At 40.1% G+C, this 70,943-nt stretch overlaps 4 protein-coding genes and 1 long non-coding RNA gene across 6 annotated transcripts in view; all 5 read left to right on the top strand.

Moving 5' to 3' along the window:
- Positions 1-279, top strand: part of wnk3 (WNK lysine deficient protein kinase 3) — a 59,225-nt gene extending 58,946 nt beyond the window's left edge. For both annotated transcript variants that reach the window (XM_072656535.1, XM_072656536.1), the window contains exon 25: positions 1-279. This exon is cut by the window's left edge and continues 1,441 nt beyond it. The gene's annotated coding sequence lies outside the window, so the exon portion shown is untranslated.
- Positions 280-5,034: 4,755 nt separating this feature from the next.
- On the top strand, positions 5,035-34,938 carry erbb3b (erb-b2 receptor tyrosine kinase 3b). The gene is made up of 29 exons (XM_072696059.1): positions 5,035-5,279; positions 6,212-6,262; positions 13,413-13,564; positions 15,164-15,344; positions 17,562-17,699; positions 17,799-17,861; positions 18,094-18,212; positions 18,762-18,903; positions 20,435-20,548; positions 20,856-20,973; positions 21,749-21,822; positions 22,005-22,095; positions 23,279-23,493; positions 24,650-24,782; positions 25,210-25,303; positions 26,194-26,351; positions 27,476-27,529; positions 27,669-27,810; positions 28,691-28,810; positions 29,077-29,175; positions 29,405-29,590; positions 29,938-30,093; positions 30,330-30,405; positions 30,630-30,776; positions 31,274-31,371; positions 31,456-31,623; positions 31,727-31,798; positions 32,264-32,513; positions 32,918-34,938. Exons 1-29 carry the CDS (start codon positions 5,210-5,212, stop codon positions 33,802-33,804), a joined length of 4,368 nt encoding a protein of 1,455 aa, XP_072552160.1. The 5' UTR covers positions 5,035-5,209; the 3' UTR covers positions 33,805-34,938.
- Positions 34,939-35,708: 770 nt separating this feature from the next.
- On the top strand, positions 35,709-45,665 carry pa2g4b (proliferation-associated 2G4, b). Its single transcript, XM_072696491.1, has 13 exons — positions 35,709-35,901; positions 37,732-37,860; positions 37,982-38,087; positions 38,181-38,250; positions 39,306-39,398; positions 40,192-40,255; positions 40,365-40,443; positions 40,930-41,008; positions 41,104-41,237; positions 42,683-42,777; positions 43,042-43,169; positions 43,291-43,344; positions 44,811-45,665. Exons 1-13 carry the CDS (start codon positions 35,814-35,816, stop codon positions 44,874-44,876), a joined length of 1,185 nt encoding a protein of 394 aa, XP_072552592.1. The 5' UTR covers positions 35,709-35,813; the 3' UTR covers positions 44,877-45,665.
- Positions 45,666-47,826: 2,161 nt separating this feature from the next.
- Positions 47,827-49,534, top strand: LOC140577126 (uncharacterized). Its single transcript, XR_011981775.1, has 4 exons — positions 47,827-47,880; positions 47,992-48,016; positions 49,116-49,138; positions 49,230-49,534. It is a non-coding gene; the product is annotated as an uncharacterized lncRNA (long non-coding RNA).
- A 5,243-nt stretch (positions 49,535-54,777) lies between these two features.
- Positions 54,778-70,943, top strand: part of esyt1a (extended synaptotagmin-like protein 1a) — a 24,141-nt gene continuing 7,975 nt past the window's right edge. The window contains exons 1-22 of the mRNA XM_072696560.1: positions 54,778-55,331; positions 59,288-59,329; positions 60,940-61,074; positions 61,914-61,987; positions 62,109-62,181; positions 62,267-62,356; positions 62,489-62,544; positions 62,924-63,044; positions 64,960-65,136; positions 66,535-66,617; positions 66,755-66,803; positions 67,063-67,152; positions 67,826-67,927; positions 68,103-68,174; positions 68,261-68,347; positions 68,634-68,783; positions 68,939-69,106; positions 69,715-69,891; positions 70,057-70,139; positions 70,404-70,452; positions 70,571-70,660; positions 70,782-70,877. Coding sequence (XP_072552661.1) covers positions 55,029-55,331; positions 59,288-59,329; positions 60,940-61,074; positions 61,914-61,987; positions 62,109-62,181; positions 62,267-62,356; positions 62,489-62,544; positions 62,924-63,044; positions 64,960-65,136; positions 66,535-66,617; positions 66,755-66,803; positions 67,063-67,152; positions 67,826-67,927; positions 68,103-68,174; positions 68,261-68,347; positions 68,634-68,783; positions 68,939-69,106; positions 69,715-69,891; positions 70,057-70,139; positions 70,404-70,452; positions 70,571-70,660; positions 70,782-70,877 — 2,367 coding nt within the window. The 5' untranslated portion in view covers positions 54,778-55,028. The remainder of the gene's footprint in view (positions 55,332-59,287; positions 59,330-60,939; positions 61,075-61,913; positions 61,988-62,108; positions 62,182-62,266; positions 62,357-62,488; positions 62,545-62,923; positions 63,045-64,959; positions 65,137-66,534; positions 66,618-66,754; positions 66,804-67,062; positions 67,153-67,825; positions 67,928-68,102; positions 68,175-68,260; positions 68,348-68,633; positions 68,784-68,938; positions 69,107-69,714; positions 69,892-70,056; positions 70,140-70,403; positions 70,453-70,570; positions 70,661-70,781; positions 70,878-70,943) is intronic.

Consider the following 70,943-nt stretch of genomic DNA (forward strand, 5'->3'; position numbering starts at 1 on the left):
GACTCTCCTTCTTCTCTGAGGTTTACAGCATTAACCCACATCCCATAAAAAGGAGGACTTGCAGGAGCTTTTGTGATGCTTTGAGTGAAGCATACTCTGCTTGGTCTTGTATTTGTGGTTTTTGCACAGCTATGTACGTGCCTCTGAGCACTCCAAACTGTGAAGAGGTTACTGCGCTTTCTTTCTTTGTGAAGACATGAGCAGCATTACCAGAAGATACACACACATATATATATATATATATATATATATATATATATATATATATATATATATACACTCCTCATCAGATAAAACCTTTAATGTGATCTTGCTCTGTACTTTGATGAACAGATAACTGCCAAGTGAATTTTTTGAGTGGGAGACTTTGCACCTGGGCTGTCCAGACAGTATGTTGCCTTTTCGAGTAGCTGTTACAGTAGCTATGTCAAAAGTCTATTTTCACCCCCAGAGATTACGAGGTTCTAGTATGCCTCACCTGAACAGCACCTGATAACTGTTTACAGACGTTTACTCTATACCTCTCCGTGCAAACGCAAATACATAAACAAACAGAAAAACAACAGGAAAAGTGTTTTCCAGACACGCCAAGCAGTTTGTCAGACAGCAAGTGGGCCTATTGGCCTTGTGCTTCAAGTGTCCAGCACTTTTCCTGATACATGTATTTACCATAGACAGAAGAATGACCAGAATCATTCTGTGTCCATGAATGTGATTTTTAACATTATGAGTATTGGCAGAGGATCACAATGTTATGTACAGCAGGTTTTGGGTGTAAAAGAGTGCTCTATTTTTTAGAATGACAGCAGTTGGGGGATTTGTCATGTAATGTGCACAAAGACTACAGAGTGCAGGAAAAGAAAGTCAGAAGAAGGAAAAACAAAAAAAGAAGCAAATCTAATGTGTTTTGTGTTGTTACTAAGTCATGCTATGCTGGAGCGTGTGGATGTTTAAAACAGCAAATAGGACTGTGGTATGTGTATGGAGATTTATGATAACTCAGTTTCCAGAAAACCTGTGTTGATTTTCCATTTTTCTAAACGGCGGCCTACATCTTCCCAGTAACCAATGGCACATAATTACCGGCAGTGAGTTTACATGCAGTCGAGTCGAGTACTAACACATCCACAACATGTCATTGCTCTTTTCCGACAGGAATAGGCAGAAGACTCGCCCTGTCCTGTTACCAAGTGTTACCAAAATGTAATCTAAAAGAAAGCATTATTTTTGTATTTTGAACTGGGGTTGTAAAAAATGTAAAATGATGTACTGATCGGTGTTGAAAAAGCTGCAGTTACTTAACGGTGAAATGCATTGGTCCTCAGCTCTGGTTGTGGGGTCCCCTGCCTCAGCCGTAGCTTAGCCCTGAGATTGCTCTAAAGTTCAGTTTTGTTTTTGTTTTGTTTTTTTTTCTTATATATATATATATATATATATATATATATATATATATATATATATATAAACTTTTCATTTAAATTTAAACGAGTTGATGTGTGAAACTGTAAGTCAAACCATTTTCACAGTCTAATGTCTCTTTGCTGAAATTGTTAGAATTTTTTACCAGGGGACCCAGTATTACTAAACTGAGCACCAATGATTCTAAGGATTATTGATCAAAAATAATCTAGGAGACTAAAACTTTTATTGCTGGTGATTTAGCTACTGTAAAATTGTAACTAATTCAATTGTTGATTTTATTTATGTTTTGTAACTAATCAAAAAATAAAAGATGGTGTTAAACATCAAAATGACTCATTTTTTGTGTGGAATAAGTGAGGTAGTTGTAATGCCACTGTGTGCCAGTGGAGGTCTCACAGGTCACAGAGCTTGAACGCTTGATTTAATAGAACTGTGTTAATCTGAATAAATTTACACCCAGATTATTAAAGCCCTTAAGTTTTGCACTGGCTTAAATTCAGATTGCATCACATCACATACACACATATTGAATAACAGTACAATGTGGTTACCAATGGAATTGACATTATGGAGGTTACACACTGAGGTCAGTTGTTTGATACAATCAGGCTTATAAAGCTTCTGCACACCACCTCAACAGGTTTGAAATGAAACAATAGGGATTTAACTGAAATGTAGATTTCCAGCTTTAACTCCGTTTCTCTCAATGTTTTGCGTCAAGCATGTGGGGATTACAGCCATTTATTTCAGCTTTAGCTTTTTGAGGGTATTTACATTGGAATCAATGGTGTGGAATTTGCAACCATCAATCATAGTCCCTCATTTTTAGGGGCTCACACGTACTTAGGCAGTTGGCTGCATAACTGCTCCATGGCCAGGTCTGTGTTATTCTATGTGCTCTTCTTACATTCACTCACAAGTAAGCAGCCCTATGGGTCTACAGCTGATTGTAAGTGATTGAATCTGTTCAGCAACATTAAGTGCAGCCATATCAACTATTTGTAACATTTTAAAAAGCAAGGTTTCTAGTTTTAGCTAGAATTATTCTAATGTGCTATCACTATGGCCATCACTTGAGTGGTGTTGACCGGCACAGCATCTGTTAGCTGATGTGGAAGAGCTGAAAACAAGATGACATAAAAAATCCATCATCAACAGTTGGTCAGATCAGGAACACCCTTCAGGATAGGTGTATGTTATCTGTGTCAAAGTCAACAGAGTATGATACAAGATGTGATAAGACCAGAAACTAGAGTTTATCAAAACATCTATAAATACTATACATTTCTGGAACATCTTTTAGACAGATGTGACAAAGATCAATTTGTACCAGAAGGAAGGGACGAGTATGAGGTAGGGACGGATCTACTCATGCTATGGGCAAGCCAACAAAACTGTTTTCATTATATTTACTGATGATGTGAATGCTGAACAAAAAGTAATGGTGTACAGGAAAGGGCTATGTTATCTGCTCAAATTCAGCCAAAAGGTTCAAAACTCATTTGGTGGCACTTCACATTGCAGAATGACAGTGACCCAGAGCTTAATGACTGCAAAGGCATCCCAAGACTTGTTTAAGGCACAGAAGTGGGATGTTGTGCAATGGCCAAGTTTATCAAACTGACCACAATCCAATCGAGCATGCATTTCACACACATTCCAAGAACTGAACATAGCTGCAGTAAAGGCCTGGCAGAGCATCGCCAATGGGGAAACCTTGTGTCACTTATTTCTCGACCTAGCCTGCTCACACGTACTAAAGAAATGTACAGATGCAGGAGGGTGGTCCTAATTCCAGCTGTGAGAATGTGTCACGACGATGGACCCAAATAAGAAGGGGGTGGTCTGAGAGAGAGAATGACAGTGATTATCCCATGTGTCAAACAAAAGCCTTTTGAGCACATATCTGCCTGTTTCTTTCTCAGTCTTTAAGGTGTAAACTCCGGTAGCGTGCTATTGGTAGTTGGCCTGATTTTTGTGGAAATGGAAATATAATGTGATTATGTCGAATCATGAGTGCCTTGATGCACCAGAGTGTCTCTCTCCAGATCTGAGCAGTGGACGATGTTGTGCTCAACGCTGTACAGTGGCCAGTTTGTTGCGGCCAGGCAATGTTCTAGCCCGGGTTCAGAAGTCAGCCCGGCCACTGACAATGCGACCATTGTGATGGACCGGTCTATATGCATCAATGGGGGGATTTAGCAGTTGACATGGCTGGAACACAATGATGCTCTTCACTGTGAACAAGAACGCCATGCAGACCCCTCTGCAAGTGGGGATTCACTGTACTCTCTATAGGGGGAAGCTGCACAGAACTGGGCACTGCTCACATCTCTAGAATGCCTCTGTGTAAGACACAGTGTTAAAAGAAAAGGTTTCAACACACTACAACTGGTGCCAACTGTAACCAGCGGGGCTCTGAGTTTTAGATTTAGTGTTAGTGTTTAGCTTTGGTATTAGATGTGTAATTATTGTAATTATATATATGTATATATATATATATATATATATATATATATATATATATATATATATATATACACTGCAAATATATACTGTATATATATGTGTGTGTATTCACAATATCATAAACTTTGATGGTTACACTCCCTATACACAAGGTTACAAGTCCTATACACCTCATTGTTGGCTTCTTGGTTGTTGTCACATGAAGAACCCCTTCTTAACGTTAGCTGTGCTCTTTCAAGTCCTAATGACCCCTTGTTATTTATGGTCACTGGTAATTTGTAATGATTAACTTAACCCGAGTTTGGATGAAAGCAACATTAAAGTTTTGACACACCGCGGGGGGTTTGTTTCATACTCTCTGAACTGCCCCAAGCCTTCACACACTTTCTTCATCAGTGCTTTCTGCTGAGAAATCCAGCTCGAGACCAGCCTTTTCATTTCTTTGATGGTCTAAGCTGCTCCTTGGTGGTCAGCATGGTGTATGTTTTTTACGTGAGCTTGATGAGACAGCATGACCAAGCTGGTTGACCACCTATTGACTCTATTGACTATATATCTATTGACTTGATATCTGTGTTCAATTTCTCATATTGCGTTTCATATTGGAAGCCTGCAGTGGATTATTAAAAAATATGTTGGTACTTGTTATGGTGAAGGGCTATATATATATATATATATATATATATATATATATATATATATATATATATGAGAGTTGATTAGTCATTAGATTAGATGTTTGTCTTTAATATTTAATAAGTTTTTTTTATAATACTTTTACTTCTGTTTAAGAACATTTGTCCACTTGTTGGCATTATTTTTCTGTAATAATTATTACATATTTGTAAATAATTAATAAGTTAATTAATTCGGTTCTTTGTCACTTTTCCACAAATGCCCCCAGCATCTAATTCGCCAACGATGCACCCCAGTTGCGCAGTCACATTCCTCTGATCGTCGAGAAGCCCGGGACGCACCAGTGTTGCCGGAGTGATCTGCACACCGCAGACTAACTGAAGCGCTGTCATTAAGTGGATGTAGAGGGAGGGATCAGAGCGCTGCCATCCTGCGGCTCCACTCCCAAACTTCAACCCGTCACGCCTACAGAGTCCTCACTGACCTGCTGGGCTGCTCTCAGCGCAGGTGAGCTGTGATTTGTTGCCGTAGCCGCTGACTCGTTACTTGAACCACAGGTGGGTTACGGAGACCGTCTCTGGATTTTAGGACGTCTGCTCTGCTCTCCCGGCACTGAGAGGAGAGAGCGCCCCTGGTTATGAGCGCGCGCTCTCTGAGGGGACTTTACTGACGAGGCGGCGAGATGCGGGCGCACGTGCTCCTTCTGCTTCTCCTCAGGTGTCTTCAGCCAGCTGCGCCTCAGACTCGAAAAGGTAGGAAAACAGGAGAGGACTGACAGAATTTGTGGAAATGTACCTTCAGTTTTATAATTACGAATCCCTGACTGTGGCAGTTTCCACCAAATATATTCATAAGGAGTCCCAAGGAGGCAGAAACCGACAGAATTGGTGGAAATTTACTTTCACATATCGTTATCCTAGCTAGCTACAAATCAGTGACTGCGGCAGCTGCCATTAAACTATTCCCGTTGAGTCATACAGGGATAGACAACTGAGATAATTAGTGGAAATGAACCTTCAGTTTAACAAAAACATCATTCCAAATTCCTGACGATGGCAGTTTCCATCAAACATGTTCATTTTGAGTGTTAAAGAGGCAACAAGCTTACAGAATTAGTGGAAATGGACCTTCAGTTCAACAAGACTGTGGCAGTGTCAATCAAACTATCAATTGGAAGTGATAAGGGGGTTGAAAGTGATGTGCTTGGTGGAAATGAACCTTTCAAACTTTAATATACATTAAAACTTTAATATACAAACTCCAGACTGTGGCAGTTTTAATCAGACAATTAGTGGAAATGAATCCTAACTATGACTTTAAAACTCTTACAAACCCTTACCTTAACTGTGGCTTGAGAGACACTGTTCAAATCTGTTTTGGATCACTTATGGACAAAGTTATATTATATTATAATTATAAATTATAAGAAAAAAAAAAACAGGACTAAGAAAAGCCTAATTAAAATCACTGACCCAGGCTTAACAGACAAACCTCACGTCTGTGTAGAGTTTATTATGTTATTTATTGGTTGATTTTTGAAAGGGGTCGGAGGGTAATTTGAATGAAGTGGTACCTTAGTGGACATGTATCTTCAACTTTTGCATATAAATGTTAGAACACAGCAGCCTAACTCTGACTTAATCATCTTCTCCAATCTGTGTTTTTCCCCTCACGCACACACAAGACTCTACACAGGAGCCAGAAGTGAGGGATAACAAGGCCAAGCCTCAAGAAGGTAGGAATATGTTCAAATGGTCCTGGTTATAACAGTGTACTAATCATATTTCCTACCTCCCTGTAACCTTGAGGGGAGAGAGCGCTTTTCAAGAGGGCTTGAAAATAAGGTATCCAGTGGAATGGAAATAAACAGGTTGATGGACAAAAAAAAAAACCATTAGACAATCTGCGTTTGCTGCAGGAACCTCTTTCCAACAGTTTGAGCCTAGGTAATCCGTAAATCACCATGGAGCTCTCCTGAGTATTTCATGGCAGAACATAAGCAGGTGCATTTAGCAGATGACTGGTCATGCTATGGCCATTTCCCCTCCATTGGTCTGAGCCTTTCTTCCTCCTTCACCTGAGTAGGTGTGCTACAACAGGTTCATGTTATTCTTAGCTGTGACTCAGCTCTGGCCTAAGAATTCATGGAACTTTTCAACTGTACCTGCCTTTAGTAAACTATTGTGAAGAGCAGGTACCCAATACCTCACACGGATACCAGATAAGAAACCACACAGTCTTAACACTCTCCTCTGTCATCTCTACTCTGCTCAGACGTAACCACACCAGGGTTTTTTGGAGAGGCTAAGAGCGGCTCAAGGTCTCAGCTTTCCCTGCTGGCTGTGTTGGACACGGTGTGGTTGATGGCACCATAAACACACATCCAAGAATCTGTTTCAACAATCAAGCAGCCATTATCTCATTCTTTTCGAAGCACATAACAATTTGTGTCAATATGACGGAAAGCATGAGTAGACTAAGCTGCAGGGTTCATTAACGGTACCACCCAGGAGTGAGTCATTTCGAGTGGATATATTGACACTCTCAGAATGATTAACCTGGCCTCTCCTTAATCGTCCCTCTTCTCCTTTTGCGCACAAAACTGCTCTTTTTTTCCTTACAGAACTTTGCCTCTGAGAATGGAGGTGGGCATTAGCTTTCTGTAATCAGCGTCTCTCATTGTACTAATATGTCACTTATTTTGCTGCTGGATGCAGTGTGTCAACAGGGTTGTAAAACTGGCACAGCAACAGAGCTAGGTGTAGGCCTGTATTGCCCCATCATAAAACAAAGCTTTAATCGGACGTGACACACAGAGTTATCACACTGAAGTTCACCAGGCCTGCTTTGAGGTCAAGAATTGTAGTCATATTTGCGACTTCCTCAAGTTTCTCTTGTCAAAGAACTGATCGACAGATAGGCGGCTCTAAGAATTTGTGGAATCTAAGAATCTGCGGTATCTACAGTACCTCTGCATTCCTAAAAAATAGCTCCTGAATGGTTTTATTGGGCTTAATTATTAATTTATAGGGCTTAAAGTTCTAGGAAGAACCTTCCAATTGTAAACTTTAATTTATGTGGAAGTTACTTACATATCTAAATATGGTACTTTTTCAAAGAAGGTTTTCTCTGAAAGATTCTGTATGAAACTAAAAGTGATTCTTCTACTCTCTTAGGTGAAAGAGTTAGCAAAGTGTCGCTGAGATGGTACCTCGCTTGTCATATCACAGGGACCCTTTAGGTTTACATAAATACATACATAAATATACCAAATTCCTTTGCAGGTGCTTATTTTAAGCTGCCTTGCCCCTGTACACTGTGTCTTAACTCCAGGCTCCAAAAATATACAGTACACCTTCTGTGAGAGTGAACTACAGTGTACAAGTAAGGTCCATTATTCGACCTTGGTACATTATAGGACCTTGGCATAGCTTCAAAGAGCACTTTTTATTTGCAATCAAATCCAAGAACTACATTTATTACAATTTGGAAAAATGCCAGATGATGTGTTCTAGTTGGGTTAAATGTTGGAAATCTGTTTTAGTTACTGACTTTCCTTGATTAAATGTAGTTTCTGTACATTTACTCACAATCAGATTTGGAGTTTGATCTACCTTGGTAAAACCTCAACAGCCTCTTTTGTAGCCATATGGTTTGATTGATCTGTAAAATGTCTTCAGTTTCATGCTCAGAACATCTTGGCAATTTCATGCAGTACGAGTCACCTGTTACACCCCTGAGAAATTCAAAGGAAGAATTAATCACACTGTGTGTTTAGTGTCTGTGTGCTTTCTAATAATCCTTCACCAGCGTCTGTTTGCTCTTTCTCCCTGGTTCCTACCTGGCATCCCTTATTTTGTATTTTTTCAGTCCATGTCTCTGTTTGAGTCTGTCTGTCGTATCTGCTCATTCTGCACCCCAATTCTTGGCTGTTTGCGACTTTTGACCCATATAAAGTGCGTGGATTTCTGGATTTGATGTATTGTTTCCTGTGCTGCTGCCACTCCCTTGTTAAATCAATACTCTATGAAGCAATGAAGCAATGTGACGCTGAAGCAGCAAGTTGTAGGTATTCATATGTATACATGCGCTTGTTTTCATACAGTTTTAGGAAGAGGGATAGAAAACAGTCCTGAACTACAAGGACCAACGAAGTGGACCTGACTTTATAAAGTCTGAAATTTTAAATTGTATGTAGCAAGTATAATTAATACATATGTGACAAATGTGCATATTCTTAAAACTTGGTGGTAACAGCAAAAAAAGGGTTCTATCTTTTGACATGTAGCAGTAGCAGAATCTTTTAAGGTGCTTAATAGAGCCGTTTTGTAAAATGTTCTATAAAGAAACAATTACAAGATGTTTACCTTGTGAATTACACACCGTTTAAAAACCATATAAACCACTTTCAAGACATCAGTTATGATCCTTACTGAGTAGAAAGAACTACTGCTGATTAAAATCATGAGGAATAAATAAGTTGAGCATTGTTTTATTAGAGTTTTTATTTAAATGTTCTTCTTCAAGTGTAAATAACTGCATGTGCATGAGATTTTTGTGTCCTTTTACTGTCTTCTAGATTTTGACATTTTTAAGTAGTGTTGCTTTGGCATGTGATATAGAAATAGTAACTCATTTTCTCATAAAATTGACTTTGGATTGAATTAGTTCATCAAGGGGATGCATGCAGATAGCAATAAAAGTGCCTCAGAAATTTAGTAACCAAATGTTTGCATCATGTAATTAAATGATCATTCTCCGTTCACAACGTGGGGTCCAAATGATCAGAGACACTCTGGAGCAGAAGAAGAGATGCCGGCTTTTGTTTTAGTTGGAGAAAGTGAGACCAAATACAGTGTGTAGGAGCGCCCAAAAACCTTCAGAGATATTTGCCTGGAAAAATAAGGAGATGTGTATCTGGATAGGATGAAAATGATCAGACCACTGCTGAGTTTCATGAAAAACAGCAGGTAATGTCTGTTTTTCTCTCAGAGGAGAAGGACAGAAAGAAAATCACTAAGAATCTTCTTTAGGAAGGAAAATGACACCAGGGCCACATCATGTAAATTCAACCCAGTCAGAACAGGGCTTTATCTTGTGAAACAATATTGGCTTAGGTGGCTCCTGATTAAAGTTTTGACTTATTTTAATGACTGGTTTCCTTGGAAGTCTTCAAACTTCAACCAGAATGACAAGGCTCCGACACTTTTATTTACAGTTCTGCGTTACTTTGTACTGCGTTACTCCCAACACTGGAAATAGTATGTGAGTATGCATAAAGGAATGTATGTAGGTGTGTGTTTTACCTGCCTGAATGTATGTGCATCTGCCATTTTTGGCAAACTGTATATTCTAAGTAGGGGGTGATCCAGGCTTATTTTAAAGGATTGGGTATCGGCTATTTTAATACCAATCCAGTTCCGAGTCTTTGTTTTATCTGCAATGTTCAGAGCGCCATCTGTTGGCAGAGGTTATTGCCCAGCTCTGTTTTATCGGTGGTAGAACCGCTTGCCTTTCTTTGTTTTTTAAACCAGCACTGAAGAGCACTTTTAAGACGGGGAGGAGACTAACGCTAATGCTAATAAACTTCCAGTAAAAGTCCAGTCAAGTCAAGAGGCTTTATTACAAATTAAACCCAAATTACAGCACATTCACCCACTATAAAACAGTTATTTCAAATCGGTAGGTGACAAACTGCAACAGATATCCTTCTTCAGTAATTGTAAGAAAAGTCTCTACTAAACTAAATACTCAGCATTAAGGCACAGATCAGGACATCCCTGCTTCTAAGCGCTCAGTGTTTCCTTTAACACAAATTTAATTTATTTAAAATGAACAAATATCCAATGAGAGATGAAGGCATGCTATTCTCAGCTCACCACCCTGAACAATTCTGCTCTACTACTGTAGTGCAGAACTACAGTTCTGACTACCCTGTCATGAGATGAAATAAAGGCCTTAAACACTTAATGTTCAAACTGCATTACTACACAGAGCCTTATTCCAATAAAAGCTCCCCCACTGAGTGATTCACGAGCGGCTGTGAATTATGGGCATTGCTGGTGTTGAGGCTGCATAAGTAGTGCAGCAAAACGTAAGAGTGGCCACTGCTGTGAGCAGGACTGTGAAGAATGGGCCAGTGTTGGGCTTGAGCTGTGGGAGCAGGCAGAGAGTGGACACTTTTAGATGATGTCCCTATCTCTTCCTGTTGCCTGCCCCTGCTCCTTCTGTTGATAGACTAGTGCCCTCACACTCGCCCTATTGTCTGCTGCTATGATCTCAGCCCTGCTAGTGCAGACACACAGTCACACACACATACACACACATATCTATATATACATGTTTTTATTCTGAGTCAGAATGTGGGGTCATGCATATGTCCCATTTGTGCTTTATGTTTAGTACTTATATGTATAAAGAATTATCTCTGCATGAGCCTAAGCCTAACCCTAATCTTAGTACCCAGAAGAAGTAGCACATGTAGCTTTTGTAATGAATACTTTGCAAAATCAAGACCATTTTGTTCATTCAGAGATAAATGATTGTTTGACTGATACATGACTGATGAACACTGTTTCTCTCTGGTTTTCATTATAAAAGTAAGGACTTTTATGTCCCCAAAATGTACAAAAACAAGCACGCACACACACACACACATGCTCACAGACCATGGACACTCTTGCATACGCATCCCATTGCCAGTACACATTAACAGACTGCACATTTATAGCTGTGTGACAATCCTGAGCTTTGTTTATTAAGAATGCCTGTTTGGGTCTCTGAGCCAGCTATCAGCTCCAGAACATGTAGAACAGAACAGAGACTTTAATAGAGCCTCAACTTTACTCCCTCAAATTACCCTCACAGCCACAGTCACTCACAGCCCTTTCTTGCCTTCTTATGCTGGGGGCATTTCAGTTTTGTGGTCTTGGTTGGCATTTTTTTTGTTCACATTGAGATAATTCCTTTCATGCTTCAGGTTTACTGTTGTAAACACTAGCGAGAGTTTTCCTAGGAACAGCTGACAGAATTGTGTTGCTGTCGTAACAACACCCCCTGTCTCCTAAACGGTACATTTTATAGGTGAAGGGAAAAACATCTCGACTTCAGTGTGCATTGTTTGGCCAAAAGTATATGAATGCCTACTCATCCAATGTTTCATCATCAGTATTAACCCATTAATAACTACTAATTAACTACTGAGAGTTCTGTACAAACTGATGGGGCTATTCTCTGGCAACAGCTTAACGTAACACTGTTAGCGGGAAATATGCACTTAAGGGGTTAAACTTTTTTTTTTGTTTTTTTTTTCTAAACCTGTCTCAACTATAGTTAGGTTTTTCCACTAGATTTTGAAACAATGTTGTTAGGATTTGATTGCATTAAATCACAAGATCTTTAATAAGCTCAGGTACTGATGTTGGATGATTATTTCTGGATCACAAACACCACTCCAACACAAGGTACTGGATGGAGCACCATCATGTCTACACTCTGTCTACAGCCCAATGCTTAGCAGCTTTATGCTCCTCTCGTTGAAACTTGGCATTCGGTATCTTAGGCCCAGGACTGTTCATTTCTAATGCCAGTGCTTTCCTGTGAAGGTTAAACAAGCTGTACATGTGCATTTGAAGCTACATGTCATGTCTGAATGGAAGGTTACTAATGTAGCCTTCTATTTTGTTGTGTGAAAACTGAAAAAGCTAATGGCTAATGACAGCATAGCTAAACACTCATATCTAGCAGTAAGTTGTCGATCCTCTGGCAATGTCAGGACATATTGTTGTAATCCTTGGAACAAGCTGCTTGATTCAATGTTTGAGTTCTCCTCCTTCAGTACATTAACACACACAGTGGGAAAGAACTAACAGAAAAAAAACAAAAACAAAACTTAATAACCAACATGGGCAAGACTACCTAGATTAGAGGTTCTGAATATCTGCATTGGATGTCTGATAATGCATGTTAATGCAACAAAAATACATTTGCACAATTTCTATTGGTCCATTCATTGCTGCATATTACACAATGCAAAGGAAACATTGAAAATGAATATGTGTAATAAGTTCATCAGTACAGGCCAGCACAGTAATTATCACACTGATTAGCAGCTGTTTTCTGCATTCTTGTCCGTTTTTCACTTCTTCAGTATAAGCACAGTGTTACTGTGATGCAGACAGCCTGATACACTGCATACATACACATGAGCATGCAGCACGCCCACGCCAAGCTCTGTCTCATGTGCTGGCGCACTGCAGCACTCACAGCAGTTATGACTGTGCTGCTGAGCCTTTTTGTGAATGATCTAGAAAGAGAGAGTGCAAGCTTGTGTCTGTACTTTCTTCATTGTAGTGAAGATGGTAAATAGGCGCTAATGCCGAGTCCTCCCTCAGGCCAGTGACCCTGCTGTGGTACCATGGTTGATTGATGCTGTTTTTGCTGTTGTTTGGTCGCAGCTCATGGCTGCTAAAGCACATTACAAGTCCTTGTGCTACAAACTCTGGCCTGTAGCAATCCAGTGACCTCTTTGACCTCTGATCTCTCCTTCACCATGCCACTGACCTTGTGTCTGTGTATGTGAGTAAGTGTGTGCATGTATGTGCAGAGAAGGCTTTGTGCCTACTTCAAAGTATCTGGCCTTTTATGATGCCATTCTCTAGTGTCAGTAAAGGAATTTACAACCGAGCCTGTGTTCATGGTGGCCAACTAGTAATTAGGAACTGCGTATTAGATTAGGCTATTTATTGATCATTGATCTTTGTATCTCAGTGGAGCCTTTTTTTAACAATTTAAATGACATTTACTAGTCTATATGAAATTTAAATTTCACTAAGAGTGGTTCAGTACATATATATAAATACATATTTTCATTTTATCTCTGCCAGTTTGCTTAGGTACCACAAATGGACTGAGTTTTACAGACAGCTCTGCTCAGCACTACATTAACCTGAAGGACCGCTATGAGAACTGTGAAATCATCATAGGAAACCTGGAAATCACCCTGATGGAGCGACACTTTAACTTCTCTTTCCTTGGAGTAAGATTTCTTTTCATCATACACTATTAATTCCAATGAAGACGGTCTGAATACCATGTTAAAAAAGTACTCATTACTTTGTGATAATTTTAGGTTAAATATCATGATGTTTCAAAAGCAAAAATTAAGTCAAACATTTATCCTGACAATCTTTTCCCAAGTGTAGCTAATTATCACTAGTGGAAACTAACATAAATTGTTATATCTGGATATAATATAAATAGATACAGTTGTATGCAAAACTTTGGGCATCCTTGCCCAGAAGACACATTTGGATATTTTTGTTAAAACTAAGAAATAGTAATCACAGCCTTTATAGCTCCTTAAACATAAAACACAACATTTTCAGCCATCATTTCATTAGAAACTAAATAAATAAAGGTACTAAAGTCCGAAATCTCAAATGAACACAGATCCAGGCAAAAGTTCAAAAACATAGGAAGCAGTGAAATATACTGGAAATACTAAGCAAACTGATGAAACAACATCGCTGTCAACAATAATGGCATTGCTCCAAGTGAGCAGTATCAAAAGAAACTTAAGACAGAAAGGGGAAAAGAAGCCATATGAAAAGTACAGCATTTATCTTAAGGATAAATGGGGATATTTTTTAAAGAAACTGGTGGTAAACAAAGAGTTACCAGAAAGTGGTTTAACAGTTATCCTACCTCACACAACTAACCAAGTTCGATTAGACTGCAATTAGCAATTTTTCAACATTAAACACAATTAGCCTTCGAGAAATTTGAGTAGAACAGTGGGTGACTAAAAAGTTCTGACAAGCTGTAAAATTATGTACATGGAACAGCTCTAAATGTTTGATTTAAGAATAGCTAATTATAGTACTACGTATTTAGATAAAACATCATAAACAACAGAATTCTTAAAAATTGAACCAGAAGAAAAGGAAATAAATGAACATGAGCAGCGCCAGTGAGTAACTGTTTAGAGGTCATTTGTCAGTGCAGTTTATTATTCTGAACATATTTAAATTGATTTTCATAGAGGATATATGAGAGATGATTCACATTTTTATCAGATTATAATACAAGATCTCTGTTCTGTTTGCCTTTCACATAAGCCAAATGTGTCGATGCGCTGCTCTGGACCTGCTCACTTAACAAACAGTAACGTTTAACATTAAACAGTAATGTTTAATCCACCCAAATTTCAAATTGACCTGGAATCCTGCCTCATTTACCAAACATTAACTCTCAATTTGTTGATTGTCATAATTACTAAATGAGATTAAATGAAGTTTTTGTTAAAAAAAATTATAGTCAGTGGGCCCCAATTCCTAGGTGGGCCCTTAGGCTGCAGCGCATGCAGTACTCTGCCCCTGACTGTGCAGGCCTAGTATACAGTTAAGCAGTCAGTCTTGAATTAAATCTTATTGCTAAGAGAGCTGCTAAGAGAGAGGGAGGTCTTTAGCATATTGCGATCTTCACATTTCAAGTTGAATATTTCAGAAACTGATGCAAAGTATTTGAACTGCTCTGTTCTTTATTTTTCTTCTAGCCAACAATGTATTCCTAACCTTTCCTCTCAGATTCAGTGAGCTTCATAACACATCTTTGATTGCTTTGCCTCTGTCTACAGGGGATCCGGGAAGTGACAGGCTATGTCCTCATTGCCACAAACCAGTTCAGCCGGCTGCCACTGGGCCAGCTCCGAGTAATCCGTGGCAGCACCCTTTACGATCAGAAGTGGGCCCTGTCCGTTTTCCTCAACTTCGAAGGCCAGTATGGACTGGAAGAAATGGGCCTCACTCATCTTACAGGTCAGAATGAGAGAGGCAACAGAGAAAGGACAGAGAGACAACAGGGAGTTTTTCCTCTGAGGGAGTTTTTCCTTGCCACTGTCGCCGTTGGCTTGCTCACGGGGGTCTTTGACGCTTCATGTTATTTCTTCTTTCTTCTCTGTCTCTGTTCTTTATTAAGTAATAATTATGTAAAGCTGCTTTGTGACGACAACAGTTGTAAAAAGCGCTATACAAATAAATTTGACTTGACTTGACTTGACAACACTGGAAAAGGACATGCCAGATTTACCTTGATGTTGATGTCTCTTTTCCCTCATTTTCTTGTGCAGTTAGTGATTCATAACACAACACTGTTCCACAAAAATAGCACTTAATTTCTTAAATTTATCTAGACACAATATGGATTTAATTATTTTCTGGATTTTTTCCCCCAGTTTTCTCCCCAAATTTAATCTTTCCCAGTTCCTGCAAACTAGCTAGGACTGGTGAAGGCTAGTATTTACTTCCTAAGACTTACATAAAGTGACCCATCCTACCCACCATTCTTCCAGTGACAGGGGCAACACTTTGATGGCAGCACTGCTCAGTACCATTACCTTTCTTAAATGTAATGCCAAACCTGCTTGGCTACACAGCCACGTCACTATACAAATAATGCATGCATATTTATTCAGCTGGTTAAATAGTGTATTTATAAAGCTAATTTTGATCTCTTTTTGCTGCTCTGTCTTCAATTAAAGTCACTAGCTCGGTGTAAGCATGTAGTTTGTCAAGTGCTGAAACTTCCTGTGTACCTGTTTGTGTTTTGTTTGTCTCATGACTGAGTTTGAAAGTGAAACTGCCTTCACCGGACAGTAGAAACAGTTCAACAAAAGCAGGATAAACTCTTTTTAATACTCTTGACATTGGGAAAAACAATGAATGAGCCTGTATCCCAATGCTTTTGTCAATATAGTGTATAAACAAGCAGATGTGAATTGACCTTTGACCTAAATGGTGGATTGCCCTCGTAGAATTACAGTGGTGCAGGTTTGATCTTGTTGAGATTACGTATTACTAATAAGGCAATTATGTCTTTTGCAACTTCAAACGTGTTTTTCATTCTCATGATAGAGACAGCCGGACAGAGGGGCTGTAACATGACATGTTAATTTTGCCGTGTGAGTGTGTGGGAGGATTGTGGAATCTAGTGTCTTAGCAGAGTGTATACACACCTGTGACCATGTGGAGAGCACAATGTGCTTCATAGAGGACGACCATGAGAAATACCAAGAGCAACCTACGTGTGTGTGTGTGTGTGTGTGTGTTTTCAAACACACCATTCCCACATCACCCTTCTGGTTTACTGGCAATGAGTGCGAGTTGAGGCTAGTCAAGACTACTGGCAGCGATGCATGGAAAAGTGTCATCATTATCTTTTTTTGTGGTTCTGCACTCAATTCTTTTCAAGAATTCTTCACACTTTCAGTTTCTCCTGCTTGGAAGAGAAAATAGGCCAGCCCTGGTTCATTTTTCAGATTTTTTACTGCTCACAGTAATTTTTCTATGGCATAAAATGTGATATTTTACAATATAGAGTGGCATGCAAGGGTCAAACCTGGACAAAATGTCTGTTACTGTGAAAAAGTGATTAGAAAATTAACTGATTTCCAAGAGGCAAGAGACTTTAACCCCGTTTTCACCTGATCACATCATGTGACTAGTATCTGGATTGTATCCTGGTAAGATTTTAGCCACATCCATTTAAACTTGCATCTCAAATGTCAAATGCATCTCTGGTTAGTCAGGCTGAAATTTGATTGATTGATTTGATTGATTACTGTGTAGGATGTAATATGCAAATTGTGTACTGTGAGGGGCTTCGGTTGTTGAATATGTCTTGGAGAGACAGATGCGTTTATACTGCTATAACCTGGCTCAAATGCTTCTCAGACAACCTCCTGAAGTGATTTTATAGATAAACCAGCCTTATAAATATGATTAAACCAGATGTAATCCTGATACTCAAAATGCATGAGGTGACCAGATGTAAATGGGGTAATTTTTCAACATTTTAAGCAAGATTAGTGTATTTTTTTCTTTTTGTGTAATTTTTCATAAATAAGGAAAGAAGCACAATATTCACCTTTTCACATTCTCATAACCCTTATTTCCCTTAGAATTAATGTGACTTTCTTCTTATCTAATGTTACTTTGCTGATGACTGACAGCCCACTGTGTCTTCTCACACAATAGAGATTCTGGAGGGAGGAGTGCAAATTGTAAGTAATAAGTACTTGAGCTATGCTCCCTTGATCAACTGGCAAGATATTGTGAGAGACAGCAGTGCCCACATTGAGATCTCTGGCAATGGCCCACACCGTGAGAATGTCTGTGAGTGGCCTCACTATGTTCCAAGTTTTACCTTGTATTATTTATTGATATAATTGTTGGTTTGTTCATATATGGTCCTTTCATGCATTCTGTCTGCAGTGCCATGTCATTCTGAGTGTAGAGGCCACTGCTGGGGTCCAAATAAGGATCAGTGCCAGACGTGTGAGTAGAGCAGCAGTTACAGAAATGCATCAGGATTTTTTATCTGTCAGAAAGATTTGCAAAGACGGCATAGACTCTGTATAGTATTTAGTACTATAGTAATGTACCTTCAGTGACAGACAGGGAATGTTTATCCTGTTATGGGACCATTTAAAGTGAAGCAACTGTAGCTGTTGTGTTGACATTTATTGAAGCTTTTCGCTAAGTGCTTTCTCTGATCTCTGAATGTCAGTGACAAAGACGGTGTGTGCGCCACAGTGCCATGGGCGGTGCTTTGGGACCAGTCCTCGAGACTGCTGCAACATAGAGTGCGCAGGAGGCTGTTCAGGACCTCTAGAGACTGACTGCTTTGTAAGTAACACCAAAGTCCTTTCTGTTTAAAGAACTACTCAAGCTTTCTACATAATCTCAATATATGTCTTTGACCCTAATCGAGTTGGGTTAGTTTTACCTTGGTAAGTAATATAATGCAAATGCTTAATGCAAAAAAAATCCTAATTTGTGTCTAGCACAAATCTGAAATGTCAGACTATTACAATTCTGTACCTTCTGAAATGACCAGAACCATGCAAATGCTTCTTATATTAGCAGTCCAGTTTGAACTGACCTCACGTTACTTTATTAATAAAACCCTGTGTTATGTTGATATGCACATCAAGGCCATAAACTTTCAATCTGGGCTGTCTGTGTAAAGTACACAGATACTTAAATCCTATGGAATTGACAGCATAGAGCCTCATCTGGTAAAACCAACCCAGCTCGAACAGTGATTTTGCACCAGCATCTGCAAGACAGTATGGTTAAGCTCTTGGCAACGATTGTAACAATTAAACACAGACTTGTAAAGGCAGTCTAGAGGTTGAGAAGTGTCTGAATCTACATGCTGATGCTTTGACTCAGGCGTGCCGACACGTGAACCATTCAGGAGCATGCGTGCCTCAGTGTCCCCAGCCGCTCATCTACAACAAACAGACATTCCAGCTGGAACCCAACCCAGACACCATGTACCAGTACGGATCAGTGTGCGTGCCTAACTGCCCTGGTGAGTACAGAGAAGGGAGAGTGTTAAGGATGAGCGATATGGCCATCCAGTTGACACATGGTGTCATTGAGGCAGAGCACTTAAGAACTAAAATACTCCACTTGTGAAGAATCTTCAGCTTGCAAACCATGAGTAAGTGAGTTGCAAGCCAGCTCATTGAGGTCTTTGGAATCTAAAAAAAGGAAAACACTGATGTGATAGATTATTAACATCTTTAATGACAGAAAGTTAACCTTTCATCCTTAATATGACATCCAGCTGTTTGCAACAATATGACTCTGACAGAACCCATCATTGGAAAATTTTAATTACTCACTATTAATTATATAATGTCATAAAGGGCTGATGTCCAGTTTATGCAGTTAGTACACAGTTATGCATTTATACAGTAGGTTACTGTGTCTAGGATATAGAAATCACTCACATTAGCCCCAGTATTCTCATATGCATAATGCGGAATATGGCAAAATCCTGCACTAAACAACTTGAGTTACACATAGGGCCCTGCCCATTTCCTTCAGGTCGGCACCTCTCATCCTATGTCGATGTGGCCGTTTATGATATAATCATCAACCCTTTCACCTATAGTTACGTATTTAACTACATGAAAATGACAAGGAAAATGACAAGGTTGCTTTGGCCATTCAGCAACATTTTACATTAAGTGAGCTTATACATAAACATTAGAAGATCCTTTGCCTAATATTTATGGTTGCTGATTTTTATGATCTGATCAGCAACACTTCCATTGGGGAGATGACAAGATTCTACACCAAACTTTTACAGGTTACACATAACCTTTTCTTCACCCATGAACTAAACACCCACTACATCGCAAGCTCTTTACAGTGGTTATCAGGTAGGCACTTCCCTTTGTTAGTGTCTCGCTCAATTAAGCCTACGATATCTCTCCTGCCTGGTCTGCATGGAAGTTCACATGTTGTGGAGGTCTGGAGGTTAAAGGATTCTGAAGTCAATATAAATTGTGGCACTGAAAGAAATTCAGATGAACTAACCATGCAGTTTTACTTTCTCTTGTGTTCATGCATTAAGCTAACAGAGACCAGTTCTTCTAAGTGGCCATCACTAGGTTTCATTTGCTATCAGCAGTGCTAGCATTTAAAAGGTGTCTGCTGACAGTAAGGGATGTTTCACAATGTGTAGAACGGCAGAGCAGGAACAAGCGATTCTACAGCATCTACTTTATGAGATCATGCACATAACTGATATATGAGTATACGCTTTTTCTGACTGACTCTATATATTTATGGCTTGAGTTTTGCGTCCAGTTGTCTTTGTTAAATCCAGTACTCCTAACAATTTATGTGATTAAAGAGATCTTCATAGAACCAGAGGTTTTTTGTAATTATTATTATTATTATTATTATTATTATTATGACCATCTATTTGTGGAGTTCTTCTGAAAGTTTTGCTCATGCTTTCCTTCACTCAGCATTGTGAACTCTGTATGTTTTGAAAACAAGATTTACTCATTTCTCTCTCTCTTTCTCTATCTCTCTCACACACACAGATCACTTTGTGGTAGATGGCAGCGCCTGTGTGAGTAGTTGCCCACTAGATAAAATGGAGGTCGAGAGGAATGGCACAAAGCGGTGTGAACCATGCATTGGTCTCTGTCCAAAAGGTGAAGAGTGCCCATCCACCCACAGCAGACTTTACACACAGCCACAGTGTTTGACAAGCAGATTGGTATGAGTGAAGTAGAGTGAGGTCATGTTGCCTTTCATAAATATTCTTCAGCAGGGAAATTGTGCGCTGTGCATGCTCACGACCCTTCAGTAAGGAGGGTAGTTTTATTCAAACTTCTCTTTTGACTCACATTACAGTTCACATTACAGCTTGGTACAGAAAGTCTCTAATTGAGCTGGCTTTCTTAATCCTCTCTCTCTATTTCTCTTTCTGTTTCTCTCTCTCTGTGTCTGTCTCTGCAGTGTGTGATGGCACAGGTGCCTCTGACAGACAGACTGTAGACTCCAGTAACATTGACAGTTTCATTAACTGCACTAAGATCCAGGGCAGTCTTCACTTTCTTGTCACAGGCATTTATGGGTGAGTATTATCATCCTTAGTGTTGAGTGTTCTTGGCGGTTAGTGTTCTCCTTCAGACATCCTGAGGCACTAGACTGGATGTTACTGCCTATTCAAAAAGCAAGCAGATTTAGTTGGCAGTACAATCTTAAAAGGTAAAGATGCCAAAAGGGTTCTTTGAAGTAATTCCATAGAACTTTTGGTTTGTCTTTTTGTTAATAAGATTTCAAAGAACATAAAAATATAAAAATATATAAAATGTTAAATTTTGAATCCATTTTTTCAACTGCACTGAGTTATTTAAAAGAAATTCACTCTCCCGAAACTGCACTGACACTTGCCTATAGGCAGAGCTAGTCAAAGTCTGCAGCAGAGCCAATTAGAATCTTTACTTTAGCTCTGCCCCCTTGACTTTGGACTGCGTGTAAAGAGGCCTGTTGCCTCAAAAAAATATGCCACCAATGTTCTAAACCAATTAGAAGATCCTATAATAACTGTGCATAGAAGCTGAGAACCATTTTCTAAGAAACCAGTGAACTACTACTACTACTACTACCACAATCACTGGAAAATGTCTGTGGGCAGTCTGAAGAAAACCTGGCAGAATTAATTAACTTGTTTAAAAACTACTTAAAACAACTAGAACTGTTAATCATTTATAATATTCATTAGTGAACACCATCCAGATTGTACCAGCATTTAAAAAGCCTGTAGAAAAGAAAGGTCATCCTCAGTAAAAACATTCATAAATTATTTCAGGTTTGCGTATTTATTTTACATTTTCTGTATTTTGCAGGGATGACTATAATAAGATACCCCCTTTGGACCACAAAAAGCTCAAATTCTTCAGCACTGTAAGAGAAATAACAGGTAATGAGTAAATATATGTAATAGTTGTAATTTTAGTATTCTGCACTACTATGTTACAGGATACACTGTACTGTATGTTAGAAGTGTAACAAATTTATATATTGTTATATTCTGACACATTTATATACATGTACACATTTATATGTTCATATTTATGCTTTGTTTCATTGTGTGTCCTGTAGGTGTTTTGAATATTCAATCTTGGCCTAAAGAGCTCAGTGATCTGTCATATTTCTCCAACCTCACCACTATACGTGGAAGATCACTTCGCTCGTAAGTGCACGTGTGTCTGTGTGTGTTTTGTCATGCTGTTACATCCCACCATCTCATCTTCAGCATCAGCTGTTTTCCTGTGTGATGCCTTTTTGATGCGAGCCTTTGTATGTTTGTGTGTTTGTATGATGTGTGTTTCCCTGTGTTTGTGCCTGTGTGCTAATGCTATTTGGATAACGTTTTTGTTTATTTGTTTTGGCTTGTTTTGTCAGAAGTGTATCATAGTCTGTGCATGCATCTCATCTGTTATTTTTGTATTTATGTTTGTGTGTATCCCTCCGCTTCATCTCACCACCACCTCTTCCCCTAACCTTGTACCCACATCAGCACTAAGAGGTACGTAAGTAAAGCTGATCTAAACCCTCAGCCTACAGACTGCATGGCAATAGAGCTTTCAAAATACCCAAAACCTTCCCTCTATACCCTCTTTCTGTTTCTTTTTCTCTGCATCTCCCATAGTCTCCAAAAAAAAAGATTGTTATTTACCACTGGTATCTTGTTTAGATCTTGGTAAGATCTTGTTCTTATCACCACCACTGTAAATAAATCAGAATCAGTAAGCTTCTCTAAAGTGAACCATTTCACACCCAACCACTCTGTATGACTTTACCACCACCTTTGTGAGTGACTTATTTTGGAATTGTGAAAAATCTGTGGAATTCCCTTTTAGATTTCATTTATACATACACTGTGTGGCAAAACACATCCGAATAGATATTTCCATCCGTTTCTATTGTCAGTAGCAGAATATGAATATCCATTATTGTCATGAAGCAAACTACCAACTGATCAGTAAATATTTATGGAGAAGGTAAGTTTAAGTGCGCTTAATTGTGTAATGGAGAAACCCTCCCCAACACACACAAAATACACACGCACAGACCAGAACAAAAAACACATGTGCTTTACTCTTTTGGGTGTCTTATAATGATATGCAACATGAAAGGGAATGTCTGTATCTCGGATGTATTGTGAAATATGTCAGCTAATTTAACACAGCGTCTGTGAGCTCAAGTTCAGACTTGTAGCTTTGGAGGGGTCGTGAACAGATCATGCAGGGTTATTGACTGCCAGTAACAGTTGCTTTTGAGATGCTTTCTTGGAAGAAATCCACCTGACCTTATCTGTATTGTCTCTACAACCCCACTCTCCCATGACGCTGTGTCATCTCTCTGTCTTTCAGGCCCTTCTCTCTGTTGGTGATGAAGGTGGACTCTCTCACATCTCTGGGCCTGCGCTCACTGAGGGAGATAAATGATGGCAGTGTGTATATCAGTAATAACACTAATCTGTGTTATCATCACACCGTGGACTGGGGGAAGATTTTCACCGGCACGCGACGCCAACGCAGGCTCACTCACAATGACATCAAGTTTAATAGACCTAAGAGCCAGTGTGGTAAGCCAGATTTTAGAAGACTGGCTAATGGGGTGTAAAATTGCATCAGTCTGAGGCTGGCAGTTCCAGTGTATCAGTTTTGGGTTATTATAAGAGACTAGTTATATAATGTTGCCTTTAGTGTACTGTGCACTAACGTTTTTAGTAAAAAACAAACCTAAAAATTCTCAAAACTAAAATAAGGATGATTGTTAATTTAAATCCTGTGGCCAGGAGTTCACAGGATTCACCAGGACTTCGTAGGAAGTGAATAGGCCTAAAATAGGCAGCTGCTTAGAGTGGCCCATTACTGCTGACTGTTGAGTATTTAGAAAGCCTTAAAATGTGCATCACCTGTCCTTTCTTAACAAAAGCCCAATTTGGACGGGATTAGTTTTAATTGGGGAGGTAGGGTAATTACTCCCAGAGTTTCTCAGTGATTTTAGTCTTGTCTGAATGCACCATAACAGTCCTTTTTATGGATTGTGCATCAGTAAAGACCATGGCACCTTTTACCTTCTGTAAAACAAGCCATAAAATAATCTCAGATAAATATTCTGTCATATGAAATCTTTTAAAATGTGTAGTTGTTATGGCTTTTCTCAAGTATGGAGGTGCTAAAGGAGGCATTTAGTTTTGTGTGCATGGCACAGATGCTTCAGGTTCTTCAGGTCTGTGGCACACCTGTCAAATCTAGAAGACGCACCAAAAGATTTCTTAGAGGTGCAAGGCTTCTGACAGCCTTAAAGAAGTCATTGTGTTGCTTAGTCTACATATGTGTGAATATGTAGCTGCAAATTTTCAAACTAGATTTTCATTATTACTAAGTGGGTTATACGCTTTTTTTTCATGCTTTTTTATGTGACAGCAGTGTGTAAATCGAGTAGACACTTCCATCTTAGTCATTTAGGCCGAGATTTCTTATCTGATGCAAGTCTGTCATAAATTTTACAAACTTCCTGTAGTAAAACTACATTATCCCACCTCCCCAGGTAAAACTAATCCCGTCCAAATAGGGCTAAAGACTGAACAAGCCAATTAAGGTCTGAGACCATGGTAAAAGTTATGTGAGAGGGTAATTGTTTCAGTCTAAAATTATACAAACAGAAAACAGAAAACGTTGTTTTCATATTTCACATACGTGTCAAGCTTGTATATGTGTGTGTATATGTTACAGAAGAAGAAGATCATGTGTGCGATCCGCTGTGTTCAGATGCGGGCTGTTGGGGTCCTGGCCCTGAACAGTGTTTGTTTTGCAGAAATCACAGTCGCCACAGCACCTGCGTGGCCCAGTGTAACATCTACTCTGGGTTAGTCTGAGTGATTGGGTTTTGTTGGCAACACTGTGTGTGTGTGTATAAGCTTGTGGAAGTAATAGCTTCTCAACCCTTGTCCTGGAGTATTCCTGCCCTGCAGTACATTGTGGTGTTTTCTGCCATATTACACCCGCTTCAACTCAGAGAGGTGGATAATTGGCTGATCGCTGGGAGCGGGGAAAACGCTGCATTGTGAAGGACAGGGGATACTCCAGGATCAAAGTTCCAAAGTTCCTAACCACTGGCGTAGGTTAATACATGGCCTGTATGTACGCTGGTTCTTTCAGAAGCCAGCCATGCAGAGAGGAGAAAACAGATATTTTCAGACCCTGCCATTAGTGCATTTGTGTCTTGATCTTTTTGCATTAACACTTGTCTCTGCATGTTTTCTGTGTGTGGGTATGTATGTGTGTGTTCACAGGGAGACGCGGGAGTTTACAGGGCCAAATGGTGAATGCCGTGCCTGTCATCCTGAGTGTCTACCACAGGAAGGGAAACCTACCTGCAGAGGAAAAGTATAAAACATTTACTCAGTCACATTTTGCTTCTCTCTCATTATCGATAGTTCATTATTTGCCAGACAAGTAATTTATACCTGTTTTGACTGGAGAACTGTGGCCACAAATGTGCACTGAAAGACTGACACCATAGTTTCGTCATGTTTTCATGCTGTTCCAAATCCAGTGCTGTCAGCTTAACTAAGATTGCTTTAAATGGAAGTGTTTTTCCTGGTGACGTTTGCAATGTTAAACACATTAGAAATGAAAATGCGCAAGTCACCTTTTCTCCCTTTCGTAGTCCATGATAAAAGGCCGCCTTCATTCCTTCTTTGATGTGGTGACCATAATTCATATTCCACACACGCCAGAAGAGCGATGGTTTTTCCACTGTTTAGATCTGCACTGTGATGTGGGTGGTTTATTTCGCAATCATTGGTCATCTGCTCTTTGTTTGACCAGTGCATTTGTTCTGTAAACAATCTATGAGAATCCAATCAGTCTTTAGGCTGAACCAGAAAAAAGATTCAGAGCACTAATGAATACCTCTGCTGATGATGTAAAAAGGATAATAATGAGAATGATGGGTGTGATGAAGATGATAATGATTAGGATGATGACCACATTGTGAACAAATATGTTTTTAATATAAAATATTTCAAGCACACACTCCCTGTGTAATGTCTGTCACCATTAGGCTACAAAGGCCTGCCAAACTGGCTTTGCTGGCTCTTGGCTTTCAATCTGCCTATTATGTAATAAGGAGTCGATTACACACAGACTAGATCTAGAGCTTTTCTCTTTTACCTGTTTACTTTAGTGCAGGTGCTGACAGAACTGCCATATTCAATGAAGTACTCATAGCTTTCCGCCCCCACTCTCTCTCCTTCTGTTTTTCTGTGTGAAAGGGAGCAGATGAATGTGTGGCGTGCTCTAACCTGATGGATGGCCCACACTGTGTGTCGTCCTGTCCTAATGGAGTAAATGGAGAGCGGGGCCAGGCCATCTTTAAGTACCCCAACGCTAAAGGACATTGTGAGCCATGCCACTCCAACTGCACAAGAGGGTAAGTGAATGTGTCTCAAACACTTAGACATCCCATAGAAAGACATTCAAAGGTATAGTAGACATTAAACGGTTAGCCGCTTACCACGGTAAAGTTCATGAATGACAGTATGAATGTTTAAAATTTTGTTAAGTTGTTTAGAAAAAACAACTTAACACAGAAAAGTGCCACAGAAAAAAACGACAGGCAGGGAGAATGTGTTTAGGAGTTCTGAATCAACTGTGAACCAAATCTAGAGCTTTTGGCCGGATCTAGTGGTCCAGTGGACTAAGATGCTGCCACTGTGATTTAAGGATTGCTGAGTTGAAACCCAAATCATTCTGCCTGCCATCAGAAGCTGGAGTCCAAGAAAGCACAGTTGGCACGGTTGGCATCACCTCACTGTGATGCTGACCGGCATAGACATCTGCTAGCTGATACATCAGAGCTGGGTACCTGGAACTTTTCTCTGTGTCGTGGCTGGTTGGTGGCCATATTGGCTGGTTGCGTATGTGTCAGAGGAGGCATGTGTCTGTCCTCACCCTCCCAGTGTTGGTAGCATTAGGGGAGAGTTTTACAATGACTACATATGAAAGAGGAAATGATTTGAGAGGGTCTTGACAGGGTCTTGGAATCATAAATGCTGTGCAAGCTGCTTTTTTATAAAAGAGTTTCAGAAAGTATTATTATAATTATTATTGTTATTATCAATAATATATATTATTATTATTGTTATTATTATTATATATTATCATGGTCGAAGTTTGCCACATGTTATCCACTACACAAGACCAACTGATTTTCTTAAGTCAAATCTAGACCAGTTTCCACAAAAAAATCTGTTGGTCAGTGATGTGCACCTCACACACACAATACTAAACATAAATAAATATCACTGTTCCACAACTGCCATTTATCAAAATTCCACAACTGCCATTTAAAACTAATTTTAAATGTTAGATTTCTGGTATATATAATGTGTTTGCATGTATCTTTCCGTGTATAGCTGAGCAAGATGCATCTGCTCCTTTTTAAGGTCTCATTTGTGACTATGGTGTTTAGTAAAATTGTGTATGCTGGGTGATGACTTTGAGTTTGTCAGTGTGCTGATTTATGGATTACCATGTCTTTCTCCCCTTGTCCAGGTGCACTGGCCCAAATTTGAGAGACTGTGTAAACCCTGACAGAGCAGCAGACAGGTCAGTGGCCCCCTCTGTTGGTGAGAAAGCAGACTGTTATCACATTCTCTTGTCATAACTATGTGGTTTGGTTTCATAGTGCATATACATAGTGCATAGACTTTTTTTTCTCTCATTGATTGATTTGTTACTGTTTTAGTCCTCATATTGCAGCAATAGTGAGCGGAGTGCTGGCTGGTCTGATTGTGTGCCTGGCAGTGGCGGTGCTCTCTTTGCTGTACCACAGAGGCCTTGCCATCCGCCGCAAGAGAGCACTCAGGAGATACCTAGAAAGTAGGGAGGTGAGACAACACAGCTTCTTTACACAGTGGCAAAGCACACAACATAATTTCATCTAAATTAAATCTTTCTAGTTTTAAAGTGGCAGAACTGTAGGAGAGAGCAGAGCACAACACTTTTTGGGTATTGATAAATAATTAAGTCTTTAAGCAAGTTTGCAAGTTACTTTTTCTTTTTCAAGCAACAAGGACATATCTGCTACAAAGGAATTTTTTCCCAGACTGTTTATGAACAGTTAATCTGAAAGTTAAGTGTTGTTTCTCTGGAGTTTTTGACTTATACATACAACACAGCATTTTTAAAACGTCTCAATAAAAATAGTTACTTTTTTGCAAGATTACCTTATGCCAGCCACGCTTCCTTCTCAGTGTATGATCTAAAAAAAGGTACAAATTTCCACACTCCAATAAATAAAAAAATTTAAAAATAAAAGTTTAGGCTGTTGTATCCACAAAAGGGGAGGGAGCACAACTCCACATTAATGCCCATGGTTTTGGAGTGGGATGTCCAAGCTCACATTCATGTGATGGTTGGGTATTCACATACTTTTGGCCATGTAATGTCCTGTGATCTAGTCCATTTCAAGGGAGATGGCGATCAGTCTGTGCAGATTCACCTGTGAAGGTTTCAATTAAAGTAAAAGCTTTTCACATGCATGGTATGGATTTTCTTGATTTAATGAAATTTAGAAAGTAGTGCAGATATTTGGGGATAATTGAAGGAGTGTCCTGTGATCTGCATAATTGAAAAAGAATTATGACAGATTTATGAAGAATTATGACAGATCTGTATTATTTAACACAATCAATCATACACATACATGTATAGCAGACAAATTGTAAAGACCATAACGTAACTTTACACACTCTGCTTATCCTTTAGAGCATTGAGCCATTGGATCCAGGTGAGAAGGGGACAAAAGTCCACGCTCGAATCCTCAGACCTTCAGAATTGCGCAAAGGAAAGCTTCTGGGATCTGGAGTCTTTGGCACTGTGCACAAGGTCTGAACACTTTTATGTAATTTGTGCAGAACTGATTTGCTTGATGTTTGATAATTAATTTAAGGCTAAGGTACACTGACAGATTCAAACACAAACCTTCAAACACTGTAGACAGGCAAAGTACAGTCTAATCTAAGGAGACTATCTTGTATCCATGTGTCATACCAGACTCTGGACTTTGTAATCTTTTTCTGCCCTTGCACAGTCAAAAATGACCATCGTTTATGGTTCATGGTTAAATGGAAAAGTCTTTTCCACACCCTCAGGGTTTCTGGATTCCTGAAGGAGACTCATTGAAAATCCCTGTTGCTATAAAGACCATACAAGACCGCAGTGGGCGTCAGACTTTCACTGAGATTACTGATGTGAGACCAATTCCCTTAAACTTTTATAAATGATAAATTCAGTATGTGTTGTTTAGTTTATGGTAAATGGCCATTTTCTGTCTGTACCAGTGGGTCCCTCGTTTTCTCTGTTAGAGATAAGGCCTTTCTTCATACCATGTCACTGTTTTGCAGCATTTTCAATTTGTTAATCAGTTCTGTTTTGCTAATATTGTTAATCCCTCCTAACCTCTCTCTCCCTTTTACACAGCACATGTTGTCCATGGGCAGTTTGGATCATCCATATATAGTGCGCCTACTGGGGATCTGTCCTGGGCCTAGTCTGCAGCTGGTCACTCAGCTCAGCACACAGGGCTCCCTGCTGCAGCACCTCCGTCAAAATGCACACAACCTGGATCCCCAGCGTCTACTTAACTGGTGTGTGCAGATAGCCAAGGTAAGACTCCAAAGGATGGTCCTAATCACTAATGTGACAGGTTGACCATATCAAATTAAATTTGCTGGAACACTTTGTTAGTGTTTGTGTAACTTCTTTTTCTGCTTCTTTTTTTGTTGTTTTTCATCTTGTCCTTCTTCTTTTTCGTCTTCACTAAAACAATCATGCAAACCATAAGCCGTAGAGACATGAATCTTGGTAAATAGATAGTAACCATCAAACCATTTGGGCAGAGTACATATACAACCTAGCAAGGCATTGTATGATTCAGACCAAACTTGGTGGAGACATCCACCATAAAACTTGCTAGCATTTTAACTGTAAGATACACATGTGTCTGTTTTTAGGGTATGTACTACTTAGAGGAGCACCGGATGGTCCATCGCAACTTAGCTGCACGTAATGTTCTGCTGAAAAGTGACTACATGGTGCAGATCTCTGACTTTGGGGTTGCAGATCTGCTATATCCAGATGACAAAAAATATGTCTACAGTGAACACAAGGTATTAGTCATTTTTGCAATATAATTGTAAACAATGGTGCTAAAACATAATTCAAATTTGTGCTTCAATTTACTATAGCTGCTGACCAATTCCGCTATCACTGTCACTGTCACTATAACTATCACATCTACTTAGAGTTTGATTTAGTAAGCTAAATAATAAAAAAAAACTGAATAGAGAGAATTCCTGATATTATGTTCTGGCTTGAAACCAGCTGCTCATTGTCTTGTTCTTAGACACCAATAAAATGGATGGCATTAGAGAGTATCCTGTTCAGGAGATACTCTCACCAGAGTGATGTTTGGAGTTACGGTAAGACTGGTTTCCCAGATATGGATTTATATGGTCTAAATTGTAGTGTTGTAGTGTGCTATTAAAATGTCTTTGTTTTCTAAAATTCGCCTTAATGTGAGCTTGGGAGAACAATCCTATGTATCTGTGGAGCATCCTACTCAACATAATGGTCTACTCAAGGTGTATCTGTCTAATTATTCATAATTAACAGGTGTGTTTTTTCCCTCATTTTACTGATGCAGGAGTGACAGTGTGGGAGATGATGTCGCATGGAGCAGAGCCCTACGCAGCCATGCATCCCCACGATGTGCCAAATCTGCTAGAGAAAGGAGAACGGCTAGCCCAGCCACAGATATGCACCATTGACGTCTATATGGTCATGGTCAAGTGTAAGTCACATATCTTAGTTGACATACAGCAACTTATCATAAAATGCACTTACAATGATCAGCCATAACATCAGTACCATTAGGTGAACTGAAATACACTGATCTTAAACAGATAAATCTGATCTTAACATATTGGTGCCAGATAGAGGACGTCTTCAGAGATTTTGTGGTGTCCATGCCTTGAATGGTCAGATCTTTTGCTGCAGTACAAGGGGGACCTCCTCAATATTAGGCAGGTGGTGGTAATGTTATGGCTGATCAGTGCTTTTCATAGAGCTAGAAGTTGACCAGGAGTTGACCAAATGACCCAAACATAAAGAATGGCTAGAGACATTAAAAGAAATAACATATTCTCACTACATTACACTTGTCAAACTTCCTCTGGGTCACAGTGCCACAGAGATTAGCCATTCCCTCATTTTACGCTTGAAATTCATTAAAAGAAAAGATTTTGCTGATTAGCAAGGTATATAATTGTACTTGTTACTTAATTTCAGGTTGGATGATTGATGAAAACATTAGGCCTACCTTTAAAGAGTTGGCTAATGAGTTTACCAGAATGGCGAGGGACCCACCCCGTTACCTTGTTGTCAAGGTGAGGAACAGGTGAAGTTTCAGAAATGTATCAGAATATGTCAGAACTTTGCCATGATCATGCTAACTAGGTTTCTTAACACAGGATCGGAATAGCGCAGCACCAGATGAAAGCCATTCGCGAGAACCCAGGCTGATGGAGGCCGACCTGGAAAGTGAAGATGAAGAAGTTTTAGATGATGGGTTTGCCACTCCTCCACTCCACCTATCACCATCGAGGAGCCACTCCCGACTGAGAATTGGCTCCTATAGGGTGAGAATTTGGTGTTACATCACCTTGTGTTTTCAGTTCAGAGCAAGTTGTACAATTGCTTAGGGGGTTTCATTTAAAAATGACTCTTTTTCACACCTTTTAGAGCGGATCAGGCCAGTCTGTACCTGTGGGTTACCTGCCTATGACCCCAAGCCCTGGGGATGACCACAGACAGGTATTTAATAATATAACATAATGTTGGATTAAGGATAGGTCATGGTCTGTTATTGTTCTACAAACAAGCAATTTTACAACACAATTTACCCCTACTGCAAATGGAGCCAAGACATGTTGGTTGTTTGTTATGGCTAATGTAGCTAACAAGTAATTGAAGGTTATAGCCTCCAGTTAGTTTTGCGTTCCTAAATCATCACATTTGTCTCAGCACTACAGGAAGTAAGAAGTTAACTAACCTTAAATTTTAGATATCATTTCTGACACTGTATGAAATATTATCTTATAAAATACACAGTACATACAGGCTTCACAATAGCTGGTAAAACTTTTGCCCATTTTAATAGATAGCACTGATGTCAAAACATAATGTATGAAAGTATGTTTTATAGCAAACACTTAGGTCATTGATTCAGTGTTTTGATTATAGACTGTAGTAAATGGATGCTGTGTCTGTGTTTGACAGCTGTGGTCCCAGAGAAAACGCCTGGGTTCAGCAAGAACGACATCTGAAAGCTCAGAAGGCAGGGGCACCATGGTAGACATGGAGATGTGCGATATTATCTCCCAGACAGGCAGCCTGCGCCGGGGGCACAGTCGAGGAGACAGTGCGCACATGTCTATAGCATCTGACCCCCTCTCACCGGTACTGCAGGTGGCTGAGGAAGACTCTGATGGATATGTTTTGCCCAGAAGTGCCCATAACTCAGAAAGAGGTGACAGCTCCATTAAACTTGTAGCATCTTTTATTGTATTGTAAGCTCTAAGGTGTTTGTAAATTACCCATGTTGGTCATCAGTGTGCATACTGCTTAAAAGATCTACTAAAATCCATAAATGCATGTTTAATAAACATTTAGTTGCAAGTGATGGCCGTGTACAAAATGTGTGTATGAAAAGGTGTGATGTGTAAGGGATTCTCTGTACAATTGCTGGACCATGTGTCTGATATGTGTCTTGTATAAAACCACATATAAAGTGCCTAAAATTAAATCATTTTTGTTTTCACACAGCTTTGAAAAAACAGATCAGTGTTCAGTTAAACTTGTAGCACTTTAGTCCTATAATGTGAACATATCTTAAGTATGCAAACTCAAAGCTCTGTTTTTCCTTTTCTATAGATACTCTGGTTGCTCGATCTAGTTCTAGAGCCAGCCTTCCACACAGCAGAACATTGAGGAACACCAGGAGTCAATTATCCCCCTTATCCCCAGCCCAAGACCCTCCACAAGAGTATGAGCTGATGACCAAACAGCCCACTGTGCTCCCCCACTTACCCAAAGACAGTGTTCACACCTCCACCATGCCTTGGAAGCAAGGTGCTGGTACTGACCCTCTGTCTTGCAGTACCAACCCTTCACCACAAGAGGACTATATAACACAACAGCCTGCCCAGGGTATCAACTCTCATGGTAAAGACTACCTAGATGTGGCAGCTAATGAGGATACACTTGTGCTTGAAGCAAGACATGATGAAAGAGACCAGCCAGAAAAAGAGACTTTGGAAGACATTGCTGGGGATGAAGCCACTCCAGAGGAGAGACCACCAAAACAGGCTGTGGTAGAGTATGAGTACATGGAGATAAAAACCGAGACAAAGCCGGTTCAAAGCAGCTCTGAGGAAAGGACAGAATGCGCAGATGAGACAGACAATAAACATAGCAGTCCATGCAAGATGAAGAAAGAGCCCATAGAAGATGCTGTTTATCAGAACATGTGTGATGCCCCTGCTCTGAAGTTGAACTCCACCAAGGGAATAAGCTACAAGGCAAATGAACACAGTGCTGTCACCTGTCAGCCAGATGAGTATGAGGACATGGGTGTGTGTGGGAGAGTTAATGCATCAGGTGATCAGGCGGAGTACCAGAACATGCCACACTCAGCCAAACTCAGGGCTTTCAGAGGTGCGTGTGCTGGACCGGATGAGAAAAACGGCAAAACGTCCTTTGACAACCCAGACTACTGGCACAGCAGACTGTTCCACAAACCAGATGCCGTATGCACATAACCGTACAGATACTGCAGCAGTAGTAGTAGTAGTAGTAGTAGTTATGAGCAATGAGCTGTAGCAGCTGGTTTGCACAGCAGGTCTCTCAGGACTTCTAAAAACTTCTAAAAACTCATCACATGTACCAGACTCCTACAGCGCTCTTTAGCATTGTGCCTCATTAAACTCACAAACTTTAACACCTCATATAATAAACAGGGCCTTCTTGAGTTGAACCCAGAGTGTTAGAAGAGCAGAAACTTTGCTGCATTCCTGACCAATAGGAACCAAGTTTCTGACTTTTTGTAACAGCTCTGGCTTTGCCTTGATTAAATTCTATGACAATTTCAACACAGGTCATAGAACAAGAAGTAATAGTGTGTTATAAACAAACTTCTGTGCAGCATTTATGCGCCATTTGTTTATGATAGCGCTGATTTTAAGGGGATGTTTGTAATATTACACCATGCTGTGCAAGAGTTTGATCAACTTGCTGTTTTATGTTGTTTTACATGTTCTTTAAAGGGTGAATTGCCATATAATTCATCCCTTTTAAAATAGCACTAAATACACCTGTCTTAGGCCTTTTAAAGACACTGCAGCCGGATAAGTACTAGCTTACTGTGAGCATCTTATTACAAGCTCAAATAGCTGAAGTTGTGAGAACACTTCTAGTTGGGAAATTTGGTACCACAGTTGTCACCAGTGAAACATAATTCCTGGAGAAGTGTGACCCGGAAGGAACCTAGTTTACCATGTGGCAGTCATACCAGGCTGTATCGACAATGCAAGCATCGGGTGCTAATCCTGCAAGCAAGGCCATAATTTCTCAGATAAAGAAGACGAAGGGGTCACGAAAGTGGCATGGCCAGTCAATGGGGTCTTGCGCATGAAGTTCACACTTTATTTTAAAGTGTCTTACAAACTCAGTGTTTGTATATATTTTATATGTAATGTTTTGTACTGTTGGGGAATGTTATTTCTTTTCAGTTTACTTTGAAATAAAATGCGTAAAGTGTATGTTTTAAACCTCAGACATCATATTTTAGTTTTGATACATAGCCTAAATGTGAATGAAAATAAAAGTCCATCTTAATGTGTAAAATATTGTCAGCATCTGAATATTGATATGTAATAAATACATTACTAATATCATCACGGTGTTCTGACGTTATTTTGATTTTCCAGTAAAAAGCCCATCCAGTACAAACTATAGTTAAACTACATAAGTCAACGGAAGGATATCGACCTTCGACCATCCGCGTTGAAAGGACCTTTATTTTGAAGAATTGTGCAGTGCGCGGCCATCTTGGCCTAGTGGTGCGTGATAGGGTATAGAAGATTTGTTCCGTTTACAGAACCGATTCTTCTGTATTGTCCGTTATGAGGAATCGAACGTCTAATCTAATGAGTCATTGATTCGCATGTCAAGTCAGCTCTGCGATGTCTTCCATGTTTTTGTAGCTATAATGAGATTCAGTGTAGTGAGTCACCAGTGGAGCGCATAAATGACCGTATCCTGTTTGGTCACGTAATGTACATTTGCACATGCACGAGTATATACAATAAATTTTTTTTTTTTTTAAATAATAAAATAAAAATAATAATAATAAAAAAAATATATATATATATAATATAATATAAAAGTAAATGATTCTACAAATATTTAAACGTTTTCCCACCTTTTTTGGGCCAGGTGTGCTGTGGAGACTAGTCTCGAGACGACAAATTAGCTAGCATAATTGTATACAATTTTGTTTTGCATTGAAATTAATTTGACTAGACGTTTTAAGGATTTTAAAAGTACGTTTTCCTTTTGAAAATACGAGAAGAATTACATTTCAACGATACTTAAATGAAGTCCGAATACGATTCAGTTGCCATTTTGACTCGGTTTGATCAATGTATTAAAAAGAACCGACTCATACGAATGATTCGCTGATGAGTCGGGCATCGCTAGTGTGTGAGATTCTAGCGTGGTTACAACCCAGAGAGAAAAGTTCCTCTCCGTACATCTACCGACCGAAAAAATGTCAGCAGACGATGAGCAGCAGGAGCAGACGATTGCCGAGGACCTGGTGGTCACCAAGTACAAAATGGGCGCTGACATAGCGAACCGTAAGTGGGGGTGAAAGCTTGAGATTAAAGCTGGTCGATGGAAACGAGTCTCAGTGGAACTTAGCGCCTGTACGGCCATGTGTGTGGGTCTGTCTGTCTGCTTCCCACAGAAAAGAATAATGGGCAAAGGCGCGTTTACTGCTGGTTCGTGTATTTTTGGATTACGCTGCTTTCTGTGAGCCGTATTTCCGTTTTAGTGTGTAAACTCAACGTGAAGAATTCGCTTGAAATGTGTCAGATAGCCAGTGCACGTTAGCTTAACCCCATGGCGCGGAATAGCGCGCGTGCATGTGGAGAGCAGCGCGCATGAAGCTAAAGTTGGCTTCTGGTTTCAATTCTCCGGTCCACCTTAAATCGGGCAGTTACGCTTTGGCGCCTGTAGAGGGACCAGCGTGTAACGGCTGCTCCATTTAAGGTGGACTGGAAAATTGGTACACGAAGCCAACTTGAACCTCGTGCAGCGTAGCCAATGAAGTGAACGGGAACCAGGTTGGCTTTCGTAGCTGGAGATATGAGGGATATAAAAGTACGGTAATATCTGAAATCCAGCTGGGAGCTTTTATAAAAATATAGCTGGCTAATGTTATGGTGAAGTTGTTAGTTTTAGCTACGGAGTTTTATGTAGCACCGGTTCCCGCCTGTTAACCCTTTTGTAATATGACAGGAAAATAGTTTTAATCTCTTTAAAACGTCAGATTGAAAGCTTAGATATTTTATATTTATTATTTAATGTTAAATTGTCACAAAGAGGGAGATGTTGGGCAGTGTACTAAAATTGTTTAACACTAAGAGAGTAAACTATTTGTACTTTTATTGCAATTCCCACACTGGTGTTTCCGTGTGAAGTGGAGAATTTAGCACCAGAATAATATAATGTTTAATATTCTTTAATATTAATATGTAATTGAATGTATTTCAGGGCATGGCGGCATCAGATGAGACCTGAGGTAGCTAGTTTGTTAGTCTAGTCTATAGGAATACATTACAGGCTGGTATAGCTTGTTCTGTCCGGGTTTTCTCTCCAATAAATAAATCTTACAGTGTCAGAAAACACATTTCCAGAAAGGAAACTTTATAAAGCACAAAATAGAATTTAACCAACAGGGCACCACACTTGTGTGACCAGTGTATCATGGCTGTAATGCAAATGTCAAAAGTGAATAGCAGTACCCTCTTATACCAGTTTATGGTATCACCCACCACTACTATATCTGTAGTTTAATTGATATTTCCAAAGGGAATGGGAATCCCAATATAAAATTGCAAGGTGATATTTTGTCTACATCCATGAGACATACCAGTATTTCTCTGTACCGTTATCTTGTGATCTTATTTTTCTTGTAACCTCAAAATAATAGGTTGATCAGGATGACGGATGATGTTTCCTCATTAACTCCTGGCCTTTCTGGACTTATCGCACAACAATTTAGCACTATTTATAGTCAAACGTCTTACTGGAGTTCATGTAAATGGGAGGTTCAGATTGTTTTGAAAGAACTGTTCATAAAATTCAACTGAGAAAAACTTTAAAACATTGGTCTGATTATTGTTTACCGTAGTGTGAAAGTAAGTAAGCCGGCCAGTCAAAACAAGCTGTGTACTAGTATTAAGTAATTATGAGTTCATGAACTTGGTGCAGACTAACGTGTCTATCATCAAATAAAGTGATGTTGAATTTTAGCATTACCGCTCAGTAGCTCGCTTTACATAATGTCTACGTTGAACTCGAGAGAACGTTTAGACCTCAGCACTTGATCTGCATGTGCATTTTAAGATGTTGAGTTTCCTTGTGTGTAATATCTTGTTTGGGTGGCCTGTCTCTTCCCCCAGGGGCTCTGCGGGCCGTGTCTGAGGCGGCCAAACCAGGAGTGTCCGTGCTCAGCCTGTGTGAGAAAGGGGATGCATTCATCTCTGCAGAGACTGGCAAAGTGTTCAAAAAGGAGAAGGAGATAAAGAAAGGTATGTCTCCCTGTAATCGATCAGGTCTGATGGCACGATTAATCTACCTGATCATCAGTTGTTGTTGTTTTCCCCCCCTTGAATAATTTGTTTCTCAAGGTTTGGTTTTCTCATGTCACAGGAATTGCCTTCCCCACATGTGTGTCCGTCAACAACTTTGTGTGCCACTTCTCTCCTCTGAAGAGTGACCCTGACTACACACTGCAAGAAGGGGACTTGGTTAAAATGTAAGTCTTTATCTCTGTTGGCTGTTTGATGTACGATGAACTTTTCATCAGAGAACCTGCTTGTGAAGGTTGTGTTTCGGTCTGTCTTTGCAGTGATCTTGGCGTGCATGTGGATGGATTCATCTCCAATGTTGCTCACAGCCTTGTGGTTGGTGCGACCAAGGTTTGTCCCTCTATTGGTTTTATTAGTGTTCCTGTTGATTCCAGTAAATCACTGTTGGCACATGGGATAACAGTGACCTTTTGTAATTCTTTAAAATGAATCTCTTTAGACTAGTTTTGCCGAATATTAAGGCATATTGGCCAGGGAGGAGGAAATGGGATAGAGGCAGGGCCGGTGAGCAGGCAACAGACATTGCTTTTAATTTTTCCTTTATACAAATACAACTCAAGCACACAACAGAGGTACTCTGCTTTTAAACAGTCTACAACTAAATCTAACACACAAACCATGACCTTCAGTCCCTTTTGCTTCTTCTTCTAAGCTTATCATGTTTTTCTGCTGCTGTTGGCTGCTGTGTCCCTTTCTCCTTTTTCCATCTCCGCTCCAAGCCCGCCCTCTGTCCAGCTGATCTTAATCAGTGTAGTTTCCCAATAGAGAGAAAGAAAGGAGATCGCTTTACCTTGTCATATTCATGTAAAATCCTGCAATGTTACTCTGCTCTGTTCACATACCTCTGTGATGGATCTGTATCTCTCAGCTTGTCCAGAAATGCATGTAAGCATGTCCTACATTTGTGCCTCAACACACTTTCAGAGTAAGAACAAGAAACATTCTTGCATAATTCTGCTTTATATAAGCAACATGGTTTCATTTACAACAACCATGGCAAGCTCTGGTGTTCCTGTAGAACCTTAATTCAGCAAAAAATTGTTGGGTTGTAATGATTGGCAAAATTTAATACTATAGTGTGTCGTTTGATATGAGACCGCAAAGATAAGGGTGCCTGAAAATCTGCCTTTTGTTAATGTTTTCATTTGTTATGTTTATTTAAATGTATGTACTTAACTTGCTCTAATCTTGATAATCATATCATAATGAATTGAGATGCTGTGCTGCACTGTTACAGTCCTACAATATGATGGTGCTCCTGCTCAGACATCTGATTTAACAGATAGTAACCAGGTGTAGTCTGTATGTTTTAGCAGGAAAGTCATTGTGATGGAATTGATCCCCACCCCCTATTTAAAAGCTTTTGTTCCTTGATCTTATTTCAGGAAGCTCCAGTGACCGGCCGGAAGGCAGATGTCCTCAAAGCAGCCCACCTTTGTGCAGAGGCAGCCCTGCGTCTGGTTAAGCCTGGAAACCAGGTGAGGGAGATCATGTAATATTGATTCTAGACCATCAGCATAGAGACTGAAGTGTCCTAGAATTGTGAGAAAATAAACTTACTTACTCTGGATTATCACGTCTCATGGATCACTTTTTTCCAGACTATGTGACCATATGCTGAATCATACAGAAATTAATGGGTTTTTTTTTTTGGTTTTTTTTTTTTTTTTTTTTTTTTTGGAAAAACCTGGGAAACAAATGTTCCAAACCCCATTTTTTTGTTGTTAATATGTTAAATGTTAATATAAAAAATTTAGAAATATAGATCAAGTGTAATTTATTAGTTTAAGGTATGACATGAATTTAAGGATATTCTTCTTTTTTTCCTTTTTTTAAGAATTAGAATGAATTGAGAATTTAAAAAAAAATAGGCATCACATTTTATTGTTATCGTAATGGATTTTGTTCCATGGCAGTGCTTTAAAAAAAAAAAACATTGCATGTTTTATTACTGAGGGTATGATGTTCAGTTGAATGTAGGGTAGACTTTTTTGTTTGTTTTTTGCACTGCTGTATTTTTGTTGGTCAGAATATTGTTACATATTGTGTATCATTAAGTATAGCAATATGATATTTTTGGCACCCTTACTGTATATTATTAACAGAACTAATGGGATCAAGGGATATGTACCAAACACAATGCAAACCAAAAGAAATTACTCTAATACATTTGGCAGTCTTTTAATTTCTTCATATGTTCCTGCTGTTGTTTGTTGTTGGGTTCCTTTATGTTATGTCAGTCTGAAGGATTGCTTTCTGCCTCTCTTTCAGAACACTCAGGTCACTGAGGCCTGGAACAAGATCGCTCAGTCCTTCAAGTGCACTGCCGTTGAGGGTGAGATGCACCTCAATGAGCTCAACTCACATTAAACTGCGCCGGCGGTGCGGAAAGCGTCTCGTCGGTGTCATCAGTCTTATCAGTCCTCCCCTTTCTCTTTACGCAGGCATGCTGTCCCATCAGCTGAAGCAGCACGTCATTGATGGCGAGAAGACCATCATTCAGAACCCTACAGATCAGCAGAGGTGAGGAGGGATGCTGGGTGTGCTGGCTGGATGATTCTGAAGCAGTACTATATGGCTGGGGCATTTAAAATCATAGTGATGGTCCATGGACCTATGATTGGGTTTATTATTCCTACACCGGGCTCAGCCTGCTGCTAACCACACCATGTAACTGTGGTCAAGCGGGCAGGACAACGCTTCCACCCAATTCTCACATAGTGCTGCTTAAAACGGACTGTTTTTCCAATCCAGAATGTTTTTATTCATATTAACCTCATCTCAATACCTGATCCTAAGTCTTAGCTTAATCCTAGGCCCTGTCCACACATCCAGATGATTTTATCTGGAATTCAGTTTCTGAACTAGGTACTAGGTGATACTAGGTGAGCAGTTAGTTACACCAGCAGTTCATTTAATTACCTGTGATTACAAAATCCAGTCTGAGAACCTGGATTGAGAAGTCAGCATTTGAAGACCCCTGCTGTAAGAGTTATTTTTTTCCCCCAGGAAAGATCATGAGAAAGCAGAGTTTGAGGTTCATGAAGTGTACGCTGTGGATGTGCTGGTCAGCACCGGAGAGGGGAAGGTGAGTGGAAGTTATTTTCAGGTGTCTGATCTTCTCTTTAAAGTTTGCCTTAGTACATGATTCTTACGCTGCTAAACACATTCCTCTTAATTCAGGCTAAAGACTCAGGCCGGAGGACTACTGTTTACAAACGAGACCCGAGCAAGCAGTATGGTCTGAAGATGAAGACTTCAAGAGTGTTTTTCAGTGAGGTGGAGAGACGCTTCGATGCTATGCCCTTTACCCTTAGGTACATGGTGGCATTTAAAGAATTGTTAATTTATTTTCAATTGTAGAATATCTCTCACTTCATGATGGAGCATATTCTGGAAAGGCATATGGGTCATTTCACACACAAATACATAGAGCCTATCTGGATTTCTTTGGGGGAATTTTGTAAGAATTCAAAGATGTACCTCAATTAGTTTTAAATGTTTACATTTTCCCCAGCAGGTTTTAAGTGGCATCATTATAAACTGACTGATTACCAGAGCTGAAATGTCAACTGGGTGTAAATGCAACATGTTCACTCTGAACAGCTGGTTTTATGTTTATGCATTGCCACAGCATGGATTTAATCTATTAGAGGATGTTAATTGTTTGTACATTATCAACCTTCACCTTGGGCGTTATGTAAGTGTTGCCCTGTTTTAAGGTGGAACGGAAAATTCCAATAAGAAGCAGTGTTCAGTCTTATGAAATGAGAAACAAGATAACATCCAACTGGTCCGTAAAGAAAATGTACTGGTCAATTGTTCTGTTGAGGGGTCATCAACTGTCTGCCAGTTCTATATTTTAGTACCCTATAGCACAGAAGGGTGTTCTTTTTAATACATTTGTTTGTTGAATTTTCCTGCAATTTGGTATTGACAATTATCCCGCCCTTTTTGAACTGCCGTCAATGCCGGGCAGCCAAAATGCTCTGTGCTCCAGCTCCGCTGCATCAGCTAACAGACGCCTTTTAAAAGTGATGAGGGAGCGCCATCTACCCACCCAGAGAGAGCATGGACAATCGTGCTCTCTCGGGCGTTGGCCACTGGCCGATGGCAAAGCAGCATGGCTGAGGATTTGACTTGTGACCCCCAGGATCATAGTGGCAGCATGTTAGACCGCTGAGCCACTCAATACAGTAATGACTTCTTCAGATTCTCCTCATTCCTGTAGCTGCTTACTTTGCTTCAGATCAGTGTTCATAGCTAGTTATTGTCATGTTTAACCAAACACAGCAACACATCTGTACACATGCAGCTTTTTTTTTCTTCTTAAATCTGCTTGCCTCCTTAATTCTTCTTAAAAAAACATGATTTGACTGTGTGAAGTGACCCATAGGCCATTTAATTCATGTTCCATGAGCAGCCAATAGCACAACTGGCACTTAAACTTTAATCCAGGTATGCCAGTTTTTGATCACTTTTGACTGGGTTGAAGGTATTCAACACTCCACAGCAGTATTTCCTTTAGTCTTGGAGATATTTACATATGGAAAGGTTACAGAAAATGTCCAGCTCTGTTGTTACTTTTGCTGTCTGTTGTCTTATATTTGCAACCCGTGCCCTTCTTTTAATAAGAACTGCTATCTCTGGCACAAACCTAATGCAATTAATCCATACTGTTTTACATAGGACTCATAAATCATTACTGCCTTTCACCTTTTGTGTTTGACTGTCCTCTCTTTTTCTTTTTTCTCTCTCTCAGGGCATTTGAGGATGAGAGCAAGGCTCGGTTGGGTGTGGTGGAGTGTGCCAAGCACGAGCTGCTGCAGCCCTTCAATGTCCTGCATGAGAAAGAAGGTGAATTATCAAGTTTGTGCTGTGTGGTTCTTAGAAAGGACAATCAAGCATGAAGACCACAAAGGTGGTCGACATGGGGACATATGCTAAGAAATGATTTTTTCCTGTCAGGCAGGGTGAGCAAGCTTCCTGCATGAGTAGCTCAGAAACTGCTCCGACCTTCAAGGCTGTGTGCTAATGTTTGTGCTTCATACATGATGACACACGGCACCTGATATAATAATGGATTTTATTATTATTTTCCCCCTTTTTTCCCTGCTTTAGGTGAATATGTTGCACAGTTTAAATTCACTGTGCTTCTTATGGCCAATGGGCCCCTGAGAATCACCAGCGGCCTTTTCGAGCCGGAGCTCTACAAGTCTGAGCTCGAGGTGCAGGATCCTGAACTCCAGGTAAGCTGTGGGGGATACGGCTGAAGTTCAGTGGTGTCTGGCTTTTTTCCCCCCTCTTTTCCCCAGTATTAAAATGGAAGCCTCTGGTGCCTGTTTTCACCCCTCTTTTCTCTCACCATAGGCCTTGTTGCAAAGCTCGGTCAGCCGGAAGGCACAGAAGAAAAAGAAAAAGAAGGTTTGTTCACTTACTATTTAGACACTTGTTTGGATCCTGAACCTTTAACTGAAGCCGTGTCTAGAGCTGCGTCTTCAAGTCGACAAGTCCACTAAGAGTGTGTTCAGACAATGCTTTTTGCATTTGTTACATTAAATTTTTAATCATGTTACATAGGAGGAGAATGTAGTGTTAGACGTCTAGCCCAAGGACTCTTACTGGTGTTAAGTAGTGTGCTTGCTCAGCTGTGGAATGGAACTCTACACCTACCGCACCTTGCCTTTTTAAACTCAAGAAGTGCTGTGTGTCATGCTTTAAAAGTGCTAGGTAAACTCATGACTGGGTTGCACAATATAGCATTTTGACATTGTCATCGCAATCTGTATGTGCACGAGTCGCAGTGCAGAATGTGCAGTGTCATGTAAGGCAGGTTAAATCATACACATGCAATGATTTGCTTAATACAACAGCTGAATCTACATTGTTCTCATTTTCCATGACCTATCTACCAGAGGCAGCTTATATCTGCCCAAAGCCATTTATTTATTATTATTATTAACAGGAAGTAAATTCCTGTTTTGTTTTGTATTGTTTTTTAACATTAATGTTATGTCATAAATTGAGGTACAAGTACATTGTGCAGCCCAACTCGACACGTGTTGAAATATACAGTAGAATAGTACAGAACAGAAAAAAAGTTTCTAGAACAAACACAAATAAAAATGATAAAAAAAGGATACAGATTGTGTTAGAAAACAGCTAGACAATCATTTTCATCTCTGTTGGGGTCATTGACTAGAGAAAGCATCCTTAATATTAACTGGTCAAATGTAGATGACTAGGGCTGTGATGCTGTATCATGAAATGGCTTCCTCATATTTGACTTTCTAATTAGAAAATAAATAATTAGTATGTACACTTTGCTTCCTGTCTGAGGTATAGTTTCTTGACTCCCCAGCCTATTTAAGCTGTTTCCTCCCCTCCAGAGACACTAGACAAACTCTTACATTTCCGCACAAGCTGGTAGGTGAATTTGCACCACTGGTAGCTTGATTCTGCAGTTTGAGTAACGGTGAATAATAATCCAACATATTTTAAAAGCACACGCGTAAGGTTTTTTTTATATATATATATATATATATATATATAATATAGAATTTGAGAGTCCTTTTCAGTCGTGGGACAAAGGTAAGATGACACAGTGAAAAGAACTGAACACCCCCTAATCTCTCAATGATTAGGTTGGATCACACACACTGAGGATAAATGTCTGAATAATTGTTTTAATTAATATTTTAATATTTTTCTGATTCCGAATTGGTATGTCTCTACAGTTTGGCCAGTACTGCATCTCATCTTGTACAAATGCCATCTTTTAAATTATTTCTATGTATATAAATCAAAAATACTGTGTATACAAATGTACTTGCAATTGTGATTGTGACTTTTATAATTCTATTTCTCATACTTCTGGATTTAATTTCTAGGCCACCAAGATGGTAGAGAATGCCACAGGACAGCCAACGGAGACGGAAAGCAAGACTGCCAAGTAAACCCCTCCTGCCCCCAACTGCCAGCTATACTGACCGACAGAGAGAGAGAGAGAGACGTCCTGCGAACAATCCAAAGAACAGAATCGTCAAAGCCAGTCCTGACGTGCCCCACTGAGAAGCCTTGTGGCCTAGCCTTCTGTGTCTGTTAACTATTTAAGACAGCCATGGGGTTCACACATTATCGGTGTGTTCCCTAACTACATGCAGTCTTGTCCTCATGGAAGGCTTCTCTAGAGGAGATTACAGACAAGGAGGTGCTAGATACTAACTGACCGCTTGTGTTTACAGCAGGTGCATACTGGAGGGTGTGTTTGTTTTTTCCCTCCCCTCTTACTTAACAAACTGTCACTGTAAAAGCAATCACAGCAAATAAAAGCAAAGTGGCGGCACTGTCAAAGTGTCATTACTGCATTGTGCCAATTCTTATTTCTTTATAACTTGTAAGATTTGCTTTTGGAACGAGTGACTGGTCTATTGGGGAGAACTGTTCTAGTTTGTATTTAGATGTAAAACTGCTCAAACTCCGGTGTCATCTCCACTTCACAGCGTAGATATATTTAAAAACAGACTACAACGGACGTGTTCGCCTAATAGCTGGATTGTGATGTAGACTGGTGTTGCTACTGTCAAACAAAATTTACTATTCATATTATATTTCCCATTCATTGGAAACCCACACTTTTGTGTTTTCCTTAAAGCTGACCTCTGTGTCTGACCTTAAGAGCCAAATAATCCTGCCATTTTTCTATGATTGTTAACTGAATAAATGAAATTGGCCAAAATAGCAAATCTGGTCTGATTTTCTAATGTTTTGTTTTCACATGAATGTGTTCTGCAGTGGTTTGTTTTATTCATTTTCTTTCCACATCCAATTAAGGGACAACTTATATATTCTCAATGTTGTGCAAAACATGCATCTCCAAAATGCCAGCTTTACAGGAGAGGGGGAAAATAACTTTAATGTAAAACTACTTAGTAAATGTAAAATTATTTTGTTCCAGGACATTTAAAGGTAACCCTGCTTGTCCATAAAATGTCAGATTTAAATTGTCAGAAATTATATTTAAAATGATAATAGAGATGTTTTTTGCAGGACCATGACAATATACTATTTTTCTCTCTCTTTTATTTATATATATATATATATATATATATATATATATATATATATATATAAAATGTATGAAAAATACGCTTTGATGTATAGAACATGTAGAAGTGTTTGAACCAGCTTTTTCTCAGATGCCCCAGCTTTCAAGTCAAAAATATTACCCAGTAGCTTTTAGAGTTTGTTTGTAAACTATGATAATGTATTAAACTTAATCTGTATAGTATTCTTGCACTTCGTCGTGCAAGGTCGTGCAACGTGTCTTTGCTGTCTGGGAAAACAATTCTGGGGTTTGTAAACTTGATATATATAATCCCACTAGCCTTATTGAGCAGGTTAAATTGGGCCTCTCACACGTGGAGTTTGTCTGAATTGCTGTTAACTGCTGATATTTTATATACTGTGCACAAATTCTGTTGCCAATGAACCACCGCTGGTACCAAAATATATCACAAAATCATGCGTTTATAGACCACCCTTTATAGACCACGTGTGCTTCTGAAGAAGCTCTCTATAACTCAATATATCATGTGTATCAATGTGCTGTATAGTATCCTTACTTTAAATATGAATTCATGTTTAATATGTGAAAATCATGTAATATTACTTTACTGTGTCTGCACTCATGGTTCCTTCACTTCAGGTTCTTTCTCTCATCTTGTAAAATGCGGATAAGCACCCATGATTAAAATAAATGAAAGTTAATGTAGGTATTTAAGTGAATAAAGATGAGCTGATCTGAACATTTTATGCAGGTTTAATGTATTATGCTTGTTTTGTACATTTTTGAGTAAATAATAGAAAAAATTAAGCACCATGAAGTGATTTTTGAGCTGTTAGATAACTTGGTCCTTAATTAGCTTCTTAGGACTATGACTTGTTCACAGGCATTATATTAAGAAGCTTCTCAAACCTTGTCCCAACAATCAGCTGCCTAGCACTTTGAAAATGATTATATAATTGATGCCCACTAAACAGGAGAAAGCTATAGGAAGATAGCAGGGTGTGTTCACAACAGTAGACGTAAGGTCTGAAAGTCTGAAGTCTACAAGAACTCTCACAGGAATGCTAGAGAGGCCCTATTTTAACGTGCAGCAACACCTGCACTACATGACCTTTGGGAAACGTCATCAGAAGAAAACCTCTTGTGCCTCCTCACCAAAAAATTCAACATCAGACATTTTCAGAAGAATGTCTGATTAAGTTAAAATAGAACTTTGCTGCAATGAGCAACGGTATGATAATAAACAATTAGGGGCCGGATTGAATGGAAAGAGTACCTTGTCAACTGTTATGCAATGGGTGGATCAATGAATGTGTTGCAGCCAGGGATACAAGGACTATTTCACTAGAAGAGGGAAAAATAATGATTTGAAAGAGAGAACGGGTGAAAATCCCTCAAATATACATGAAAAGACTCCTAACAAAAAGTGTGTAAAAGCTGTGAAGGCCATGTTTAGGGAGTTAGTTGGTACTGACCATACAGGGTGTCCAAACATTTGCTTTGCTTAAACGTTATTAACGTTATTAACGAAAAATAATAATTTAATTTAATTTAATTAATAACTTTTATATTTAAAGTATATAAGTTAGAAATAAAACAGTAATCTTGCTTAAAATATTAAAGACATATTAAACTTCATGCCTTTCGGAAAACTACGCAGGCCATTTTTACTCCCTTAACTATTCCCAGTAACAGACATTTGGACTATGGGTGCCCAGACTTTTGCATGGCACTGCATGTTGCTGTTCCGCAATAAAAACGCGACACTACACACGGACTACATTACCCAAGAACCCCCTTCGCAGGGGCGCGAATGTGACGTAGTTAAAGCGTATAAAAGCTCCCGGTTCCCGATATGACGCCCTCTTGAAGTCGTTGCTTCGCTTGTGGAGGTGAGGGTCTCCGGGGTTCTCCTGGCTTCTGGTTCCAGCTAGCACAATCCAATGTAATCACGACTGTTTAAAAGCCATCCATTAAATTCTTCCTGTTTTCCTTTCTTACAGAAACGCTTCCATCATGAGAGCGAAGGTAAGTTGGTCATTTTTTGTCATTATGGCGAGTTTGTGCAGGGATCTTGGCGGCTAGGAACAATGTGGCTAGCCCAGCGCATAGCATTGACCACTGCATTAACCAGCAAATGCTAGAATATGCATTTAGTCACTTTGGTGTGTGCGAAATATTGTAAATTAATGTAGCTTATTAAATGTAAGTTAATTATGTTGAATTAAGTCCTTTTCTAGTAAGAATAGTAAGAACGAAACTAAGGTTTTGGTACCACAGCTAGAAAATGGCGGAGGTTTTTGCTTGTTCCAGAGAAAGTCTTGCTGTCAAAGCGATTACAAACGCGACCTTTACCTTTTAAACTCAAGTTCCTAATTTTTCCCTTTTAGCATTGAAGTCTGTATCTTTTCCTTAACGTTTAATTAGGCAGTCTCAGTTTCTCATGCTGTTCCTGTTTCTGTTAGCCATGCTTGCGCGTTAGCATTAGCGCAGAGGCGCGTCGTGGTGGTGCACGGGGGAAGGCCTGCTGTCTCACAGGAGCTCCTCATTGTGCACAAGATAATGGTAGCTAGATAAAGATGGTGGAAGCTAGTTCGGTGTCTGGAAGTATGAAGGCTTGCTTTAGATCAGTAGGATTGCTTTTTTTTTTTACCCCTTAAATTGTGCTGTGTCCTGTGCAGACCCTACTGTAACTGTACTGTAACTGCGTAAGTGATGGTGGACCTGGAAAATGTAATCTCAAGTCCCCAGGCTTTATGTGGCTAGTTACATTTTCAGCTTCTTAAAGCTGGAGCTTTATCATTCAGAAATGGTTCCCTGTTTTCTGATCGTTTTGATTTACCTAGGATGTCAGTTGTCCAAGGCCTTAGGTTTGGCTTCTAGGTGTGCAGGTTCATCCAATTAAGATTGTTACAATAAATGAGCTGCTATGTCTACATGTAATGGATGTCATGCTATTACAGTCCTGTTTACTGCAATGTTTGACTGGCTGCCTTTTGTGTTCCTGGGAAATGGGCTGTAATTTCCCTGCACGTTTCCCTTGGTCAGTTGACTTGTCCTGTATTGCATGCCCTACAGCCATGTGCTTGTATTGTGTAACTTCATAAATCCTTTTTTTCTGTTTCAGTGGAGAAAGAAGCGTATGCGCAGGTATGTCCCGCTCTCGACTGTCCATTTTTAAAAGGAAACTTTAATAGGCTGTAGTGTTTGCAGAAAGACTGATGTGGGTTCTGTTTTGCAGGCTGAAGCGTAAAAGGAGAAAGATGAGGCAGAGGTCAAAGTAAACTGCACCCTGTCTGCTGCAGCTGGGATCCTGATCATCTCGGATTTTCCCCTCAGCGAGAGTCTTGCAGAAAGAACGACTGGAGAGGTTCCCTTCATCCTCAATGAGTGAAGCCAGCTACTGCTTTGACGGAGGGATCTTCCATCACCTGGCTGCCCAGTCGGCTCTTGGTCTCGATGGCCTTGTGAACTCTCATTGGACATTCCAGACACCTCCAGCTCAGCATCTTTGTTAATATCACCAATAAAATGTTTTAAAAATGAGCTCTTGTGTGGGGTTTGAGTAAAATCAGGGGTTGCTGGATTAGTTCCATGATTTCCAGAGATCAGGGCACAAGCTCTGTCTCGTTAGCCCTTCATGCTCCTGAGAAGGTGTGAGTGGGAGGGGACTAAAGCATGTGTTGTGCCATGCGTACTGTGGCAAGCTGTCATGCTGTCAGGTAGTTAGAGCCTGGTGGGGAACAGTTGTATTGGTCTGTGCAAATTAGTTTTTAAAAATACTTGGACCATTTTTGTCATCTTCTGTCTTAAGGAATTTATTGGACTTTTTGAGGGTGGGATTTATTTGCATGGTAATGGCCTGTGGGGTGTGTGAAGGTACAAAGATATCTGGCACAGAATGCTAGGTAGGCTTTCAAACACTAGTGGTCCTTGAGAGGTCTGGTAAACTGACCACTAAGTTGTGCATGGCAAAACAAATTGTGGTTGAACTGGTTCAATATAACTAGTGTTCCAAGAATGTCCCAATTGCCAATTATCTGGTTAGTGGTGGGTCTGTCATTTTCAGTTAAAGGTGCATCTGCATTGGGACATGGACACTGATGGGTGAGCCTACAGAAATAAAATATCAAATATTCAGTCAAATTGCTCTCGCTTTGCATGCAGGTTAATGTATTGCTTTGGAAGCAGTGAATGCAAATTGTCCTCTTATTTTTATTCTTTGCTATTATCACTAATGACTGCACAGATGGTTGGGCCCATGGCTGGTTTCGAAGGAAAAATTTAACTTAACACTTCATTAGACAAACTGGTTAATGTGTACCCAAGGCATGCTGTGCTGTTAAACTAGAAAACAGCTGCTTCTGATTTTTAATCATTTATTTATGATTGTAAGGAGCTCTTTAGAGAGTTTCAGAGGATGCAGTTTTAACTTGTGCACCCTTCTAAAATGTCTATGGTTTTCCATATCAGGAAATTAAAACATTTAGTCCTTAAGAGATCTTGAAGTTAGTAAATACAAATAAGGGTGAACAGCAGCTTTCACATGGTCTTTTTGCATTAAACAAAAAATAGGCAAAAATGAAAAAGCCTTGTGAAAACTAAGTACACCCCACAAATCAAGAGCACGTAGAACCAGCAGTAACTTAGTGTAATCGTGTTCTGTATGACTATCAGTCTCTCATCATTCTGGAGGAGTATCGGCCCACTCTTCTTTATAACATTACATCAGTAATTGGGGTTTATGCACAGTCCTTTTGAAGTCCCACCACAGCATTTCAATTGGGTTGAGGGCTGGACCACTTCAACATCTTTTATTTTCAGCCATTCTGTTATAGATTTGCCTGTGTGCCTGGGATCAATGTCCTATTGCGCGACCCAATTTCGGCCAAGCTTTAGCTGTTGGATAGATGGCCTCTGAGTATTGCACCTTGACATTGGGGTGAGTTTACTGGGATGTCCATTTCTGTCTAAAATGTTTTTCACTTGTAAATAATCATTCTCACTGTAGAATGGTGGGCTTCAGATTCTTTGGGCATGTCCTTATAACCCTTCCCTTGATGGTCAGCAACAACTGCATTTCTAAGACCACTGATGATGTCTTTTTCTCTTTGGCATTGTGTTAACACACATGAGTGCTCAGGACCAGCAAACTGCCAGACCTTTTATTTTTATAGAAGTGGCCAAACTTGATGATGATCAATTCATCAATGGCATTTCATTAGCAGCACCTGGCTGTTACTTAACCCCTCAATTCCTGTGAAAGCAGTAAGGGACTTCCTTTTTTCACACATTATTTCTGCACTATTGGCCTAGTTTATGTTAAATACATAATGATACTGTGTAATTTGTTATGTGTTGTCTATCTGAGGTTGGGCCTGATGTTTTTATGCCCTGATTAGTGGATGAGGCAACCCACATTACATTAACCTATTTTTACTTTGTATATCATTACTGTTTTATATTCTATAAGTAGTACAAAATAGTAACTATGGAAATACAATGCTCAAAAGAAATAAAGGGAACACTCAAATAACACATTCTAGATCTGAATGAATGAAATATTCTCATTGAATACTTTGTTCTGTACAAAGTTGAATGTGCTGACAACAAAATCACACAAAAATCATCAATGGAAATCAAATTTATTAACCAATGGAGGCCTGGATTTGGAGTCACACACAAAATTAAAGTGGAAAAACACACTACAGGCTGATCCAACTTGTGTAATGTCCTTAAAACAAGTCAAAATGAGGCTCAGTATTGTGTGTGGCCTCCACGTGCCTGTATGACCTCCCTACAACACCTGGGCATGCTCCTGATGAGGATCTCCTCCCAGACCTGGACTAAAGCATCCGCCAACTCCTGGACAGTCTGTGGTGCAACGTGACGTTGGTGGATGGAGCGAGACATGATGTCCCAGATGTGCTCAATCGGATTCAGGTCTGGGGAACGGGCGGGCCAGTCCATAGCTTCAATGCCTTCATCTTGCAGGAACTGCTGACACACTGCAGCCACATGAGGTCTAGCATTGTCCTGCATTAGGAGGAACCCAGGGCCAACCGCACCAGCATATGGTCTCACAAGGATCTCATCTCGGTACCTAATGGCAGTCAGGCTACCTCTGCCGAGCACATGGAGGGCTGTGCGGCCCTCCAAAGAAATGCCACCCCACACCATTACTGACCCACTGCCAAACCGGTCATGCTGAAGGATATTGCAGGCAGCAGATCGCTCTCCACGGCATCTCCAGACTCTGTCACGTCTGTCACATGTGCTCAGTGTGAACCTGCTTTAATCTGTGAAGAGCACAGGGCGCCAGTGGCGAATTTGCCAATCCGGGTGTTCTATGACAAATGCCAAGCGTCCTGCACGGTGTTGGGCTGTGAGCACAACCGTCATCTGTGGACGTTGGGCCCTCAAACCATCCTCACACACATGCACATTTGTGGCCTGCTGGAGGTCATTTTGCAGGGCTCTGGCAGTGCTCCTCCTGTTCCTCTTTGCACAAAGGTGGAGGTAGCGGTCCTGCTGCTGGGTTGTTGCCCTCCTACGGCCTCCTCCACGTCTCCTGGTGTACTGGCCTACTGGTCTCCTGGTAGCGCCTCCAGCCTCTGGACACTACGCTGACAGACACAGCAAACCTTCTTGCCACAGCTCGCATTGATGTGCCATCCTGGATGAGCTGCACTACCTGAGTCACTTGTGTGGTTTGTAGGGTCCGTCTCATGCTACCACGAGTGTGAAAGCACCAGCAACATTCAAAAGTGATCAGAAAACATCAGCCAGAAAGCATAGGTACTGAGAAGTGGTCTGTAGTCCCCACCTGCAGAACCACTCGTTTATTGAGTGTGTCTTGCTAATTGCCAATAATTTCCACCTGTTGTCTAATCCATTTGCACAACAGCATGTGAAATTGATTGCCAATCAGTGTTGCTTCCTAAGTGGACAGTTTCATTTCACAGAAGTTTGATTTAGTTATATTGTGTTGTTTAAGTGTTCCCTTTATTTTTTTGAGCAGTGTATATACATAATTGTATTAATCCCTGTATTGGAGTATAGTTCTATGTTTATAAGGCAAATACCAGAACTGCATTCAGTGGCAGGTGGCCAATTCATGTCAAGGCCACTGGAAAAACAGTAAGATAGTGCAGCTGCTCTCGTTGGAAATGGCCTGGAACCTTGACCGCTTTTCCAAGTGTGATATTTTATGCAGCTGTAATGTGGTTGCCTTACTCTTAATGAATATACAATAAGGGCTTTACTAATTTGTGTGCCCTATACACTCCCTCCCTTCATAAACAGATCAGTGGCCTGGAGGCAGAGAGGCCTCTCTCTCTCACCCACACTGTTTAAAGTCTAGAAACACTGACAGCTCTGCTCATCACATGGTCATATTATGTAAACACCTCAGGCACAGGTCTAGCGTGAGGTGGACTCGAAGCATATGCCTCGATACACACACAGGGAAAGACATGATCTTTTATGCTGTGTTTCATGGTTTTTAGTGTTTACCCAACTTTTTTTTCTCTCTCTCTCTTCACAGTAACGGATGTGGTTGCAGTCACACGCTGGTGTGATGGTGGTGTGCCCAAGTATGACGCTACAGCTGAGCCTATATAAAGTACTTAAAGACAATTTCTACCTGCTCTGTTCTAGAGAAACTTACCAAGTCAGAATTGTGTGTGAGAGGAGTTTATTGCCTCTTGCTGCCTTACAGAAAGTTATTACACAAAATTAATAAACAGTCTGTTGCCTGGGCCAATGTTTCACAATAGTGTTGGGAAAACACTGTGGTCTAAAAAGTATTTTAAGTAGATGTAGGGGGATGTAGGAATCTGTTTTTCCTCTCAGGTTTATTTTAGTCATTCACATTTTAATTTAACTTTCTCTCCCAATTTTTTGTTTAATTTTGTTGGCTGCTTTGCTGTTGCTCAAACATTCACCTTCGAGCTTTATCATAATATTCATAGTAAAGGCAGACCTCACCTTTGACCATTAAAAAATTTGACAAAGGCATATTCTAATAATATTCATGGCTCAGCGGTTAGAGTGCCGAGCTATCAATAACAGGGTTGTGGGTTTGATTCCCGGGCTCAGCAAGCTGCCACTGTTGGGCCCTTGAGGAAGGCCCTTTACCCTCTCTGCTCCCCGGGCGCTGGAGTTGGCTGCCCACCGCTCTGGGTGTGTGTGTGTACTCACTGGCCCTAGTTCACTAGTGTGTGTGTGTGTGTGTTCACTACCGCAGATGGGTTAAATGCAGAGGACACATATGTGTCACAAATATGTGCACCTTTACTAAAGGCAAACCTCATCTTTGAGCATTAAAATTATTTTTTGACAAAGGAATATTATAATAATATTCATACTAAAGCCAACCTCATCTTTGAGCATTAAAATTAATTTTTGACAAACAAATAATTAATTGCATTACATTAATATACACACTAAAGGCCTACTAAGAAATGCAATGGTGGTCTACATATTTCTTAGTATGGCAGTGTGCGTTTCTGAAGTCTATACTTACTTGACTTGGTACTTCTTCACAGCCACTGTTTTAGTAGATATTTACACTTCTTGAGTCACCATTTCATTAGAAGTAGCAGCATTTTGACTTTTTTGAAGAATGTTTTTAACAACTATAAGCGAAAACCCCGGGGTGTAATGTCAGCTTACCTGTCCCTCAGACATGCTAGCTAACTAGTTGGGCTCTACGCTGTGAGGGTTGAGCTTGTGAGGGAACACACGCACAAGCTGCGGCGTAGAAAACACGCCCCTACACGCCGAGGGGCAGCTAAAATACCAGCCTAGCCAGAAATGCTTTGCTGTGCTCAAGACACAACAGTTAGCTTCGGTTCTTGTCTGAAAAGACTTTATTTCGTTAACCCTCTCTGCCTCAACGTTTCCTTTTTTTTATCACAAGCGCGAAAGGTCTTTCCAACATCTGTGTGTTTGTAAACCGCAGGCGTCGCTGCTGAGCTCCGAGCACAGCGGGGGAGAAAAGTAGCGGTCTGGTGGAGGGAGAGGGAGAGACGTGGCCATGGCTGTTGGAGAAGATGCAGATGCGGATGCGGCTTCAGCCGCAGAGACTCCGGGTAGGCACGCTGTGTCCGTGCTGCTGGCCTTCGGGAAGTGCCTGGGCGCCCTGCTGCCCGTCTACCTGGCCGGCTACTTCGGGCTGAGCCTCTGCTTCGTCGTGTTCGGCCTGTTTGTGTATCTGGGATGGAGGGAGCACCGCGACGGCAAACAGGCGAGGCTGAACACCGCCATGTACGCGCAGGAGAACGAGAGAGACTTCACCACCACTCGGCTCTTCAGGGGCAGGAGAGACCTGCCTGCGTGGGTAAGGGACAGGGACAGGGACAGGGGGAGGGGGAGGGGGAGCTCCGTTAGCTGGCTCCACACAGATGTCATACAGATGTTTACGGGTCGGGAAACATCTGCACAGCACGCTCTAGGACTTTCTGAAGATATGAATGTAAGATAGGACTTGCCGGGGTCCTTATTTTTAGTGGGGTATTCGGGTATGGCACCTGAGGTAACCGACTTTTGCAGGGTAGTGAGCTTATCTGTAGTGCTGCTTTTTGCTCATTTAGGAAGATGGAGCTCTTAAGCCTGATCTGAAATCAGAATAAGTTTATTTAATGAGAAAAGTGCCTCAGCAAGCTTTGTAATTTAAGCTCTGAAAAATCATAAACAGTTACTTAAGGGACATTTCAACAAGTTTTTAAAAAATGTGTAAAATTAAAGCTTTAAAAGGTAAGTAAGATAATCAAGAATATTTTGAGGTGAAGTGCAGCTTTCTGGAGAAACTGGCTAAATCCGATTTGTTCAAAGTAGTGGTGATGGGAACCAGGTGTCTAAAGACTTTAATGCATGTAAGCGCTTCCTCTCACGTAAAAATCACGAAAAATCTTGCATGTTTCCTGATGCCTGACACATCGTTTAAATCATTTAAGACTTTCTACTATTTTAGAGTTTTCAGTGCTACATATAAAAACTACAAGTGCATATTTGCTGATTTGGAGATTTTGAAAAAAAGAGCTATTTTTGTATTTCAGACATCACAACCTCTCGTTCCCATGACTACCACAAGGCAGAAATTTGGACTGAATAGGTGCAGTACACCTTTAACAGTGTAACGTGTCCCATAACACCTCAACCCACTCGACTACAGGGCAGTGGTGGCTCAGCGGTTAGAGCGCCGGGATATCGATAACAGGGTTGTGGGTTCGATTCCCGGGCTCGGCAAGCTGCCGCTGTTGGGCCCTTGAGCAAGGCCCTTTACCCTCTCTGCTCCCCGGGCGCTGGAGTTGGCTGCCCACCGCTCTGGGTGTGTGTCTGTACTCACTGCCCCTAACACATGTGTGTGTGTGAGTGTGTGTTCACTACCAGATGGGTTAAATGCAGAGGACACATTTCGCTGTACAGTGTACACTGTACAGTGACAAATACGTGCACCTTTTTTTACAGGAAACAAAGAAACTGTAGCCCTGCACTCTTAAAAATAAAGGTGCTTCAAATGGATCCTTGGGCGAAGCCATAGAGGAAACACTTTTGGATCCATGAACAACCATGTTTCTAATACAAATGTGTGAGTCTAAAGAACATTGACTTGATGTAATGGTACTTTACCAATTTAAAGGTGCTTTACACTCTCTAGACGTCTCTATTACAACATGTGTTTTTATGGAAGCCAAAGTAGTTCTTCTATGGCATTACTCAAAGACCCCTTTGACCTTATTTAGCTCGTACTGTTATTAGAACCAGTACAACTACCTTATCAGACTTCGTCCTATTACTGCCCTATATCATCATGTATTTAATAGGCTGGGGAAAGCGATGACGGGGGAGAAAGTTGTTGACAGGCACGTTTGAACTGTCTTTGCCCCCAGCTCTCAACTGCATCGTACACACTCTCCCTAGCTTAGTTTTTGTTGATCCTTTTCCGTTCTGTCCTCATCTCCTCCCCCATCCCTCATTAACGCTGCCACATTCCACAGCCTCGCCAGCGCTGGCTATATTTGGACATTTAAAGATCCGATCTCCAGGATCTGAGTCAGCAGACCACGAGATGCTGAGATGAACTGCTCAAAACAAGCAAACTATGGCAAGAATCTGCACTGGAGATGGTGAAAAACATTTTGCAAGAGTTTGAAGGATTTCTGAAGCAGGGTACAAGGGTAGACATAAGAGATAGGTCAGCTGTATAATGGGGTCTTTGTTAGCAAGAACTGGTATTTGGTCAGTTTTACCCACATCCTCTTTCACTTCTGTAGTTTGTAGCTGCACTTACTTATGCTGTAGCTCTATGGGAGCATTTAGCTTTCGTATGTTCTGGACCCGGTGGTGTAGAAAAGTGCCAGTACATGTCTAAGCTTCCATTCGGTCAGTAATGCGTCTGATAAGTCGAGCGGGGTCATGCTGATATTATGAAGTTTTAAGCTTTAATACATACAAGCCACGAGTGTCTGGGAAGTTACGGTTAAAGCCACATCCACACATAAATGTTTGCATCAGTAAAAAATGCATCGCTTGCCACTGACAGTAGTGAATCATAAGTTGATGGAGACGAGATATCAAGTACACGCCAGTGAGTCAGAAGTACACTGCGTTGTCCATTTAACATTTAATGTAACCTACTCTGACATAGCCATCTTTCAACCAGTACGAAACAACATGGGCCAGGGCTTTAGGTAGTCACTTAATTTGAATTGAAATGAAATAATCAGAAAATAATCAATGGAGATATTTGACCACTCTTCTTTGCAGAAATGGTGGAATTCAGTTACTTTCGTTTTTAAGCACTGTCCATATATTTCTGACAGGGTTGAGGTCAGGACTCCAGGAAGGACATTCCAGGGACTTCCTGTTGGCCTGCTTTAGCCATTCCACAACCACCTCTGATGTGTGTTTAGGGTCATTGTCCCAAGTTTCAACCATCTAGCTGACGGTCTGAAGTAATGCTGAAGAATTCTGAAGTAGTCCTCCTTCTTTACATTACGAGGCTATGAAGACAGGTCGAGATGCTTGTTTCTGCCTCTCACGTGTCTAACTGGTGCATTCGTGGGTCCGTCATCTGCCTCTCGTCTGTAATTGGTGGATTTGTGCATCCGTCTAAAGTTTGTGTGAAAGTGACCAATGGCCACCCAGAAACTCTTCTGCTCTCGAGTTTTAAGTACTGTTAAAAAACGATTAAGTACTGTTAAACTCGATCAGACATTTCACTGCTTTTGTGAAGCTATGACTCTGGTAAACCCATTTCCAGCACCAAAACAATTCGTTCTCAAGTTTCTCAAGAAATATGAAGAATAGCTAAAATCAGTCAGACTTTAATGGTTCAGGGTAAGGGTCAGATTCTCTCAGGTCATTTGAGGTTTTAATAAAAAGAGAGCTGAGATTGTTTTAATTATTTCGATGTAAATCATGTGGGTGTTATCTTATATGCAAGTGCCTTTAAAGACAAGTATTAGAAAATTGAAAAAATGTTCTCCAAAGGGTTAATAACAACATTGATAGTAGCAGATTATCCCAGATACACTTGTCCTAATAGTTGTTAGTTTATAAACAGGATGTTTCACACATTTGACATTTGTCAGAATTTGGTTTCAGTCTCTGAATTACAGTTTAGGAGGAACAGGTTCATTATTCTTTTTACAGTTTAGGCAGCATTGTCCATTAGATAGTATTGGCCTTTAGCTGTGTTTGAGTAATAGCAATACTGTAAGTAGGAAACACAAGCAGTACAAAAGAACGAAGGTTATCACAATGAATGCATTATGAACAGTATATGAATATATAGTGTATAGGTTATTTATGGTTAGATATAATATAGACACTCACACTTGGAAATACAAAGTCTTATATGGTAATCATGTCCCCATATAACAGCACTTTCATCTTTGTGAAAGAGGAAAAAATCAAGCTACACTCAACCTTCACAACAAAACCACAGGTGTGGACTCAGCACTGTGGGTCTCACAGGATGTGGGACTGGTTAAGACTGGAGTCCAGACCTCAACATCATTGAATGTGTGTGCGAATGGTTGGATGGGTAGAAGCGGTAACTTCAGCTAGTTTCTAAGACTATGAAATAATGGAATGTTAAACACACTGAATGTGAAAACTGATACTACTGTCTTTAGTTCACTTTTTTCTGGACATCAACAAAATTACATGTGGTACAACAGTATGAATCAGGTTGCGTGTCTATAAACAGGTGCTGCATTATTTTGTATATAATATTTACTTGTAGTTATAAACTTGTAATATCAATTTCTGCTTGTCATTTTTGTGCAGGTGAATTTCCCAGATGTGGAGAAAGTTGAATGGCTTAATAAGGTATGATATACTACCATTACACACTTGTGCTCATGGACACTGCTAAAGCAAAGAAAGTAAAATATATTGGTAGCGTGTTTTCAGTAAAGCTTTGGCTCTTGTCCATTATTTCCATTAAAATTCATGAACACTATGAGAGCACAGATCACAAAGACACTGAGATTCTAAGTTGTTTATCAGCAGCCACAGGCTAGGTCTGTGTGAAAAAGCCCCCAGTGTCATGGAGGAATGTAGCAAAGTCATAAGACACAAATAAGAGATTGTTGCGAGGTCATCAACAGAATGAGGCTGGTCTTGCACAAGCTTTCAAGGCCTGTCTCTCTTTTTCTGCCACATGATATTTTTGCGCAGTCCCCACCCTGCCACAGTGCGGTCTTGGTACGTCCCTCACTTTTAGGCCTCAGACCTTTTGTGTGTGACTCATACCTGGTGTTTGTCACACCTGGTAGCATGCTTTTGACAATATGGATAAAGGTAGAAAATGGTAGCTCAAACAAACTGGAAGTGGAGTGTTTGCAGAACAGCTACATGTGAAATTTCACACACTGACCTCAAACCTCGCACCACAGAAGCAATGACAGGACATGATACATGGCAACATAGACTTTGAAGAAATAGCCTGACCAGCCATACGAACATGGTTAACAACGAATGGATGCAAGTAGCCACCAATAGCACAACTTACATGAAGGCGATTCACATGTTTTTATTATTTATTGTTAGCAATATTAAGCTATTCCTGTTCTAACCTCGGAGGTTTGATGGTCCGTCAAGCTAAATAACGGAATATGCGTGCTATTACAGGCAATCATGAGTTCACTTCTCTGTGTATATTTAGGCTTTGGATATAATTCATGTTTAAATGTTTGAAACAGTTCCCCCTTCTCCTAACACACCTAATTCAACTAATGAACTAATAAAACCAAAATAACTGAGACTCCAGGGCCAGAATGAAGAACCACTGCTTTAATAGGAGTAAGTTAATTAAGATAATTATTAAGTGTTTATTATCTTTTTACTTTTATGTTTATTTATTTGTGGGATTCTCTACATGCATGTGTTGTACCCTTAGCAATAGATTATGGGTGGTCCCACAGAAATATCTTTAACTGTATGTTTTAAGTTTGAACTCATACTGGAGTGCCACTGGAATAGCACCAGAATGCAGTTTGAGCAATGCAAAGTTTTGGTTTACACTGTTTCTAGTCATGATAACAGCTGGTATTTTTTAAAATGATTAATGATACACGATTAAAGGCCTTTAACCCCAGACTTAAATCTAGTTTCCAGCCCTGGATTTTGCAGTTGTGAGTTAAGACTTTCAGTAATTACAAGATTCCTAAATTTGAGATTTATATAAATCACCATTTAGATGCACTTTAGTAGTTGATGGTACTTTTTTTCTATATAAGAGAACACTTAAACTGAGGTATAAAATAGGTACGGTCATTGAATAATAAGAAATAGTTTAGTGGGTTAGGTCTCTACTTCGTTACATGACTTTGCCATGATTTACATATCCAAAACCATGAGTTTCCACAGTGTGATGGTAAAGTTTTATCAGCAGCAAGTCAAATAGTTCTTCTCACTGTGTTGTCATTGTTGTGCAGATCCTTCAGCAGGCCTGGCCATTTGTAGGCCAGTATTTGGAGAAACTGTTGGTGGAGACAATTGCCCCCTCAATCAGGACCTCCAGCGCCCACCTTCAAACTTTCAGCTTCACCAAAGTCGACCTGGGAGACAAGGTGCTGATCTGCGTCTTATTTAACTTGCTTCAGAAGCCCTATTCATACTGGATTTGTTTTAACAGGGCATGTACTGTAATTGTGTTGAATTCCAATGATGGGGTTGCTCTAATTCTGTTGAACCATCCTTACTCTCTAAATAAAAGTAATTTTATCCCAGTTCACCTGATGGTCAATAAACAAGACAACCATATTCACCATTATTGGAACACATATGAAATTTAGCCTCCATCTTTAACCCATGCAGTTAACACACACATACACACTAGTGAGCAAACACACACAGTGACAGTAAGCACACAGGCCTGGAGCTGTGGCCAGCCATCAGGGTGCAGGGAGGGTGAAGGGTCTTGCTTGAGGGCCTAAAAGTGGCAGCTTGCCAAGCCCAGGTATCAAACCCACAACCCTGTCATCAACAGCCTGGTGCTCTAGTCGCTAAGACACCACTGCCCCTGACAAGACTATGATGGCATGCTGACATAGCAAGACAGTGTTATGGTTAAATTCAGAGTCAGGCCCCAGACAGCGAATGATTTTCACCATAGGCAAGGAACTCTAAGGAGTTACCATGGTCTCTTAATTGGTGAATAAATAAGACCAAATAAGATCAAAATACAGAACTAACAGCAAAAAAACAACTAGGCTATGGCCGTTCAATCCAGGCTATGTGTGGTAATTTGGTCAAGTCAGTCAAACATACCAGTCAAATCCCTGATGAATTATGCATCTAATCGAATCTAATTTAGTGTATTCCTCAGGAAATTTGATTTTGCTTCAGTGAATGTAAATTTTATTTAGGCAGCTTTGATACATCTATCTAAAGCTGTTTGTTTCTACAGGCCGTGAAGGTGGTCGGAGTGAAGGCCCACACTGAGCATGATAAGCGTCAGGTGTTGCTGGATCTTTATATCAGGTTGGTCCATACTTTAACCCCATTGTTTTGGGCTTATCATTGGAGTTAATTTCACTGAGAGAAAACTGTACTGTACATTGGTTAGTTCGCTTGTTTTTACTTGATGGTCTGTTGTTTGCAGCTATGCTGGAAATGTGGAGATCAATGTCGAGGTGAAGAAATACTTTTGCAAAGCTGGAGTGAAAGGAATTCAGGTACTTGTGAATTCCTTTCTGGAAATGAGAAGAACACAAAAGTTCTTAAAAAAGAGTTTCTTAAATGTTTTCTGTTTGTTTTCAGCTTCACGGAAAGCTGAGGGTGATCCTGGAGCCGTTGATCGGGAATGTTCCTCTTGTTGGAGCTATCACTATGTTCTTCATCCGTCGGCCTGTGAGCATTCCCAATTTTTTACATTTCATCTATAACTCTCAGATACAGATGATAAAGGAATTGGAATTAAATTTGACATTTAATTATTTTAGACTTCATTTTACATTTTGCATTTTTGCATTACTTCTGCAGAAGCTGGATATTAACTGGACAGGACTCACCAATTTACTGGACATCCCAGGAGTTAGGTAAGTGGCATGTTTGTTGTATTTTTCTGTTGCTGCTGAGATAAATACCATGATAAATACCAATACCAAATGAGTCCATTTGAGCTATTGTTTATGTGAAATGGGTTTCCATCTATGCGTCATATAACAATAATCAATAGGAGCTGATTATTTTGGATCTGGAGTTAAGCCTGGTTTAATTAAAGAAAACTGGGGTTACTCACAGATAATAATCAAAATATCTATGTGCTATTTGAGTCTCAGAGGGTGCACAACATAACTCATTATCTCACATTAATATCATTACATTTAACATATAAACTTTCATACTCCACCATGCTCTATAGTGCTTGATTGTCTTTGTTGTTGTCTTGCCCCATTTTCCTGCATTCATTTACAGTGCCGTGTCGGACACTATGGTAATGGATGCTATCGCCTCTTTCCTGGTGCTTCCCAACCGCCTCACTGTTCCTTTGGTGGCCAACCTGCACGTAGCACAGCTCCGCTCCCCTCTGCCACGGGTAATGCAGAGCCTGCACTGTTGCAGTATTCGATAGCTGTGCTTGTCAGCATCTTTTTTTAGTAAACGTCTGTGACGGGAATCATAAATGGTTTCAAAGGATTCATAAATACTTTAGTGATTTCTCTGCTCAGTATATCTGTTTAATTACCAAGTTCAATAGCTATGTAAGAGCAGAGAAATCACCAAACTGCTGACCTTTCTTGACCAGAATTGATGATGTCTTATCAATGATGTGTTCATGGTTGTTCCATTTGGCATTGTTGGTATATTTAGCCATTAGATGAGTAGTTCAGCAATTGTTTAGTAGTGAAAGACATTTGTTGTCTGCAGTGTCTGATGTTCATGCTTTAATTTTCACACACATGAGGACTAATGGAGCTAGCAAGCAATAGACGCCCAATAATTAGCCCACTAAATAGTACAATGCACACTACTTTCCTGAACCATCACACACCTTAAATAAAAAAACTCTTATAAATAAAAAAAACTCTTATATCTGTATAAACAATACAGACAAAACCCAGGATCCAAGGCAGTTGCTACAACTGATTTGGCTATGTGACCTATTTCTGTTCATGCAGTGCCAGAATATGGTATAATTAAGTCTATTTGAAATACACTTTATGGACCAAAGTATTGGGACACACCTCTTAATCACTGAATTCAGGTGTTTTATTCAGTCCTGTTGCCACAAATGTATAAAATCAAGCACCTAGCCATGCAGTCTGTCTTTACACACATTAGTGAAACAATGGGCGGTTCTAAAGAGCTCACTGCATTCCAGCAGTGTACTGCAACATGATGCCATGTTTGCAACCAGTCTGTTTGAGTTGTGAGGTTTTTTACCTTCTAGATATTCCACCATCAACTGTGAGCATTATTGAAAGCATTCAGGAACCACAGCAACTCAACCATGAAGTGCCAGACTACGTAAAGTTACAGAGCAGGGTCACAGAGTGCTGAGGAGCGTAGTGCATAAAGGTCACCAACGCTCTGCTGACTCAATAACTGCAGAGTTCCAAACCTGCAAAGGAGGGACCTTTATATTAATATTAATATATTAATGCCAATGGATTTAGATTGGGATGTCATAGATACTCATGTTGGTGTAATGTGTAGGTGTCCCACAACTTTTGTCCTTATAGTGTACTTAGCTATTCCAGACAAATTTGTTTTGGTATTTTCTGGGGTATATGATTCCATTATGTATTATGTGCTTGTGCAAAACTTTAGAAGCAAACTAAACTATGAATAAGGGATGATTTGTGTAAATTTAAGTGTCATGAATGTACCAGATATACAGTACTGTGCAGATGTTTTGGGCAAACAAAAACTTTTCCAGGATGCCTCCAGCCAGCACAGCGAGGATGTGTTCAATTCCATCACCAGCTCACCTGATTTACCATCGTAAAGCACTGATTTACCAAAGCAGGTCTTGGTGATGACTATAAATAATACTAGACTCCCGTGAGGAGAGCTTTGGATCTGTTTTAATGAACACAGTGTTGTAAAACCACTTCTTTTAGTATGAATGTTATTTGTATTGATTCTAATATTAGTATTTTACTGAGAACACTTACTGACCGGATAAGGGTTTTTATTTCTAATTCTAAAAATCCCTTTGCACAGTACTGTTAAACATGTCATTAACATTCTTCAGTGAATTCTCCAATAAATTGACTTTAGCACAGAAAGCCCACAGACGTTTTTACTTTTAGGTACATTTTCATCCAGTTTTAAAGCATGACACATTTTCCTCTTCATATGTGATTTGCAGATTGTGCAATGCTAATGTGCAGCACTGATGAAACACTGACAGTGTTTCCTGTGCACTGATATCTTCAATCAAATTGCTTCAAGTTCCTCTCTCTTTTCCTCAGTCTAAAAAAGTCATGTCGCCCTCTTTTGCACAGGGTATTGTGCGAATCCACCTGCTGGAAGCCGAGAACCTGGCTGCTAAAGACACCTTCATAAAAGGTGTAATTGCTGGCAAGTCAGACCCCTATGCCGTGCTGAGGGTGGGCACCCAGACCTTCACTTCCCACCATGTGGACAACAACCTCAACCCACAGTGGAGGGAGATGTATGAGGTACTGTTTTCTCTCACCGATCAGCTGTGGGGATCACTGTGCAAAGTCACTGAAGATGCTGTTTTTGCAATATGTTTCTCACAGTGCTTTTGAAATATACCACATGTACTTCTAAACACAAGACACAGTGTGATCTGTTGAGCAAAAACAACGTGATGTTTAGTCTCAACCCCTTGCACTAAGTAGTATGCATTATTTGCTAACTGCTAACAAACTAATCTGTAATTTATGTAGTTATTAGCATAGGTGCAGATCTGAAGCTGGAGGATTTGAATTGAAGGAACTATAGAGTCACATCAGGAACAATCCCTTTGTCTGCAGTGCCTGGTTGTTTCCCAGTAACAAGTAAGGGTGATCAGACACAGAGCACCCGAATGCCCCAGGATTAGTTTCTTAATAGCTTTGTAGCATTAAGATCACTTTAAGTAGTAGAGAGGGTGTTTCATGTGATGCTTGCTTTACCATTTAACAGTGATTCTTAATTCGTGCTAGGAGGGAAACCCACTTCTGTAGCAGACAACATTAATGGATCCCATTAATGGATCACATCTAAATTTTAGAGTCATTATTCGATTGTTTTATAATGATTAGTTGAGTAAAAGAACAGTATACTAAGCAAAAGTGAATACAGGTATGTCTTGGCATGGAAAAGTGTGGGGAAGTAGTAGGGTTGCAGCGGTATACCGTTGTTAGGTATACCATGGTTTTCATGCAGCGTACATTTGCCTAATACCGATATTGGGAAAAAATGCTAACGATAATAATAATAAGTATAACTGTATAACCATGATATTTTATGCCATGTAATTTTACCATGAAAATCTCATACTTACTAATGACCCAAAGCCATTAGTAAGTTAGCAGTGTGCCATGCTAATTTTATCGCCTGCTAATTGGTATCTGAAATGAAAATGAAAGTCAATGAAAAGAAGGGCCCTGAGCAGTTAAAGGGTTTTATTGCTTTTTTCCTGTTGTATTGAACTTGTTCCGACCAAAAGGTCTGAACCATAGGGTGGACTTAATTATAACATAAAACAACATGTACTGTGTGGTATGAAGTGTGTCATACTCTTAAAAGTGAGAATATAAGTGGATATAAAGTAAATGTGCAAAATGCTTAAAGACATCCAAAGATAACTGTGGTTACAAGTGTTGTTGTAACCAGTAGCAGTAGTGGAGTGTTGCATGACAGAGGATGTGACAGTCATGTGCTGTGATCAGATGAGCCGAGTGAGGGTGTGAGATAAATGCTGTTTTTGAATGCCCTACAATTGTGCTACACTTATTACATTTTTACATAGCATATGCATTATAAACATTGCATATTATCACATTGGCAATTTCTATAGTTGTGGGAAAACTTCTGCTGTTGTGTGCCTGTGTTTGTTTGTTTGATAGGTGATCGTTCATGAAGTTCCTGGCCAGGAGCTGGAGGTGGAGGTGTTTGATAAAGACCCTGATCAAGATGATTTCCTAGGAAGGTATTGCTGTGTTTTAATATGGCAGTGCCCTTTATTAGCGTGACAGTTTTGAATTAAAAAAAGCTGCCAACCATAACTCCTCCTAATTATTCCATCTCTCTCCTTCTCATCTGCCTTTTGTTCTGTCATTCTCTCAGGGTCAAGTTGGACTTGGGTCTTGTAAAGCAAGCAAGAGTCTTGGATGAAGTTGAGACCATTTTATTTTATTTCCCTCCTTCTTTTCAGAATTCCTGCCCTCTTCTCTATTATACTGTTCCAGTAGTAATGTCTGTCCTGATATTGCACCCTGTGTATTGTCTACTCTAACTCTTAGTCATTGTCCTGCACTTTACTCAGTAAGGATAGTGTGCAGAGTGTCAACACTGCTCTCAGCTTCTGAAAAATACATGTTGTGCCACACCCCTATATAGTAGTTCTGTCTGTTTTTATCTCTCTGTGGTTTCAGTGGTTCACTCTGAAGGATGCACCATCTGGCAAGGTTCATCTCAGGCTGGAGTGGCTCTCACTGCTGCCCTCTGCCGAACGCCTCAGCGAGGTAAGACAATAAGATTAGTTTAACACAAGGAGGTGAGCTAATGTAATTTTACCACACACTGTCTGTGATGTTTACTGGCGAGATGCACAGGATGGGAACTCTGGATAAATTACAGAAATGTGAGAAGTCCCTTAATACATGCGGTGTAGGTGCTGTGAATGTGCAATCAGCGTTGTTATTTGCATGGAATTTACTATGATCTTGATGCATGCATAGTGGGTTTATTTAGTGGCATTGTTCTAATAATTAATATAAGCTGAGGCTAAATAAAAAAATTTAGTATATAGGTCAATAAAATAAAGGTCAATAAAAATTTATTATTACGTTTTATAGTAGACATCTTTACATTAAAGGCTGAATATCAGTAGTACTACTGACTAACTTGCAAAGATTTTTTGATGTTTGTTTATGATGGATAAAGTCACAACATACAACACAAAAAAACACACTTTATCCAAAGTATTGTACTAAACCTTAAGAGAAATGAGAAAAGAGAAAAGTAGTAAAATAAAGACTAGCTGATCTTAACCAGGTTTGGATGGTTAACTAGATAGCTTAGCTAGCTAGCTATATAACTCAGCTGGTAGGCCCACCATAATGGAAATGCTACACAGATAACAACAGCTTACTTTGGCTCACTTAAATAGAATATTTTTTTGGTCTGAATCTGCAGGTGCTCCAGAAGAACCAGAACATCACAGTCTCCAGTAAAACAGCTGACCCCGCCTCCGCTGCTATTTTGACCGTTTACTTGGACAGGGCACAGGACCTACCTGTAAGTTCCACTACATGCTTGTTTTTTAGGCAGGGAATGTTGGCACAACGTAATGTTTTTGTACCTTGTCTTGGAATTGACTGCAGAGAGCTTTCTCTCTGCTGCTTGTGCATTTTTTTGCTGTACTGTGATATGCTGGATGAGTGGATGATCAGTGCATTGTGTTTTAATGCAGATGAAGAAAGGCAATAAGGACCCCAGCCCTATGGTGCAGCTTTCTGTGCGTGATACCACCAAAGAGAGCAGGGTGAGGCTTTATTAGGAGCATATAAAGGAGCATAAACTGCATATTTACTATGATCTCTTTTCCAAATATTTTTCTTTCTTTTTCAGACTGCTTATGGAACCAGCAACCCCGTGTGGGAGGACGCCTTTACCTTTTTCATCCAAGACCCTCGCAAACAGGACCTTGACATTCAGGTCATTGCTAATTCATTATGAATGAACAAATGAGCAGTTGTTGCAAGCAGCCTTTGGGATGACTACGTGCTTCTTGTTTAGTGATGAAGGAATAGGCTGATGAAAATGCTAAGAAGGACTAAAAAGGCTGAGAATACACCACTTTTCATTATGATGTTTGGAGCATAACACCCGATGGTTAATGACTTTCGCATGCATTAGCCATGTTAACAGATTGTAGTTTCTCTAAAGTAACACATCCTGGTTTTTTTCCAGATTTTCTGTACATCTCATCTCTCTGTTATAGGTGAAAGATGATGACCGGTCTCTGACTCTAGGCACTCTGACCATCCCTCTGTCTCGCCTGCTCATTGAAGCTGAACTCTGCTTGGACCAGTGGTTCCAGCTGGACACCTCTGGTCCTGCCAGTCGCATCTACATGAATGTTATACTGAGGGTAAGATTAGTACATCCACTTGAATGCCAACCAGCTGCTGTATTAGGGATGACCTTAATAAAGTAATAGATTGTCTCAACAATTAATTATTTTAATCTGTAAATAAGTTGAGTGGTGACTGTGAGAAAGATGTGGTTTTTGAATGTGCTTCTCAGGTTTTGTGGCTTAATGAAGAACCCACCAGCCCAGTGTCTCCAGATCCTTCACTTCCATTTCCTGGTGAGGAAGAGGATGGTGTTATATCAGAGGAAACCCATGGAGGAAGCAGCGTGTCACCCACACGTCCACAACACACCAGTCCAGATTCCAGCTTTGCCACAGAGGTGCGGCACTAACCACTACATGAACCAAAATGTTTGGAGTTTATTCATATGTATATACACTATATATACAAAAGTATTGGGACACCTACGCAATACACCCACAGGAGCTTTAATGATAATCTCTGGTCAGTGGCCAAGCCCTGGAAAACAACCCCACAGCATTATCCCACCTCTGCCAAACTTTACAGTTGGCACAGTACGGTCAGGCAGGTAACATTCTCCTGGCATTCTCCAAACCCAGACTCGTCCCTTAGACTGCCAGATAGAAAATGTGATTAATCACTCCGCAAAACATGTTTCCATTTCTCCAGAGTCCAGTGGTGGTGTGTTTTACATTACTCAATTCAACGCTTACCATTGTGATTGGTGATGTAAGGTCTGCATGTGCTGATAATGTTAATGCCAGAAAAGATTTATTGACAGAGCGTTGGCGACTTTTATGCGCTATGATCCTTAGCGTTCTAAAGTGCTCTAAATGCTCTAAATAGATAGCCAAGCATTTATGGCTTGAAGGTCTTACAATACAGAATGTTTTGAAAACTCTTGTGGAGAACTGCTCGTATTCATCATCAGTGGAGGTGGATCTATCATATCTTCTTTATCTTCAGGGTGTCCTGCGGATTCACCTGATGGAGGCCCAGAACCTTGTTGCCAAAGATAGCTTCATGGGAGGCATGGTGAAGGGAAAGAGCGACCCCTATGTCAAGATTCGGGTGGGAGGGCTGACCTTTAAGAGTCGTGTTATAAAAGAGAACCTTAACCCAGTCTGGAATGAACTGTATGAGGTGAGCTAATGGTCAGTGGTCAAGATTAAGTTGTAAAACAGCCATTTGTTCGTCTTGGTTATATTTCCTCTGTACATTAGATGTAGCTGATGTTTCAGCTAAATTTTTCAAATCAGTGCAGAGAACAAATCTTTTTTTGTGTCTGTGTGCTCGTTCATACTGCAGGTCATCCTAACAACACTCCCAGGACAGGAGGTGCAGTTTGACCTCTACGACAAGGACGTGGATCAGGATGATTTCCTTGGCAGGTGAGGGGAAGCAGGCATTTAGGACTTTCAGTTGTTGAATGTTTGTACATGATTCACTTATAGGATTGCTTTTTATATGAATTACATAAACTACAAAAATTAATGTATTATAAACTATGTAACTATTATTTATCTATTATCTAGTTACTTATACTGGCAATACAGTATTAGTTACTAGCAACTATTAGCAATTGTAAGAGGGGAGAGTGGGGCACTACCAAAGAACACATTTGTTTTGTTTAATAATCAGTACTTTGCTTGCAGATTTAAGCTAAGTCTAAGTGATCTCATCAGCGCCCAGTACACTGATCAAGTAAGTCTTTCACTGATAGATAATTTATAAAAGATTTAATTAACGCACATGTAACACCAACACACATAGAATATGTGACTGTTATGCCCATGTATTCTTACATGTCTGTATGCTGTAGTGGTACACCCTGAATGATGTAAAAACGGGACAAGTTCATCTGATGATGGAATGGCTGCCAAAAGTTTCAGACCCAACCAAACTAGAACAGGTCTAATCTTCTCTCTTAAGCCTGTTTTAGAACCTGTTTATATGTATCTTTTTAACATATCTACATCATGTACATGTACCCTTGTTAAGTTGTTTTCTGGATTCTTCTGTGTGGTGTACAGATTTTGCACAACCAGTCTCAGCTGTTGTATGGCAATAAAGCAGTCCCCTCTGCAGCTGTACTCTTTGTGTATGTGGAGAGAGCCCATGGACTGCCTGTGAGTGGCCTTCACTTACATTAGCATGGAACTACTGGCTTTTTTGTTTTGTTGCAGCCTACGGCT

The sequence above is a fragment of the Salminus brasiliensis genome, chromosome 14 (genome assembly GCF_030463535.1).
Source record: "Salminus brasiliensis chromosome 14, fSalBra1.hap2, whole genome shotgun sequence".
Lineage (NCBI taxonomy): Eukaryota > Metazoa > Chordata > Actinopteri > Characiformes > Bryconidae > Salminus > Salminus brasiliensis.

What these genes read in the sequence shown, in the direction of transcription:
- erbb3b (XM_072696059.1), top strand. Translation starts at nt 5,210, where the DNA reads ATGCGGGCGCACGTGCTCCTTCTGCTTCTCCTCAGGTGTCTTCAGCCA. An exon ending in CATTGGTCTCTGTCCAAAAG is followed by an intron (nt 20,549 to 20,855) that starts GTGAAGAGTGCC and finishes CTGTCTCTGCAG; the next exon opens with TGTGTGATGGCACAGGTGCC. An exon ending in ATGTCTACAGTGAACACAAG is followed by an intron (nt 30,094 to 30,329) that starts GTATTAGTCATT and finishes TCTTGTTCTTAG; the next exon opens with ACACCAATAAAATGGATGGC.
- pa2g4b (XM_072696491.1), top strand. Translation starts at nt 35,814, where the DNA reads ATGTCAGCAGACGATGAGCAGCAGGAGCAGACGATTGCCGAGGACCTG. An exon ending in TCAGCACCGGAGAGGGGAAG is followed by an intron (nt 41,009 to 41,103) that starts GTGAGTGGAAGT and finishes CTCTTAATTCAG; the next exon opens with GCTAAAGACTCAGGCCGGAG. An exon ending in TGCAGGATCCTGAACTCCAG is followed by an intron (nt 43,170 to 43,290) that starts GTAAGCTGTGGG and finishes CTCTCACCATAG; the next exon opens with GCCTTGTTGCAAAGCTCGGT.